This window comes from Magnolia sinica, chromosome 11 (genome assembly GCF_029962835.1).
Source record: "Magnolia sinica isolate HGM2019 chromosome 11, MsV1, whole genome shotgun sequence".
Taxonomy (NCBI): Eukaryota; Viridiplantae; Streptophyta; class Magnoliopsida; order Magnoliales; family Magnoliaceae; genus Magnolia; species Magnolia sinica.
Genome location: NC_080583.1, coordinates 2,488,790 through 2,560,878, shown reverse-complemented (window position 1 = coordinate 2,560,878; position 72,089 = coordinate 2,488,790). Strand labels below are relative to the sequence as shown.

Below are 72,089 nucleotides of genomic sequence, written 5' to 3'. Positions count from 1 at the left end.
TCAATTTATGTGGTTTACCTACACCTTCCATCCGCATCTCATTTTAGGCGTTAATCCCAAAATTGAAGCTTATATAAATCTCAAGTGAGCCATGGAAATAATGATTTACACCGTTGAAACCTTTCTGTGCTTTAAAAAAAAAAAAAATAAATAAAAATTTATAGATCATTACTTAAAACCTCCTTTCCAACTGTCCAAGATATGGTGGAAGCGGATTGGCTGGTATACCACACACCACCAATATGGCTGATGTGTTGACGTCACCTAGTCTGTGGGTTTCATCATGACGTATGTGTTATATCCAAACCATCCGTCCATTTGGCGAGCTCGAAGTAACGTTTGAACCGAAAAATAAAACAGATCCAAATATCAATTGGACCACACTGGAAAACGTAGTAGGGGATTGAACGTATACCATTGAAACCATTTTAGGGATCACAGAAGCTTTGGATCAATATGATATTTGTTTTTCCTCTTCATCCAAGTACATGTTACCTTATGAACAGTTTGGATGGAGAATAAACGTTATTTTGGGCCCTACAAAATTTTAAAGGTGAGAATCATTGTCCCACTTCTATTTGTGTTGTGGTCCAATTGAGATTTGAATATGACTCATTTTTGAGGTCATGATATAAATTGATCTTCTCAAATGGATGAACGGTGTAGATATAATAAATACATCATTGTGTGGCCCATGTAACTTCCATCTCATTGAACTGTTTATACAACTCGGAGTTCGAGGAGCGTCAGCGCACGTCTTCGCACGACACGTACACACATCAGCAATATTGGTGGTGTGTGGTACACCAGCCAATCCGCTTCCAGATAAGGTTATGAAGGGTCAGTTGTTGCAATCTCAGGAAAGTGGCACATCCTAAAAGAGGCCCACTTATCTAACGGTCTATATCCATTTGCATGTGCACCAATCCCAACGTTTGTACGGACCATATAGTTTACTGAATGCAACCACATCTGCATCTAAGATTTGTGCTTCATTAATCAAACTAAACAAATCCAGGATGTATCATTATACCAACTAATCAAAACCCAAATTCCATTACATCCCTATATTCACATTTCTGTTTAAGATCATAGATAGAGATATATCGCAATCCGACCATCCAAACAGGCCAAAATCAATAGAAAATCATGCTTAGACACTTGAATTAGAATATCAAGTCATCATAGTTTGAAACTCATTGAAATCAAGCACCCCATTGCCGTCGAGATCGAACGCACGTATCATGGCCACACATTCATCATACGTCTTATGATCACCGAGACGATCTAACATCCGTTGCAATCCATTGGGCGTTATACACCCAGACCCCTTCTCTATCTCAAACATCTCAAATGCCCGCCTCAGATCATCATCCCCACTGTCCCTTTCCAACAACTGCACGAAATCCTGAAAATCCAACAAGCGATCACCGTCCGTATCATGGTCCCCAATCACTGCATCAGCCTCATCTTGTGAGATGTTCTCCCCCATCCCAGCAAAGAACGATATCAATTCCTCGCTCGAGATCTTCCCATCACCATTGCTGTCGAAGTAGCGAAAAGCTTCACGGAGCTGGTGGGCCCTACTGTTATCATACGGTGGGGATCGAGATATAGGTGGGCCATGCGATGATGATCGAGATATAGGTGGGCCATGCGTATCAGATCGACGGTGATGGCGAGGGAGGCTTAGCTTAAAGCTCTTGCTAGTGAACCATTTGGATGCCATGAGTAAATATGTTGCAAGAAACATGCATGGTAGACGGTCCAATATATATAAAGTACGGACGAGGGTATTTTGGTAAATAAATTTTAAGTAAATGCATGGAAGCTGCTTAGAAAGAGAGACTACGTGGGAATTTAGTAACAGAAAGAGTTTGATACTCTGGGAAAGTGTGATGGATGATACACAGGCACTTTAAACTTGCATGCTTGGAATATAAGTAATTCAAATTAAACTGTTCAAATTATGGTCCCATATTATATGTCTCATCAACTGAAAAGTAGATTATCTTTTTTTTATCAAATTTGTGGATATTTATTGGACGGCTAGAAATGAGAAACATATGCACAAACCTGATTCAACGAATAAGTGTCACAAATCAGAGGTTGGGATTGTTCCAACAGTTTGATTTTGGGATTATTATGTATCGGGAGTGAGTTGCACAGTTCGGTCGGCTTGATTGGAGATAGTGTGTAATTACTGAGTGCCTGTGTATCAAGCATCCTACGTACCCGAGTATCAATAACTCCGTATTCTGAGAAATGGGAAGGTTCGTTGTAGTTTCCATGGGGTAACCAACTTAAGGAAAGGATATACGAATACGGAAAATAATTTAAAGCTTGTGGGGTACGATGCATGAGATGTAATAATAGCCGTTTGATCATGGTGGGTTTTTTGCGTTGTCTATGAGCTGGGAAGTTCAATGGAATTTCTGGGTGGGGCCCACTTCATAATGAATCTTGTGCAGGACAAGTGCCACCGTTGATTTGGTTGACGATTGCCCATGATGTTACTTTCACGAAAAGAAAGCCACGTGGGTAGAACTTTCGTGAGATCCACCCCGTCCTTGATAGCTCCTCATGATCATCCAAAATAATAGTGGGCCACACCATAGGAAATTTTAGGTATAATTTTCATTTAATGGTCTATTTGAGTATTTAATCATCCTGAATTATGGGATCTAGGCCCAAGAAAGAGTGATATAAGTGATGGACGGCATGGATTTCATTTTCTTTTATTCAATCTTCTCCATTTACCTTTGCGTGTGTCTTATCCACGCCGTTCATCTGTTTTGTGAGCTCATTTTAGTTCGTGAGCCCAAAATTAAAGAATATCCAAAGCTCAGGTGGACCATAGTACAGGAAACAGTGGGAATCGAATGCCTACCGTTGGAAAATTCTTGGGGGCTACAGAAATTTTGGATCAAGATGATATTTTTTTTTCCCCTTTGTGACCTTATGAACAGGTTGGATTACGAATAAACATCACTGTGGGCCCTAGGAAGGTTTCAACTAGGATGTCACTGTACCCACTGTTTCGTGTAGTGTGGTCCATTTAAGCTTTGTATATGCTTTATGTTTGGTCTTATGCACTAAAATGAGCTGTAAAAACGGATGGACGGTGTGGATAAAACAAATAGATTATGTTTGGGCCCCACAGAGATTACTCAGTACGCAATCCCCGTTCTCTCTCTCTACACGTTCCACCTGCCACTGCCCCTTGTATCTATCACTTATTCTAGCAACGGAGCGAGGTTTGCTAAGCCACAGGCCCACAGGCACTCAAGAGAAGCTATTTTATATACCACACGTGTCTACGGGGCACATGTACGTGCGATCTAATCCATCGGCGGGTGGGCCCGACGATTATAGTGTCCTTATTTGACTTGGACCTGACTCAAGATCAAGGTCGTCCAAACTGGTTCTGAATGGATCCAGATCCAGTTCCTCAAAAATAACCTGGTCCAACCCAATGATGTGCCATGGCCCAATAAGTGAACCCTTGAAATTAGCTTAAACAAATCAATGAAAAGTGGCAACTGGTGGTCCAGCCCTATAGGACCATGTATTGGCATCTACACGGGCCTGAGTTCCTGGCGTGTGAGCACCAAAGATTGATGGCCTGGCCCAGCTGGTTGGCCCGGTCTAACATCAGGTGGATAGAATCTCTTGTACGGTTCAGAGAAACTACCCACCATGGATGGGACATTGGAATAAGCCCCTCTTCCTACAAATGACCCAACCAATTGAAAAACATTAAACGGCCAACGCCATGTTTTCGAGTCCATCACTTGAATGGTTGAGATTGCTTCTAAGATAACTGTATTTCCACGGTTAATCCCTTTTAACATACTTATTGAACGGTTCTGATCACCCATTCAGATGCCTCATAGCATCTTTGCTCCTATGGTGTAATGAACGTGGATTTGGTGAGGTGGGGGCCGGACACCCATTTCGGTGAGGTCGTGACTGCGAGGCCCACCTTGATGCATGTCTTGTATATCCACGCCGTCCATCCATTTAGACAGCTCCTTTAAGGGTATCATTGCAAAAATAAAACCAATACAAATCTCAGATGGACCACAACTACAGGAAACAGTGGTGATTGAATGTCTGCCATTAAAAACAACTTGTGGTTAACAAAGCTGTTGGATCAAGATGATATTTTTGTTTTCATTTCATCCAGGTCTGTGTGGACTTATCAACAAGTTGGATGACAAGTAAACAATACGGTGGGTGCTAGGAAGTTTTTAATGGTGGATAATCAATGACCACTGTTTCCTGTAGTATGGTCCACCAGATAATTTTATCGGCTTCGTTTTTGGGCACATGCCCTAAAATGATCTGGAAACATGGATGGACGGTGTGGATATAAAATACATACATCAAGGTGGGCCCTGAGGTCAAGGCCTCAGCGAATCCGCATCCTGGTGGAACGGGACTAAACTTCTGTTTATTTTTATTTATTTAAAAAGGGACTTATGCTACTCACATGGGAATTTGCAGATGCCCACGTGAAATTATATGATTTGCAAATAACTACATTGTTAATTTGTTAGTATTACAAATACCCACGTTTTGCTAATTTTTCATAACTTTCCCTAACAACTATTATAGAATTTATAATGATAAAAATGACCATACAGAATATGCCATAAGACTCTTTTTAATTCTCCTCCATGTGGGTCACACCATAAAATAATTTTAATTAAGATGTTTTTGAGACCAGGGAAAGAGAGGTTTCAAGGTGGGGTAGCAAAAAACCTAAATAATCATTTCAGAAAAACTTAAAGTGAATATTTGTAGTAACCATTAATTAAATAACTGTTATTTTTCTGAATACTATTATTTAGGCCGTTATTTGTAAAATCCCCTTTAAAAAAGTGAGGACTCATCTTACTCAAAGGATGGATGATTGGAAGATACTTACAAGAGCTTAATGTAAAGTCACTTTTTAGATTGTTCTAGTTGGATTTGTAATTTCTATCATGTTATAATTGTGAGTGTACTAGTATTGAATGTGCAACTCAATTCAAACCGAATAACTATAACCCTAAGTACTAAGATAAACAGATACAAAGTATGTGATCAAGATTAAATAAGATTGGTCACCCATTCAGCCATTCACACAATACGTTAAAAGGATCAGTCGATAATTAGAGGGTAAAATTCGTCATTTGATACTGAGTTACACATTTATCTTCCATACAAAAACACTTTTCAATAAAGATAAAAGAAAATTAGAAAAGAAAACTTTACAATCGGTCATGAAAAGCAATTGCAAAACACCCTCCTATATGCTTTAGATTGAATCTAGCATATAAGCATAGATCCAAATTACTGCTAAAGGTAACAATTATTTAATTATCGCTATGAATTACACTAAGGAATGTAAAAACAAACAAAGAGTAAAAAAGTACTCTAAAAAAATGTATTGACCAACAGAAAAGTAAAGTAATTACACTAAGGAATGTAAAAACTAACAAAGAGTAAAAAAGTACTCTAAAAAAATGTATTGACTAATAGAAAAGTAAAGTAATTACACTAAGGAATGTAAATGATAAGTAACCGAAAGATAGATTATATTTGATTTAGGTTTGTATGAAATATAATTTATTGCGCTGAAATCCTTTATCATTTATAATCTCAATCTAACCATGTAGATGCTTCCTACATTCCAATGGTTGCTACAATCATTTTACATATTTTAACCTTCTTTACTTCTAAACCGGTTATTTGTCATGTAGTTGCTTCTGCACGATCAATTTTCACTCGATTGCTTAGCAGATGACGTGGCGTAGCTCAATACACTTCAGTTACAGTACTCTTGAATTATTATATCTCCAAAGATCTTCAAATACACTACATGCAACATGCTCTGCATGACATCCACCAAAATTCACGACAATGGAATAAACATGGGTCACCTATTATATTTCTATCATCCAAACCATTCATGTGGTGGGACTTGTTGTGTGGGATCAAATCGCTTAAAAACAAATCTTTGATGGGACTTATTGCAAATCTTTGATTCTTTTCTTTCAACGACTGCCCTGACACATCCAGCCCTGGAAGGGCAGGACCAGGGCTTAGCCTTTCTAATTTGATTAGGGTCAGGCCAGACTAGGGCGCTGGGCCAGTGCCTACTACGACGAGACCCTAGCTTGGCCCATTGCCATCCCTATCGTAAATGGGATTCCTTGGTAACTGCATAGCTACAAGGAATCAGGTGGGCCGATGTATTACCACCATTGGATTTGGTGGGACCCATCTCTCATCCCCACCGTTGATCTTAAGAGTATTTTGAATCAAGTCTTGAGAAATGGTGCAAACGGGCTGACCTTTCGGAAATCCAAGTCGTTGATTTGGTTGGCATCATCACTAATCGAACATGCCTTAATTTCAGACCTATCAGATGATCCCAGCCGTCTGTTGAAAATGAAGAAGAAATACGTACAGTCGATGTGAACCAAATCAGACAGTTAGGACCGTCAGATGGGAAAGGCTTCGGAGTATCACTCATCCACCATGGGCTCACCATATGGACGGGTTGAATAGAAAACGATGGGTCCACCTGCACAGTTTGCTGGTCCGAACAGTTCGATCATGAGTGTGGGCCGAGCCTGGGCCAGGACTTGGGCTGCCCAGCCCGTGACAGGAAGGGTAGTGTCCCATCCACCTTACCTCTCTTTCTCTTTCTATTTTGGCTCGATTCCTAAACACATGGCAAACATACAGCGCATCCAAGCCGTTCATCAGGTAGGGCTACCTTGGATGAGACATGTAACATACCTCTAAAGGACCTATGATAGAATGGTTGGGTTTGTTTCATTAGAGTGATCTTTTGGATGTGGCCAATAGATAGCCATTTCTTCCTGATGATCGGTTCAGATCTATCCAAGAATCGAGTCCCCTTCACCAATTTAGAGGTCGAATGTTGTGATTTCGTAATGTGCATAACCCTGGTGGTGTTAAGGATTGTATGCTGCTCCATGATCAGGGAATAGATTATGAGCGATCTGAACCGTTCAAGAGATATTCCATACCATGAGTGGGCCATTGGCATAAGTCCCCTCTTCATACAAATGACTCAACCAAATGAAAAAACATTAAACGGGTAGCGGTTTGTGTTCAAGTCCATATCTTGAATGGTTAAGATTTCTTTAGGATAGCTATTTTCCACGGTTCATCTTTGATTCCATACATATTGAACGGTTCTGATCACCCATCCAGATGCCTCATCAAAAGCCGCGTAACTTCAAAACTATGCTTCTACGGTGGAATGAACGCGGATTCGCCTGGGGAACACCGGCTTCGGTGCGGGCGTGACCGTGGGGCCCACCTTGATGTATCTGTTATATATCCATGCCGTCCATCCGTTTTTCCATATCATTTTAGTATACAAGCCAAAAACTGGAGATGATTCACATCTCATACGGACCACACCACAGGAAACAGTGTTCATTGAATGCCCATTTTTCGGAAGGAGTGTATTTCTAAAACCACACTAATCAAGCGATCTTAACCATTCAACTAATGGCTATCAAATGGATAATTAAAAGTAACATAGTGAGTGGTCCAAATTCGAAGGAAAAAAGAAAGATAGCTAGCTTTATCTTCTGATTACAATTTTTTGGTAACATACGAGTATAGACCATATATCCATGGCCAATACTAGTCTGTTGAAATGGGACCATTGGATTTTATTTTTTCCTTTTTCAATTTTTAACTGTCCAATAAATATCCACTGATCAGCTATTTAAATAATCAAATCATCATTAATTTAAGAACCCATAATCTGGACAGTTCAGTTTGAATTACATCTGTGCCGAGTGTGCAATTTCTTTTGTAATTATTTGATGGGGCCTGAGTTTACCTAAAGGCCCACAAGGTGGGCCCACCTGAGAAAATCCGTTCTATTGGTCTGATTATGAAGAGGTGGTCCGGTCCCAAGCACGGACAAGCTCTGGCCCGGCAAGGCCCGACTAGGTTCAATACCACCTGATGGATGGCTTTGTACTTCTATTAATATAAGTCCATGGTTTTGAATGAGCTTGTACCGGAGGACCGTCCAGCTTGACCCATTTTGGCGGCTGGTTAATCTGAATGGGCCTAGATGAACCTAGCCAGATATATAGCTCATGGGCTGGTACTGTACAGTCCTCGGACTAGATGGGCACGAGGTCTTTTTTTTCAAAAAAAAAATATGGCCTGGGCCGGGGCCTGGGCCTCATCAACGCTAGCTTGAAGAGAAACGAAAATGAGTTGAGAGTTCTTAGCGTTGGTACGGATCGTCAAGGCCAACCCCATCCGTTGGGGTGGAAATCACCCAGGGCAGCCCATCTGTAGGGACTGGGCTTGGGCCCCTAGGGCCAAATCCAGGCCCGGGACAATGATGAATGGCTTGGCATGGGCTCTACTATTTCACCAGCAGATCAGATTCTATCATTGAATCTAGACGACTAACCCTTTATCTTAACCATTCATTTGATATCCATCAAATAGATGGTTAGGATCGGTTGTGAATTTCAAGCGGTGCTCCCTCCAACTATTATGTATATGTGGGCCTATATATATATATATATATATAGAGAGAGAGAGAGAGAGAGAGAGAGAGAGAGAGAGAGAGAGAGAGAGAGAGAGAGAGAGAGAGAGGTAGGTAGGTAGGTATGAAGTCAGCTAGTTAGGCCACAAGTTATAGTCCATCTAATAAAATACTTCGATCCTGTTAAATGCATGCCTAATCCAACGCATCCAATAGCTTGGTCCTATCACAGGGATCTCCTTGTGTGAAAATGAGCTATATCCACATATCAAAGGAGTAACACCACAGGAAGCGATTTCTAATCACTGATAAATAAATAAAAATACAAGTATAGCCTGCTTGATGAGTAACTATGGATGATTTTTACACAGGGTGATACTTTGTGATGGTGCTAAGCTAATGGATGAGTTGGAAGTAGAGGTGTACGCGAGTCGAGCTGAGCTTTGCCCAGCTTGTGCTCGACTCAGTCTGCTCGAGCCCCAGCTTGTACTCAGCTCAGCTCGGGCTTCAAGATCGGAGCAGCCGCTCGTGTTCGGCTCGGCCGAGTTCGAGCAAATTTTGAGCCGAGTTCGAGCCGAGCTGAATTGAGGAAAGAGGAAGCAGATGGGGTGTTTTTGGAGATAGAGAAGCTAGAAAGGAGCAAGGACGAGAATCTGGTAGAGCTTCAGGAGATGAGGAGTGAGTGGGATGGACTGTTGGAAGAGAAGAAAGATAGGGAGAAATGGTTCGATTCGATGACGGAAGACTCCACTTCGATTGTGATGAGCTTGTTGGTGGCTCAAACAGATCTACAAGAACGGTTTGAAAGAAAGACAAGCACTATATAGAAAGATGGGGAAAACAGAGCTTCACCTATATTGAAACAAGCTGTTGAAATCTTGAAAAGGTTAGTCTTAAGATGGAGAAGAAGAGGAGTATCAGAAAGGTGTAGTTCTAATTATTAGTATTTTTGTTAAAATCTTGAAAAGCTTAGTCTTGAGATGGAGAAGAAGAGGAGCATCAGAATGAGCGCTTGGGTTGGGAATGGGACTAGGGTTTTAATTTTAAAAGGGTATATATACCCTGTACCGAGTTACCGAGTCGAGCCGAGTTTGAGCAGTATTCGAGTCGAGCAGCGGCAAACTCGAAGTCGACTCGAACTCGTTTCAAGCTCCAAAAATCAGCTCGAACTCAGGTCGAGTCGAGCGAGTTACCGAGCTTTTGTTGCTCATGTACAGCTCTAGTTGGAAGTTGCATGCACTTAACAAATTAAAAGTTATTGGCTGGCCCATAGACCATAACTTTTAATCCAACCGGTGGGACCTGAGACTTCTTTATACACACATGTATATATGTATATATAAATATATTTATACATACATACATATATGTATAATACACACACACACACACACACACATATATGATATTTATCTGTGTTGATGCAAAAATCTGGTTAGCTCCTTTAGATCCTTCTGGACCTGCTTACCTGCACAAGGAACGGACAAAGAAGACCTTGGCTAGAGTAGGGGATCCTCCAATGCCCAAGTCAGGAAAGAGATCTAGGTCTACTTGAGTATTGAGAGTTTTAGGGCTAAAGATAGTGCATCCTTTTCACCATTAGAGGTATCTTATTTATAACTTTTAGGAGAGGCAGTGATGTAAAGAAGGAATTTTCCTATTTATTAGATATGTATTAGAGGTGGATTCGAATTCCGGATTAGTAGGAGGATCTTCCGAGATCCTAGGTGAAGATCTCGAGGGTCTGAACGTGTCACAAATATCCTTTGAGATCCTTGGAGAAGACCCCGGATGAATTTCTCTTGGGCTCGATCTAATGATCTAAGATCATTCGAGATGCACAATGGGATGCCGATGTGGTCTTGGCTGACCTGACCTGGGAGTGGTGTGCCGGCCTGGGCCATGAGAACTTGGGTCGTGCTGACCTAGGTCTCGCCGACCTGCATTATACTAACCTGACTACTTAGTCGAGCAGCGGGGCGGGATGTCCCTGAAGAACTCTAGGGATCTTGGAACTGATAGAAGTAGTGCTTTTTCAGGTACTTGGGTAGGTTAGCAGATGTTCCGATCTAGTGACGAGATGCCGAGCTCGATCTTACTTCTTGCTCGGGTATTGAGTATGGGATCGAACCCGTTGTAGTGTCCGACTTGGGGATGTATGCAAAATTCTAACCTGACCTTTAATCATTGGTCGACCTATTTTTCCTATAACAATGCGTGTATACATATATTAAAAGAGGGATGCCAAACAGGGTCTTCATTGGCATTCAGAGCATGAATTAATTAATTAATTTTTAAAAAGGTTGTTTTGCTTGTTTATGGTGTTATGTTGGTGGAAAAGAGCAATCAATCATAAGGTAGGGTGAACCAATCAATACAAGAATTCCCCCAAGAAAATGACATTTCCATATCTTTATTAAAAAAAAAAAGTAAAAAAAAAAAAAAAATCAGTTGAATTATGCTTGTTTGGGTGCAGGTGAAAGCTATTCAACTAACTGCACGCAGCACATCCAATCCACCAACAAGTTAGCCCCACCATGACAGGTAGGCCACCCACACAATACAATATAATAGACAATCATTCAAAAACATCCAAATTCACATAAGTAAATTGCATGATTTACAAGGCTTCCAACTTAAGCCAGTAAAGCGACTCTTATGGATGGTTCAGAATCTTCAGATGCTATAAGCACACCACATAAGGGCTCACAAGCACACAGCCAAAGATAGCTTCTTTTTTTTTTGAAAAAAAAATGATTACTCAAGTCGGTGTTTAGTCAGGCCGGGTTGACTTGAAGACTCGGACGGATCTTTACTTGACTCTGTTTAATAATTAACTAAATATTATTTATAAATAATTGTATATAATAACATTAAAAAAATAATAATAAGGAGAGAAGATGCATGATTGTGATTCATGGTTTAGGGTTTAGGACTGTAAAGCTAAGTAAAACAGAGAAGGACTTTGATACTCCGGCGGTGTGATGATAAGCGAGCACTTAGAGATTAGGTATGAACTGCACGTGTAGTCCACCAGACGATTACAACAATCTGATTCTTGAGGTTTCTCATCGCTGTGGGTGATGATCACCTGATGCATGGATTAGATGGCATAAACAGATTCCGGTGGGCCCACCAAGTGGGCTAATGGTGTCCAAACAGCCCGTGGGCCCCACTTGTGGAACACTACTATAAGACCATGTGATAATTGTATGTTTAGATAAGAGATGGCCTACTTAACAGTGTCTTTTATTTTTTGTAATTTAGCTGTTGATTTCTTGATCTGGACTCTTGATCAGTGGGTCTAATAGAACATGGAAGAAAGAGAACTCTCCTTGAAGAAAAACTTTTAAGTTCTTAATTGCTACAACATGCCACATTAATGAGAAATTCCGTACCATGCAAATGGTGGACCCCAGCAGGAATATCAGATGGAAGATAATGTTATTCCTCTCTTAATTAGTAGGGTACATGATGGGGCAGCCTCTTTTATGGTACATATTGTTGGGAGCATATGAAGGAAAAATCCGAGTTCGAATCATACATACCAGAGAAGCATAAATAAAGTAACTCAGGGAGCACACAATTTTATGTAAAAAAAATTCTTCTGTGAAAAAATCACGGCACAAACTGATGAGCCATCTATTATGAAAATGAAAGTAAAAGAGATACAAAAACTTAATCTTTTTCCTTCAAAATTCTTTATTCGACTTGGCTCCCGTCATTATACCCCAATCACATATTACACTTACACACCCACACACTAAGAGAGCTGTGTGAGCCTCACTGTGATGTATGTCAAACATCAACACTGTGCATTTGATGGGCCCCCTTAAGGTTATAGGATACCCCAAAAATAAGTTGTATACAAAACTTAGGTGAGCCATACTATCTAAAACCATGTGAAGACATGCATAAAATGTATAAAATTACTTGGTGAGTTCACCTAAGTTTTGGATGCGGCTGAAACTTGGTCTAACCCCTCATCCAAGTGGGACGAACACAACAAATGGGTTGGATTTGTGAACCACATCTTGGTGGGTCCAATAAATTATTATGAATGTTTTAATGGGAGGATAACCCCTTTCAACTATTATATGTGGTGTGGCTCACTTAAGTCATGGATTGACTTGATTTTTAAGCCCATGGCCCACCATATAATGGTGCATTTGACTGATGGGGTAGAAGTTAGACACACATCACAGTGAGTCCCACACAGCTCAACCTCATGGGAAGTTCCTACGAGGTCAACTTCATAATACCATTTATATATATGGTGTTATATCCGGATTAGAAAATTAATCATGCAATTATGCAAAACCATGTATAGCTACGATCTAAGCATTGATCAACATCGATCAAGCAACCATTGATTGTCTGATTTCTCATGTTCGATCAATCGAACATGCTTAAGTGTCCAAAGAGTTAGCACGATTTTTTCAAATTGTATTGATCGCTCGAACTTCAAAAGTTGTCCAGAGGCTAATTTAACCTGACTTTCACTCGATTGATCAAACAGTCTATTCAATCAATAGAAATTCTTATTTCTGCGTAGATTGAAGACATCCAAACAACACAAATATCTCCTAAGAGTAACATGTTGAAGTGAAAGATGGACCTGAATGACAAGTTACCTTATAGGGCAATTCAAACCAATGGATCAATGGGCCCCAATGTGGCTGGGGAATATATATTCCAGGTTGGAAGGAAACATTTCTTATTAACCAAAAAAGGCAAAATATTACAGTATTAAGATCTTCCAAATGGGGGTCCATCCTACCAACGGTTTGTATTTTTATACATGTACTAGCTAGACCATGATGTTGGATTTTCTAAAAAGTAAAATAACACTTCACTTTTAAACTTTTTAAATAAATTATTTCATTTATTTTTTCATTTTTTGAAAAACTCAAACATGGGGAACATCCCAACAGCTCATTAGGCAGTCCCCCACTATGCAAAATCCAGCCAATCTGATGATCATGCTTGCCAGATTAATACATAGAATGTGGACAGTTAATCAATTTATCTTGGAGAACACAAGTTATACCCACCCGATGATACTCTCAATGGATCTGATCTAGTTGCCCTCCTATATATACATTTTCATGAGGTTCCAAGTCGTTGATGGGTAGGTGTATTTGGCCCACATAGGCACAAATAGATAGGATGGGACTCTATAAATGTTCAGAGGCTTCTAACGAGGCAGGTGTGGGATGGCCCATGTAGTCAGGAAAGGATGTGTGAAAAGAATACACGCCTACATAGGGAAATGCTCACCTGCACACCGCTTCTCACCGGAACTTGTAAGAACTTTTTGAAAACTCATCTCACTTGATATTAGTCCAAAATCTGAATTGTTCATGTGATGCAGCACCTAATAAAAACCCCAGGGCCCACTTTTACCCGGGTCCAAAACTTTGGTGGGCTATGGAAAAATGAAACACTTTCCTCCCTGGATTTGCCTCTCTTTTGCCATGGCCTACCAAAGTTTGGATCAAGGTAAAAGTTGAGCCCTGAGGATTTCATGGGGGTTTCATGGGATGCTGCATCACGTGAACAGTTCAGATTTTGGGCTCTACAACGGGAGATGAATTCTCAAAAGTTATCCAAGAGTTCCTCTCTCTCTCTCTATATATATGTGTGTGTGTGTTCCCTGTCTATAACTTTAGAATTTTAAACAGCATTGATGACAATGATATATAACGAATGTTAGTAAGTTTCGAACAGGTTGTTATATATGTAAGATCAATGGCCCACTATATATATATATATATATATATATAATCCCTGCCTATAACTTTGGAATTTTAAATAGCATTGATGACAATGATATAAAACGGATGTTAGTAAGTTTCAGACAGGTTGTTATATATGTAAGATCAATGGCCCACAAGAACATAGGTAGTAAATAAAGGTACGGTCTCTCTCTCTCTAACATTCAACCTGCATTTGGTGCCATGCAAATGGTAGGCCTGTTATGAAGATCGCCTTGAAAAGAAAAAGAAAAAAGTCTGATCTGCTCATTAGGTGATCGGCCACACCATTTGAATGAATGGACCATTGGTGATATGGCTCAGCATATATATATATATATATATATATATATATATATATTGGCATGAAATTAAGATGGACCCACATAACCAGTTAGTTAATAGGGAATGCGGCAATCCAAACCATTGATCCAATGAGCTACAGACACTTGCGTTAATTCAAACCATAGATCAAAGGGATCCAATGTGATGGGGAATATATATTCCATATTAGAATGCAACAGTCCATATTCAACAGAAAAGGCCAAAAATATAAAGTATCAAGATGTTCCAATTTAGAAGATCCCCAGTGCAAGCTATCCTTATGGGGTCCATGGAATGTTGCTCATGTTTTTATAACCGTCCTTTTATACTTGCTGGTTGCATTGTTCTTTCTTTGATTGATCATGACTGTTTAACTCTTGTGCTACTAATACCTTTAATGTGGTGAAATGAATGGACAGTTCAAACAACCCAATTAATTGGTTTTCTAGCCTCTTTTTACTTCAACTTGGCGTTTAGATTTAGCATAATGTAATAGTTTTCAGGAAATCATTAAAGAAATGCTTTATAATTCCTTTATAAACCTTATGGGAATGTTATTTAAGGAGGATGGGCCCGAAATAACGAAACGATCACCATTTTCCTCAAACAATGACAAAACATTCAATCCACGGCAAATAAGAGGGGAAAACTTGAAATTGTTATTATGAGATGGTCCAACAACTTCTTGATTACATAACTTATAAAGAAAACTGAAAGCCTATTTGAAAAACAAAATTACTCAAAATGGCAAATTTTTCTATAGGACAATTTTATCAAAAATAGAAATGTCCGATAATACATTATTATATCATTCCTAGTGTTATTACAATCAACTTGGGAAGGCATTTTCTCGCAAAACACTCACCCATAACTTGCCAAGCAGGTTAGAGTAACCCCAAATGCACCGCTACATAAAGAACGATAGATTATACGGTTCATGACAATGTCCAAATCAAAAATTACAACTCTATTACCATTAAATTTTGAATGACAATTTCTCCATATTCAGGATAAATTTCTTAAAACCACTTATTCTCATATATTAGTTACGTCACGCCCTACATAGAACTAGGTCGTTTCTTTTGATCCAGCTGCGCTAGGAATGCTTTTGCAGTCTACTCTACATCAATTATTTTATACTTTAAAAGTGAAAGAAATACTTTCCTCTGATTATTATTTTTTTTATTAATTTTTTTCCTTTTATTTAAATACTCCAACATACCAGCTGACATCCCAACTTCTCATCAAGCAATCCCCACTATCCAGAAATTATCCAATCCAATCATCATGCTAGCCAGACTAACACATGGAATGTGGACAGTCAATCAGTGTACCTGAACACACGTTTCCCAACTGACAATCTTCTCAGCTATTTCAATCTTGCCTTCTATCAATTTTCATGTAGTGTGAAATGGCTTTCCAAAGTAGTTGACAGTAGTAATTGTATATGGCCTACTTAGATGCAATGGATATGATGGGACTACAAATGTTCAGAGAGGCATCTAACGTAGCAGTTGTATGATGGCCCACGTAGCTACCAAAGGATGTTGGAAAGAATACACGCCTACACCTGTATATGTATTTATTGTTCCCTAACTGCCTTGTAATATCACATAGCATTGATGAGAATGATACATTGCGTGATATGAATCTTTGGAAGTTTGTTATGGGTCGTTATATCCGTAAGATGAATGGCCTACCAAAAAATAGTAAATAAAGGTAGCATCTCTCTTACTAACATTCGATCTATGTGTGACATCTGTGCCATGCAAGCGGTAGGCCATTAAGAAGATCACCTGGCAAAAAAGAAAAAAGGTCGGTAAGTTCATTAGGTGGCCCATGCACACCGTTTGAATGAATGGAAATTGATGGTATGGATCTGAGCATACTGATGTGGCCCACCTAGTGAGTGGTTCTGCTTGATTTACTACAAGGGTGACCTTCATGTTGATGCCCATCATTTGCATGGTTGGGATGTCCTAGAAAAGTGGATGCGACACACACCACGGTGGGAAGGCTGGTTTAGCAATCTGAGCCGTCTTTGTTTGAGGCATGTGATCGTAACCATCTAATATATGTGTGAGCCGCATGTGGACACCATCAATTTGATAAATTATTAGTTGATTCATAACCATCCATCTAGATGCTATTGATCCATAACCTTCCATCAATTAATTTGTACTCATTACCCAATGCATACATATTTCTAACATGTAACATTTTAATTTTTTCACTTAAAATTTAAGTCTGATCACAAGAAGTGGTGGGCCATACTTGTTCTTTCAATTTAGCCACTACAAAGAAAAATAAATTGCTTATCTCATCCAACACAAACATTTAGACTCGTAAAAATCATGGTACCTTGCTAAAGATTGTTATTGGATTGCAGCAATCTCTATTCTTGCTCATTCAAATACTCTCGATCCAAACAAAAACGCTTGCCAATGGTAAATTACTTAAGCTATTTATACCTCAGGTAACTTATCTTGATTTCTCCTTATTAAATTGAAGTGATTAAGTAACTTTAAATAATAAAAAATATATACATTATTTATATATATATATATATATATATATATATATATATATATATATATATATATATATATACATTATTTATAATTGATCTTAAACTAAATTCACTTATCTACTGCTCTAAATAGAAAAAACAACTTATTTGGTGGTATCCAGACAGGCCCTTCAAGAATCATGTGGCCGTACCATGTGAATTTGGAAAAATAAAAAATAAAAAATCTACTATGGCCCACGTAAGTTTTATATTGGACTGATTTTTAGAGTGCATGGTGAAATTTTGTGGCACACATGATGGGTGGAGCAGGTTTGATAGACTCTCCCACATGGTGATTGGTTACTTGGTGATGTCCTCTCCCTATGACTACATGTACACAGGCTAGCAGACTCTTTTAGGAGTCATTATCACCTACAACCAGACATATAAACAATATTGTATGTACTTAATATTAAGCAAGACTACCCATGGTCATTAAGGCCGTGTTTGGACGCGCAGATTAGGTGGGAGTAGAGTGGAGTACGTGGGATTGGGTTTTGAAATCCCACCCCGTCCTCCTGCAGTTCTGTTTGGCCAGCGTGGTATTGACGAATGATGGGGGTGGTCTCTGGATTCGGGAGAGGATCCGATGGATTGCAAATCCCATTGACTGGTAGAGGTCGGTTTAGAGCCGGACGAACCGACTTTGTTTACGCACGTTGTGCAGCAAAGGCACAGAAACAGCTGTGTTTGGAACGAGTTTTGGCGAAAGGAGTATCCACACCGTCCATTCTGACTTCATAGGAAGGGTTGTGACCCCCTTTTGGAGATTATGGACGGTTTGGATTACTGATCCGATCACCACCAAGATCGCATAATGGCCCACCGAAGTCGGTTTTCACGGACGCAGGGACTTGCATAATTTCTTACGTTGTGCTAATGGTGGGGCCCATGATTGATGTCTTCAGGGAAATCCACTCCGTCCACTGAATGCACGTCGAAAAACTAGTTGAAAATGTTTGGTTTTGGATTGAATTCGGTGTAGCCCACAGAATCTTTTACTCCACTGTCCGTCCTGCGTTTGACGGTGGAAATCGTCTGTGCCTGTGCATGGGAGGACAACTCTCCATGGGTACCGTCGGCCCCACCTCCTGGACGCATTGGACGGTTCCTATCATCGAACCATCCGTGATGGTGGCCCAATACACGTCCCAGTGGGACCCAGTGCGAACGCTAGCCCATGCCTACCCAAACGCACTATGCTTTTGAAATCTCATCCCGTCCACCCGTCCAAACATGGCAGTAGATGGGCCGATGGATATAGCAATCCAGTGGGATTGCATGTAATTCACTGTCTAACTCATTTATGACATTGGAAGCCGTGTAATCCACCCTAATACAACCCACTCCCACCTAATCCGCGTGTCCAAACACACCCTAAAAGGGCGTGTATACAACAAATCACCAACAGCTAAACATATAATCAATTGTAAGCTGTGGTGAGAATTACCCATTATCATTCAAAGGGGGTGAATATGAGCACCAATCATCTATAACCAGACATAACCAGTTATAGGCAATACGAAGTAGGACAACCCATAGTCATTCAGAGGCCATGCATACAAAATAGAGAACCAATCATCTACAATCAATTGTAAGCACAACTAAGTAGGACTAGTCCTGCATTGATGTAGAGAGGGTTGCAGACACTTTCAAGAGAAGGCCTGATCGTAGGCGGAAATGATTCGGACCGTTATAACCTTAAATCACTCCTATCTCGCAAATCAAAATGAGTTTTTCGACATATTATATATGATTTGGGGGTAGGATAAGTAATTAAGCCAACCAACTCCACTACACCAGGTTGCCCACGCCAGATTTGCAAGATTCCATCATATCAGCGGTCAAAAGTCGCTTTTATTTTCGTTTAGGCCAAATTGGACACTTACTATTTTTGGCAAAAACTATGAAATCTAGTAGGGATAGATGGCTATATAAAATAGTAAGTTTACTATTTATAGTAAGGCATATTTTTAAGGTGTTTAAGTTGGAGTCTAAGACATTTAAAACTACTTCATCCTAAGTTTGAGCTCATTATTTAAAGGCTTGTAATTTCTTTTTCTTTTTTTAATCATCAATCAAATTATTTTTAACTTATTAGGAATTATTTCTACTTTTATCTCCCGTAGATTTGAGAAAGCTCTATGAGGAGTCCAAAGAGCTCCATAGATTTAGAGTAATTATTCGTAAGGGGTCGTTTGGCATCGTGGATTGGAGGGTATTTGAGGGGGTTTCAAATCCCCTGGTTGTTTGGCGGCATGAAGTAACTGGGGGTTTCAACTTCAGAGGGTTTCCAATCCCCTCTTCATGGGGATTTGTAATCCATGGTGAGAGCTTGGATTACACCTAAAATCATTTCAATAGTTGCAGGTGTAACATGTGTGTCACTATACACTATTATTCTATTGGGCACATGGCTCACTAATGATGATTAACACCGTCCAAACATTGCCTATGTAAATTAGCACTGTCCAAACATTGTCCATGTAAATCAACAATTAAAAATCGTTAGTGTAACATCCTGGATTTTCACTGTTTTGGATTTTCAAAAATCCTTGAATTTTTTTTATTTAATTAACTTATAACATTACTTAATGACCATTAGCACTCAATGATAGTTTAAACATGGGTGGTACTAGTAAAGAGTCGCACCAGTCCGATTAATCAGCCATAGGAAGCCAATGAATTCGCGCGATCACTCGAACATCAGGTGTAGTATAACGTCCCGCCCAACCAAAACAGTGTCCTGGGGCGTCCACATAGGATTTGCCATAAGACCGTTCGCTTAAGCCACTCGTACTGAGCTATCACAAATAAATTAGACCAAGATTAACCCAATTGAATAGGTCAGACGGGTCCTGATAGAACCTGGTGCGGACCTCCAAGCCAGATGGCCGTTAACACCTAGCGACAGCTCGTGGAGCTATACCGCGACACGGGAAGGTCAGAAAATTATAAAAATTTAGAGGAGCATAGATCTCACTGGGCTTGGGGACTATCGCGGACCACGAATCCAGTGGACACCCAGAAGTGGAATCTGACACTTACTAGATGTGCCCCACCAATGCCAAAATTGGAATCTGGCACGTGTAAATAAAACTAAAATGTAAGACATTTCAGCCGTTAGATTTCTTCATAATTTACAATGAGGATCTAATGTATTTTTCTACGCCCACCCATAAAATCTGGGTCCCGATCGTGGCACGGTGACCGTTGATCGCGAATCAGACCCGTGCGACCAAACCCCATATCCAATCATCCCCAAATTTTTCATGGCCCTTCATCGGGACATGGAGCACCTATCTTATAAGTTTCATGGCCAAAGGGCCACCAGAACTGCCCCGATTCTCCAAACAAGCTCTAAACCACTCGTTGGCGGGCCACTAGTTCCAAAACTATAGAATAATGTCCGTCTCATTGGGCTTGACGTCCATTGCAGGAATCGAACCTGGGTACTACCCAAAACCGGTCAATTGAGCCGAAGGACGAGTGCATGAGAAGTGCAAATACCCTAAAGGAAGGAGTTAGAACTTAAGTGAATTGAGTTGTCCACTCTTATGCAAAGTTGAGGATTTCAGACTGTCAGTTTGCGACCAAACTTTACCCATGGAGTAAGGATATTTCCCTGCTCATATCCGTATAGCCGTGGCCCTGATCGACTATCGGTGACCGTTAAAAAAACTTCTTATCATATCTGTCGATCGGGCATCCAAATGGCGGGCCGATCATATCCATACGTAGATCATCATTAGGGCTAGCTATCCTATGGTGTATATTGACTTGAACACCCCATAGTGGGCCCTAGAGGCTAGAAAGACCCTCTCATAGGTCTAGTATAGTAAAAACCCAACACTTGGGGCCATTGTCACCAAATCTGGCATTATAAAAGGGCCTCATTTGGGGCACCCCTCTCCCCATACGAATTTGCCCTAGAGAAAAGAAAGAGAGAAAGAGAGAAAGAGGAGAAAAGATGAGAAAAGAGGAGAAAGAGAGAAGGAGAGAAGGAAGAAGGGAGAGAAAGGTGGGCCCAAGGGAGGTGAGATCTAGAAACCCCTCTTCCCTTTGCTTAAGAAATCCCACATTCACAAATACAAGTGATTTTCATCCGATTGGGGAGGTAAGCACTCATACTTTTTGTAATCTTTTATGTTGAGCTAGGATTTGTATGAAATCCTAACATGCAAGTGCATTGTCTTAGGATTCCAGCCGATCAACATCGAGTTTGGCGTTTCTAGGTCGTTTTCCAAGATCTCAACGATCCTTAGGTGCGGACTATTATCCTTAGGTGGCCTAGCACCAATTATAGTTGGAGTTTAATGATTTTGTTTGCTTGGTATGTTGTATGGAAGAATTTAAAGGAACCTAGGGATGGCACGTTGTTGGAATTGTATGAATTGCATGTTTATTTCTCATTAATGTTAATCTTGCCTCTCTCATGATTTAGTGTATGGATGATTACATGCTCATGTTTGGTTGATTTCTTTTTCTCATATGTGTTGCTTCATATTGTGTATGATTCATTGCTCTTATGAATTTGATCCCTTAAGGTGTAGGAAGTGCTTAACTTCCTTACCAACTCACACCACATACATACACCTTATTCATGATATTAACAGTTTGCTTGCTAAAGAAATTTGAATTATATGTTGAGCAACATGAGAACATGGTGTTGAATATGCTTGATGTTACATTGGTAGTTGGCATGCTATGAATCACTATTCCTACCCTTGGGTTGGTCAGGAACATGAGGAGAGTGGAGTTGGTTCCGTTGGTAAAACCACCTTGAGGCTAAACCCATGGGTTTGGGCGAGTGCGTGTGGGCGGCAGTAGTTAGACTACATGGGTCGCTTGTACCCAATGTCGTTCCACCACATACTTGCCTGGGCTCATGCGATTTAGTCCACTGGCTAACCCACTGGTTTGTTAACCTTGTTTGCTCACATATGTATGGAAACTGAAACACCCGACCACCGTTGTAGCCCATCGATATTGGATGGAATATTGATCCACATCTCGTGAGTGGGCATGGTGGAATGAGACACCGTGTCCGAGCTGTCCCCGCTGGGGTGACGCGCCTCCCGTAGTGACCGCGAGCATCCCACATTCAGCACCCCCATGTGCTTGAAGTGGGGATCAGAAAGGGATCACAGATCGCGGGGTCTCGGCCTCACACATTGGGGGCCTTGGCCTCACAAGTTCAGGGCATTTGATATGTGGGTGTATCAGATTCTAAATCTCGTGGATGAATGGACTTAACTAAGAACCGGTTAACATCATCATATAGGTTGGCGACTAGGAGGTCGCATTGAGGGAGTGTTGTCATCCGATCGTTAGATGAAGTCGCTCGAGGAGAATTGTGGTGAGGGCATACATCATATCATCCACCATGCATGTGCATTAATAAGATTAGTTAGGTATTTGTGAATGATTGCTTTTCATTAAATTCCTATTATAACTGATGCTTGTTGCAACTTAAGACTAATAGCACCCACTGAGTTGATCACTTACTCCCACTTTGGGACGGTGTTTTAAAACACCAACCAGATCCGTTTATAAATGCAGGTGATACAGATTTCGTGAAGCCTGGCGACTCGAGTCTCAAGGAGGAGGACGAGGTTTTATAGACTCTCCCACATGGTGATTGGTTACTTGGTGATGTCCTCTCCCTATGACTACATGTACACAGGCTAGCAGACTCTTTTAGTAGTCATTATCACCTACAACCAGACATATAACCATTGTATGTACTTAATATTAAGCAAGACTACCCATGGTCATTAAAAGGGCATGTATAAAACAAATCACCATCAGCTAAACATATAATCAATTGTAAGCTGTGGTGAGAATTACCCATTGTCATTCGAAGGGGGTGAATATGAGCGCCAATCATCGATAACCAGACATAACCAGTTGTAGGCAATACGAAGTAGGACAACCCATAGTCATTCAGAGGCCATGCATACAAAATAGAGCACCAATCATCTACAATCATATGTATAATTAACTATTGGTAATGCTAAATAAGATTATCCATAGTCATTAAGGGGGCATGCATACAAACCGACCATCAATCATCTACAATCAAACATACAATCAATTGCAAGCATAACTAACCAGGACTAGTCCTGCATTGATGTAGAGAGGGTTGCAGACACTTTCAAGAGAAGGCCTGATCGTAGGCGGAAATGATTCGGACCGTTATAACCTTAAATCACTCCTATCTCGCAAATCAAAATGAGTTTTTCGATATATTATATATGATTTTGGGGTAGGATAACTAATTAAGCCAACCAACCCCTCCACACCAGGTTGCCCATGCTAGATTTGCAAGATTCCATCATATCAGCGGTCAAAAGTCTCTTTTATTTTCGTTTAGGCCAAATTGGACACTTACAGTAACAACCCTAAATTTTGGTACATTATAAAAAAAATAAATTAAATATTTAAATAATTTATTTTTAAATAAAAAATAAAAACAAGTGAATAGTTGAGTTGGTAGCAAAATTCTTAATTGAGAGGGAGGTTTAGGGATCAATTCTTGAAGTTGTAATAATAAATTTTTTATTAAATATCATAAAAAAAATTCAAATTCAGGATAAAGGAGGATGTGCTCATCCTATCTTATCATAATTTTCTTTAAAAAGGGACACGGAAGGTTTCTTCATTAAAAAAAAAAAAGATATGAAGCCTAAAGTAAAAGAAAGAGAAAATTCTAAGAAGGCTCGATCAGGTACGTTCTAATCGTTAGATCTTTTTAACTTTTTATTATATTGTTAATTTCTTCATGATCTATACAATGGATGGCATGGATCATCCACACCATCATTGTATAGGTGTGTAGAGTCAATTTTAATGAAGTAATGTTTTTATGATTTCGGTCTAATTAGTAATATTTTAGGAATAAATTAAATGGATGGAATCTGATTGTACTAAGATAGATCTGTAAGGATCATATGATCCTTAAGGCCAAAATATACAAGGGCCATAATTTTTAGATCAATCTAACAATCAGATAGGCCACATTAGTCAGATGTAAAAGTGTTTAATAAAGGAATCTTAGATTTTTGCGCAAGTGTTGGTATCACTTGGCATAGAAAGTTGAGATGGGTCATCGGTATATGTGTAGTTAGATCCACACCATCCATCTAATGTGTAGAGGCAAAACATGATAATACCTCAAGAATCTAGATAATCCAATCATCCGGTGGGCCACCCCGATTAATTATTTGACATTCAATTTTAGGATCTTAAAAAGAAAATCTAAATCTTGATAATTAAATTTACATAAACATTAATTTTAATTATTTGATTATTTTAGATTTGGCCACTTAGAATGTTAATCAAAGGTGGACCTTACCATGTAATACAAATAAATAAATAATAATATCGTTGATATAATTGATAGGACCCCGGAATTCAAATCAACCTAATTACATTGCAGATTCAATACTACCAAACTCAGGTGAGTAACCCAACTTGTCTCATAATTCATTAAAATTAAAATAAATCATTGTGATTGTTTGATTGATTTACTGGTTTGAATATTTTGATATGATAATTGTACGATAAATTTATATGTGAATATTTTAATCTTGACAACTATGTCAAATATGAAAAATATGCATTTACATATCATCTCTCATTCATTACATTGTATAATGCATGGTCGATCATAGGGGCCCTCCCTGAAAGAAATGTCGATCCTGGTAGAGCGTTACCAGATGCGGGCTATGCCCAAGCCTACCGAAAGGTGAAAGCCTACCCAACAGGTGGATGCGGGTTGACAACCTCCAACCCAAGCAGATGGACGATCATCTCATCTAATGCATTCATACATCATTTTACATTCATATCATTGTACATGTATTTATGTATTATTTTAATTGCTATGATTATGAACCATGCTAGGTTATATCACTAAGCCTGGCCAGCTTATATTTTTATTGATGAAAAAATCGTACAGAGGAGCTATTAGCAGATGATATGATGCAAGAACCGGAAGGATCTACTGTACCTGAACACGACCCACCTGAAACATGGGCATACTTATCTGAAGATGAAGTGGCGGCATTAGACAATTTTTTATTATATATTTTATTTTGTTAGCATAGTTTGATAATGTATACTAGCATTTATTTTGAAATTTTAAGCAATTATTTAGATTTATTTCTTTGAAATAATATTAGCATGGAATAAATATCATTATAGTATAATGGTATAATAAGTAAATGATTTTAAAGTTCATTTTATTTTAAGGGTCGTAAAGATTTATATATGTTTAGTTGATTGGTGCTAAGTATTATGTATGTGTGATTGAGATTATGGTGGACCTTATATTGAATATAATTATCATCTCTGATTAAACTGATTAAGGAATTAAATTAATACATTTTGTGTATGAGTTACGAATTGAAACTCGGGTTTGAGGGTGCACACTCTATACCCAAATTTTGGGGCGTGACACTTACTATTTTTGGCAACAACTATGAAATCTAGTAGGATAGATGGTTATATAAAATAGTAAGTTTACTATTTATAGTAAGGCATATTTTTAAGGTGTTTAAGTTGGAGTCTAAGACATTTTAAAACTACTCCATCCTAAGTTTGAGCTCATTATTTAAAGGCTTGTAATTTCTTTTCTTTTTATTTAATCATCAATTAAATTATTTTTAACTTATTACGAATTATTTCTACTTTTATCTCCCGTGGATTCGAGAAAGCTCTATGAGGAGTCCAAAGAGCTCCTTGGATTTAGAATAATTATTCCTAAGGGGTCGTTCGGCATCTTGGATTGGAGGGGATTTGAGGGGGTTTCAAATCCCTTAGTTGTTTTGCGGCATGAAGTAACTGGGGGTTTCAACTTCAGGAGGTTTCCAATCCCCTCTTTGTGGGGGTTTGTAATCCATGGTGAGAGCTTAGATTACACCTAAAATCATTTCAATAGTTGCATGTGTAACATGTGTGTCACCATACACTATCATTCTATTGGGCACATGGCCTACTAATGATGCTCAACACTGTCCGAACATTGTCCATGTAAATTAGCATTGTCAAAACATTATCCATATAAATCAACAATTAAAAATCGTTGGTTAGTCACTCAGACATGATCTTGTGCTTGTGACCCATCCGAGACTTGGAATTTCATCATTTTTGGGCAAAGCATATATTTCAACGGGCTTATCACAACCATTGTGTCAAAAATTACATATCTCGCTAATTAGAGATATTAAAGTAAATTTAGTAATTAAATTCAAACCCCTATAAATATACCATGGATAAGTACTTTTGGATTAGAATTGATTCACATTCCATGGTGCCAAATACATTGGGGGGATTGCAAATCCAGGGTGTTTCTAATCCTGGGGGTTCCAAATCCACGCTATAAGGAAGATGGTGATCGGCCTTATCATGTCCTTCCTTGTGTTATGCTTTGTTGAGCTCTCTTATTATTTACAGACTTATTTGAAGCAGTCATATGATGCTTCTTTCCATGTTCAATCGGTTATACAATCACTTATGCACCATTCTAGCCTTTTAGGCTCTTCTTTGACACATGCTCCAGTAATAATCGCTGCAATACTACTTTTCGCTTGACTATGTTTGGTCACTGCTCTACTCGGTTACGCTTTGTCTTCAAATGACGTGTATCATCTAACTAGCGCAAGCTGTTGTTTTTGCAAAAAGCACTTCAAATATCTTCATAGATTTCACACCTGTATATATTTCTTATATAATAAGACATGCCTTATCCTAATTAATTCTAAACGAAAAGGTAAAAAGTTAAGTACAACACTTGGTAGCAACTCCTTTTAGGCTCGCAACCTAATATGATATGCAAAATGAATATTGTGAAGTGTGTATAAAACAAATACATGATGATGGGCTGACAGTACCCTCACCAGGCCTGAGAGGGTCTGGGCATGGGCAGGAACGAATCCACAAGTGGCTCAAACACAGGGTATCGTACCTGATGGATGGGATGAATCTAATGAGCATTAAACTCTTCCACACCAATCAGCACCGGAGCATGACTCGGCACAGCCTCGCAAGCGTCTTCGTTGTGGGCGGCTTGATGGATTCTCGGAGCCATGCATTCCTTAATGTGGGGCCCACCGTAAAGTATATAGCTTACTTCCACTCCGTCTATCTGTTTTGACAGGTTATTTTAGAGCATGATATCGGAAATGAAGCAGATCCAAATTTCAGGTGGACCACACCACAACAAACAGTGGTAAATGACCATTAAAAACTTTTGGTTACTTACAGAGGTTCTGGATCAAGTTGATATTTGTATGTTCCTTTCATCCAGGTCTTTTTTATCTTATCATAAGGTTGGATGGAAAATAAACATTCCCATGGCCTCGAGAAGTTTTTAATTGTGGGTATTCAATCACCATTATTTCCTTTGGTGTGGTCCATGTAAGATTTTCACATACATTTTTTTTTTTTTGGTATCATGCTCTAAAATGATTTGTCAAAACGGACAAACGGCATGGATGTAAGGCACATTCATCAAGGTGGCCCCACGGTCAGCGATCCACCGACACCGCGCCCCTTCGTTGTAGGCAAGCTTAACATACAAGCCGTCTGGTGCTGATGTGTTGCTTCATATTGTGTATGATTCATTGCTCTTATGAATTTGATCCCTTAAGGTGTAGGAAGTGCTTAACTTCCTTACCAACTCACACCACATACATACACCTTATTCATGATATTAACAGTTTGCTTGCTAAAGAAATTTGAATTATATGTTGAGCAACATGAGAACATGGTGTTGAATATGCTTGATGTTACATTGGTAGTTGGCATGTATGAATCACTATTTCTACCCTTGGGTTGGTCAGGAACATGAGGAGAGTGGAGTTGGTTCCGTTGGTAGGACCACCTTGAGGCTAAACCCATGGGTTTGGGCGAGTGCGTGTGGGCGGCAGTAGTTAGACTACATGGGTCGCTTGTACCCAATGTCGTTCCGCCACATACTTGCCTGGGCTCGTGCGGTTTAGTCCACTGGCTGACCCACCTGGTTTGTTAACCTTGTTTGCTCACATATGTATGGAAACTGGAACACCTTACTACTGTTGTAGCCCATCGATACTGGATGGAATATTGATCCACAGTCTCGTGAGCTGGGCATGGTGGAATGAGACACCGTGTCCGAACTGTCGGCCTACGCTGGGGTGACGCGCCTCCCCGTAGTGACCGCGAGCGATCCCACATTCAGCACCCCCCATGTGCTTGAAGTCGGGGATGGGGAAAACCCGACGGGGTCAAGGATCGCGGGGTCTCGGCCTCACACATTGGGAGGCCTTGGCCTCGCAACTAGTTTAGGGCATTTGATATGTAGGGTGTATCAGATTCTCAAATCTGCTGGATGAATGGACTTAACTAAGAACCTGATTAACATCATCATTGCATGACATTAGCTAGGTTGGCGACTCGGCAGTCGAGGTCGCATTGAGGGAGTGTTGTCATACACGATCGTTAGATGAAGTCGCTCGAGGGAGAATTGTGGTGAGGGCATACATCATATCATCCACCATGCATGTGCATTAATAAGATTAGTTAGGTATTTGTGAATGATTGCTTTTCATTAAATTCCTATTATAACTGATACTTGCTGCAACTTAAGACTAATAGCACCCACTGAGTTGATCACTTACTCCCACTTTGGGACGGTGTTTTAAAACACCAACCAGATCCGTTTATAAATGCAGGTGATACAGATTTCGTGAAGCCTGGCGACTCGAGTCTCAAGGAGGAGGACGAGTTCTCTTACTTCCAGCCGATGTACGGGCCCTCATCGGACCTGTAGATGTGTAACAACCCGTCCAATCGGTACAGTGTCCTGGGGCGTCCACGTAGGATCTTCCGCAGGACCGAACGTTTAAAACATTTGTGGCAGGGGTACCATAAGCTAATTAACCTAGAATTAGCCCCATTTGAATAAACCAGTCAAGCCATGGCGAAACCAAGTGTGGGCCGCCAAGCTGGATGACCATTTACACTGAGCAACAGCCCGTACGGGCTATACCGCGACGCCGAAAGGTCAGAAAAATTTAAAAATTTAGGGAACCATAGAGCTCACTGGGCTTGTGGACCATCGTGGACCGCGGACCCAGAGGACACTCAGAAGTGGGATTTGGCACTGACTAAATGTACCCCACCCATGCCAGGACCAAATCTGACGCTTGCAAATGAAACCGAGATTCCAAGCTATCCGACCATCGGATCTCTTCCATATTTACGGTGGAGGTCTAATGGATTTTCCTACACCCGTCCACCAACTTTGGGACCCGATCGTGGGTCGGTGACCGTCGATCAAAAATCGGACCCGTACGACCAAACTCCAAGTCCGATCGCCCCCAAATTTTGCATGGCCCTTTATCGGACCATGAAACACCTATCCTAGAAATTTCATAACCAGAAGACCACCAGAATCACTCCAATCACTAGAATGGACCCCTTAGGGCCGTTTAAAGATCAGAACTGTTGACTCAAACCCCACAATCGTCCATCCGTTTGTTCCCAAATTTTACACGGACCCTAATCGGGCCATAAGGCACCTACCCACCGAATTTGATGGACAAAGGAGTGTTAGAGCCACTCCAACTCAAAAAGGGAGACCTAGTAGGCTATTTTGAGAATTTGAGGGAACTTAAGGCCAAAGGGCCCAAGTCTAGGGGATAAACCCTATCTCTCATAACACTCTCCCCCATTTACTACAACCACCAAGAGAGAAGGAGAGTGAAGGAGAGTAAAGAGGAGAAAGGGAGAAGAAAGAGATCCAAGGTGGACCTTAGAACAAGTGGGTTCCCAAGAGAGTCAACCCTTCCAACTCCCTACCTCTCTTGCAAGGAGAAAACTCCTTTCCTTAGCTTCAACAACCGTCGGTGGGTTGCTTAGGTAAGGTTTTCACCCATTCTTCTTGAAATCCATGTAGAAAGGTGGGTTTGTTTGGAATTCTAACATGCAATAACTTGGTCTAGGGATTCCGACCGATCGACCCGGAAGCCCTCTTTCCTAGGGCGTTTCCCAAATCTCCAACGAGCCATAGGTGCGGACTATTACTCCTAGGTGGCCTAGCACCAATTTCAATATGAGATTAATGATTTTGATAGCTTGGTTGAAGCATTTGGAGAGTATAGAGAAAACCTAGGAATTTATGTTTATTTAGAGTGGTATGGAATTGTATTGTTTTATTTGATTTTCTCACATGATGTTATTCTTATTTCTTGCATGACTTGGTGCAAAATTTGATGATCGCTCGTTGATGATTTGTTAAAATTGCTCATATGACAATGCCTTATAACATGCATGCCTCTTTTGTTTCCTGTGTAAATTTGATTCCATGAGTTGTTGGAAGTGAGCAACTTCCTCACCAACACACACATACAACACACTAGCATCATTGCTCCTAAATTGTGTTAGCTTGCTTATTAGAAGAATCTGAATTATATGTTGAGGTGTGAGAACATGATGATGATTTTGCTAGCTGATAACCCTGTCCGTTGACATGTTGTGAACCACCATCCATACCCTAGGGTTGGTCAAGAAAACAAGGAGAGTTAAGGCGGTCTCGTTGGTAGGACTGCATTGAGGCTAATCCCATGGATTTGGGCGAGTGCTTGTGGGCGGCTGTAGTTAGACTACATGGGTTTCTCGCACCCGATGTCATTCCGCCATGCACTTGCTTGGACTCGTGCGGTCTAGCCCACTGTCTGACCAACCATGATTGTTAACCCTGTTTTGCTCACACTTGTATGGAACCTGGGACACCCTACAACCATTGTAGCTCATCAATAACCCACTTGGAATCGGTCCACAGCCTTGTGAGCCGGGCATGGTGGAATGGGACACTGTGTCCGAGCTGACGGCCTACGCTGGGGTACCGCGCTTCCCCGTAGTGACCGCGAGCGATCCCTTTCTTTTGGCACTCCTCATGTGCTTGAAGTCTGGGATGAAGAATCCGACGAGATCACGGACCGCGCAGCCTCGGCCTCACGCATTGGGGGGTCTTGGCCTCGCACCCAGATTTGGACATTAATATGTGGGGTGTACCAGATTCCCCAATCGGCTGGATGAATGAACCTAACTAACAACTCGGCTAACACGACGCATTGCATCGCATTAGTTAGGTTGGCGACTCGACAGTCAAGGTCGCACTGAGGGAGTGTTGGCATTGGCGATCGTGAGATGTTGTCGCACGAGGGAGCGTTGTGGTGAGGTCATGCATCATGTCATGCTGCATACATGCACATTAATAAGATTACTTAGGCGTATGTGATTGTTTGCTTTTCATTAAAATCATATTAAAATTGTTGCCTGTGATAACTTGAGATTAATAGCACCCACTGAGTTGATCACTCACTCCCACTCTAGGACGGTGTTTTAAAACACCAATCAGACCCTTTCATAGATGCAGGTGACTCGGGATTGGAGGAGTCTGGCGAGGTGCGCCTGGACGAGGAGGACGAGCTGTCATACTTCCAGCTGATGGAGGGTTTGTCGCCTGCTTGAGGGGCGGGATTGGATGGCTGGGCAATGGGCTCAGCCTCATTCTTTTTGGACATAATATTCTTTTGTTGTTTCGGTTGGGCAACGCCTTGGGCGACCCATTTATATTTTGGACTTATATATACATGTCAGACCTCTTTCATTTCAGCAGCCTTACGTGTTCATGTTTCATGTTCAGAAAATTTCAGGCTGCGCAACTTAAGCAGATTAAACGCATATTAATGAAAATCTGTTAATAGTGATTCTCGGGAACTCAGGAATTGAGCGAATGCGCGACCCCCGATTTTCAAGGCGTTACAAGATGGCACGCTGGATCACTGCGCAGAGGGCTCAGCTCTATTCTTTTTGGACATATTATTCTTTTGTGATTTTGTTGGGTGACGACATGTGCGACCCTTTATTTTTTGGTCATGTATATGTGTATATATATACATATGCTAGTTCTCTTTCATTTCAGTCGACAGGTGCGTTTGTGCTTCATGTTCCAAGAACTCCAGGCTGTGCATTTAAACCCAATTAAATGCATATTAAAAAAAATCGGTTATAAGTGACACTCGGGAACTCGGGAGTCGAGTGTATGCGCGACCCCCGATTTCCAGGGCGTTACAGTTAGTTAGTCACTCAGACATGATCTTGTGCTTGTGGCTCATCCGAGACTTGGAATTTCATCATTTTTGGGCAAAGCATATATTTCAACGGGCTTATCACAACCATTGTGTCAAAAATTACATCTCTGGCTAATTAGAGATATTAAAGTTAATTTAGTAATTAAATTCAAACCCCTGTAAATATACCATGGATAGGTATTTTTGGATTAAAGTTGATTCACATTTCATGGTGCCAAATACATTGGGGGATTGCAAATCCAGGGTGTTTCTAATCATGAGGGTTCCAAATCCACGCTCTAAGGAAGATGGTGATCGATCTCATCATGTCCTTCCTTGTGCCATGCTTTGCCGAGCTCTTTTATTATCTACAGACTTATTTGAAACAGTCATATGATGCTTCTTTCCATGTTCTATCGGTTATACAATCACTCATGCACCATTCTAGCCTTTTAGGCTCTTCTTTGACACATGCTCCGGTAATAATCGCTTCAATACTACTTTTCGCTCGACTATGTGTCGTCACTGCTCTACTCGGTCACGCTTTGTCTTCAAATGACGTTTATCATCTAACTAGCGCCAGCTGTTGTTCTGGCAAAAAGCACTTCAAATATCTTCATACATTTCACACCTGTATATATTTCTTATATAATAACACATGCCTTTTCCTAACTAATTCTATACGAAAAGGTAAAAAGTCAAGTGCAACACCTGGTAGCAACTCCTTTTAGGCTCGCAACCTAATATGATATGCAAAATGATTACTGTGTCGTGTGTATAAAACACATACATTATGATGGGCTGACACTACCCTCACCAGGACTGAGAGAGTCTTGGCATGGGCAGGAACGAATCCACATGTGGCTCAAACACAAGGTATCGTACCTGATAGATGGGATGAATCTAATGAGCATTAAACTCTTCCACACCAAATCAGCACCGGAGCATGACTCGGCACAGCCTCGCAAGCGTCTTCGTTGTGGGCGGCTTGATGGATTCTCGGAGCCATGCATTCCTTAATGTGGGGCCCACCGTAAAGTATATAGCTTACTTCCACTCCGTCCATCTGTTTTGACAGGTTATTTTAGAGCATGATATCGGAAATGAAGCAGAGCCAAATTTCAGGTGGACCACACCACAACAAAGAGTGGTAAATGACCATTAAAAACTTCTTGTTGCATACAGAGGTTCTGGATCAAGCTGATATTTGTATGCTCCTTTCATCCAGGTCTTTTTTATCTTATCAAAAGGTTGGATGGAAAATAAACATTCCGATGGCCTCGAGAAGTTTTTAATTGTGGGTATTCAATCACCACTATTTCCTTTGGTGTGGTCCATGTAAGATTTTCACATACATTTTTTTTTTTTTGTATCATGCTCTAAAATGATTTGTAAAAACGGACAAACGGCATGGATGTAAGGCACATTCATCAAGGTGGCCCCACGGTCAGCGATCCACCGACACCGCGCCCCTTCGTTGTAGGCAAGCTTAACATACAAGCCGTCTGGTGCTGATCCGTGTCACACGTGTAGTACATCGGATCCGAGGCATGCAAAAGGCTCGCTCCATCGTGAGGATCACTTGGTTTCAAAAGTCCCACGTGTACACTCACGTAAGGCCACATCCATACGGAGCCGTACGATAGAAGGCTTGCATCGGACCTGCCGACAGTCAGTTTGACACAACGGACTCATGTGGCCCACTGTAGGAGCGTCTTGACTACAGCCAGGCTGTAGGTGATTATTATCAAGACTCCCATGTTAGTCTACCACCATTTAAAAAAAGGTGGTGAATTTTCAACCATACATATGGCCTAGTTATCTGGAGAATCGGACCGTCCAAGTTGCTGATCTAATTATGATTGGACCATAATTCAAAAACCCCTGGTGGGAGTAGCACCCAATCTCCTCCCCCATATGTCTTGCTACCTCATTTTAGGGCATGAGCTCACCATTGGGGATAATGAAGCCCATTGTTGAAACCTTAGTGGGGCACACATAGATATTAATTTTGAGTTCGATCTTGGCCATCTGAACTTCCACGTAAGAAAAACAAACATATCATTTTCATCTAAAACTTTAATGAAGAGAAAACATACATATCAGAGCTTGATCCAAAACTTTGTTGGCCTTGAGAACCTTTTATTGTTGGACGTTAAGGGCACGTTACTATCGCGGACGCTTTTTGTTTAGTTTCTAACATTATATAAATATATTTTTTTTCTTTTACAATATATATTTCTTCTTAAATTTTTTCAATTATAATCTCTTTCAATTTTATTTATTCACTTAGGATCTACCTTTAATATCTATAATCTATCATATGGGGTCAACCTTTGTTGTGGACCGGTTATTATGCTGGGCCACCTTGACTCTTCTTCAATGTAAACCCTTTGGTTGTGTGAGGCTTATCTTCCACATGGACCATTCGCCTTGTAAGGCCCACCTTCAATGTAAACTATCTATCACATAGGACCACATAGGATGTGAGTTGTGCATCATGCGGGGCACTTATCTCCAACATGGACCATTAGCCTGATGAGACATACTTTGGATGTAGACTATCTATCGTATAGGACCTCCTATAATGTATACCATTCATCACGTAGGGCCCAACTTTGAAGTATGCCTCTATCATGTGGGGCCTACCTTTGAGGTGTTCCATTCATCCCGAGGGACTGACCTTGAGGTGGATTGTACATTGCATGGGGCCCACTTTGATGTGTGGCATCCATCATGTAGGACACGCCATCAATGTTAATTGTCCATCTAATGGAGACCACCTTCAATCATATGGAGCCCGCCTTTGATATGGACGATCCATTATGCATGCCCCACCATCAAAGTTGCTCTCAATCATACAATGCCCACCTTTAATGTGGACCATCCTTATAGTGAGCCATCTATTATGGGTCACACTGTCAAAGTGATCCACCGTTATGTAAGGCCCCTTTGATGTGAACCGTCCATGTGTGACCCCCACCTTCAAAGTGAGTCATCCATCATGTAGGGCTAGCCTTTGATGTGAACCATCTATCATATAGCCCCCACCTTCAATGGACTATCCACCACGTGGCCAGGTCACATTTGATATTGGCTTTGGAGAGATGAGAAAGGGGAGAACCAAAGAGGAAAGTAGGAAAGGGTTTTTTTTTTTTTTTTTTTTTTTTAAGTGAAAAAGAAAAAGTAATAATTTTTTACTTAGAATTTAAGTTTAATCTAATAAATTACAAAGTTAATATCAAACAATTTTTTATTAAAAAAGTAACTTACCTACTGCCATTGGTAAAAAACATACTTAAAAGATGTGGATCCAAGAAAGCTCTAAATCCCCACTTTCCTATGATATGGCCCACCTGATGAGCTTGGTATACATAGGTTTTTTGCACATGCACTAGAATTAGCCAGAGATATGAATGTACAGTGCACATCACAACTGGCCAGGAATCCCAGCAGCTGGACCCTACAGCCAATACACCTTGCATTTTTCTCACGTAATCAGTACTAACAATCAATGCATTTTACTGGACTACAACTACTACTACCCCAACATGGTGGGACCCACCTTCCCTAGATTTTAATACCAGCAACGCTTATAAGCTCATGTGCTGTGAAGCACAACACACGTGTTCACGTGGGTCATTCATCAACCGCCACGTGGCACGTGTAAGTGGCCCCCTATCTTCTACTGTTTGATTTTCTTTTTTGGGTTCAAGGCTTATAAAAGCTCTTTCATTATGCACCGGCACGCTCTTAAATATTTAAAATATCTTTCCCAAATGTCTTGTCCAAAGAGCCTGCTGTTGACTTATTGGACTTGCTCGCTCCTATGATGGACGCACGCAACAATCCGTCCTTAGGCCGGACGAGATCTGGACCGTTAATCAAGTGGTCCTCCCTTTGAATGTACCTTGCCAAAAAAACCGTACGCTCCTTGGTGGACGCGGTTGTGGACTGAGGAGCTCACCGCACTATAGCCTGGTGTGGAAACTCTGTGGGGCCCATCGGAATGTATGTATTTTATCCACGCCGTTCATCCGTTTTTTCAGATTAATTTATGGCATGATCCGAAAATTGAAGCATATCTAAAGCTTAATAGGACCACACCACAGGAAGCAGTGGAAATTGAACTCTTAACCGTTGAAAACGTTATAGAGCCACAGAAGTTTTGGATTAATCCGATATTTGTGTTTTCCTTTCATCTAGGTCTGTGTTAACTTATGAACAGATTGGATGATAAATAAACATCGTTGTGGGCCCTACGAAGGTTTCAACAATGGACGTCATCATCCACACTGTTTTGTGTAGTGTGGTCTACTTAATTGTCAGATATGCTTCCATTTTGGCGTAATGCCTACAATCAACTGAAGAAACAGATGGACGGCGTAGATGAAATACATACATCAATGCGGGTCCCACAGGGTACCCACACGACGCCATCGCGCGTGTGAGCTACTCACTGCGCGTAATCAAGCTTCCGAATTCGGTGGCTTACATACAGGGACCTGGATTCGGTAGTGACCGTCCAGTGCCGACGTCGGTGCTGGAAAAATTCTGTGGGCCCACGTATGTGTTTTATCCACGCCGTCCATCAAATTTTCCGGATCATTTTAGGTTATGAGCTAAAAAATGAGTCAGATACAAAACTCAAGTTGACCACAGATTGCCGATTGAAAGCTCATCATTAAAATTTTCTTAGAGCCGTAGAGGTTTTGGACAGCTGATATCTCTGTTTTCCCTTAATTCCCTGTTTATGACTGACTTTATGAACAGGTTCGATGGCATATAAACATTGAGGTGGGCCATTGGAATGTTTCAACGGTTGGCGTCATCATCCCCACTACTTATTGTGGTGTGGTCCACTTGAGCTTTTGATCTGCCTTAGCATTTGGCACATGTCCTAAGAATGATCTCACAAAATGGATGGACGGCGTGGATAAAACACATACATCATGGGGGATCCCACAAGGCTTTTCCATCGCCGACGTCAGTACTGGAGGGGTCACTACCGATTCCGTGTAAGCCATCGGATGGACCTTCCATGCAACGTACCAACCACTGTAGGTGTCGTTAGGAAGCAGTGGATGAAGTCCGTCCGCCTACCGGACCACTCTATGGATGAACGGTCATCATCACTCTAAAAAATAAAATAAATAAAAATAAAAAAGAGAACAATAATAACTTAGCCAGATTAGAAGTGGAATATAAGAAAAGAATGCATGTAGATTACGTTTACGTGGGAACGAAATCCTCCACAACACCTGTTGTACGAAGAGCGTACAACACCAGATCTCTGTTGGCCCATCCTGATGTGTGTGCGTGTGTTCCACTCCGTACATTAGTTGCAGAATCTTATGTTATTACCTGAATCCAAAAATCAGGCCCATACAAATCTAAAGTGGGCCACACCACAAGGAACATTAGAGATGGATACGCCCACCATTGAAACATTGGGGCCACCGTATTGTTTATATGTGATCCAAACCATTAATCAGCTGAATTAGACCAGGATAAAATTATATAAAGAAATAAACTTGATTAAAAACTCAGGTGGACCACACCAAATGAATCAAGATTTTTTTGCCTTGATTTTATTATTGTTCCGTTGGTGTAGACAGCCTGATTGTTGGATCCAACTAACTTTTTATGTACGGATATTAAAAATGGCGTAACCGATCAATGGAGTGGATTTTAAATAAATATCACGGTGGGCCCTAACAAAATCTGGTGTTGCACGCGCTTTCTACATCGTGTATTGTAGAGGATTCCGATCAAGAGAGGTGGATGACAGCAGGTTGTTACGTTGCTTTCCTATTATTGTTAGTGCCTGATTCGCCCTTTCACGCCTCATAGCTGGGCGAATCGATGAACGGTCATGATACATTTAAAAAGGCTGGACGGTGATCATATCCGCTGATTTTTCTCATTAGGAAATTACTGAAGATACCCTCGCTTGATTGGCGTGATTCCATCTATCGAGGCGCGTGTACCCGGGATTGTCCGTTCGTACAAGTGGGGCCCATGGTTCAGTGATCCAGACCATTGGCTTAGAGGAACTATCTAGGGACGGAAGATGAATCCAAAAAAAATTGCAGAGTGGAAGGTCCCACCCTATCAACTTATCACTGAAAATAGACGGTTAAGATGAAAACTGCAATCTGTGACGTTTTGGAACATGGTTCATCGCAACGGATCAAATCAAACTAACAGTCAGGAAGTCCCAATCATGTGTCTTGTGTCCCACTTGTGTAAACCGAAAATCTGATTATAAAAGCTGAATCTTGGCACACGTGCCAACTTGAGACATTTGTGGGAGATCCTGGACAGTCATTAGGTGGGCCCAACCTTCAACATACCTAGCCCATAAATTAAATGGACCTTACAAAGAATATCAAAATGCAATGGATTCATTGCACCTATGTGGTCCACTTTAATTATTTAAACCAGCCTAGAATTTTTGAAAGCGTGTGGTCCATACAAGCCGCCAATTAATGTCGCAGATCTCTTCGCACGTGTTACATGTTTCACATGTGTCGCGATTCACCTCTTCAATCTCACCTTGGTAAGCTAAATATTATTACTTGGCTTTCTCTTTTATGATGAAATACAGACACAACATTAACTAATTTACTTAGTCATGAAGCATCTTTTCACGTGTGCAAGATTCGGACCATTCATCTGCTGGACCTATCGTGGATGACGTGTACCCTGTAAACCACATCAGTCAGGTGATGCTAGGACTTATGGAAGGACTTCTAAAAATGGTAATGATGGCTAGGGTCATCTGACTGGTATGAATTTTTATTCTATCCCGTCTAAGGTACGTTTATTCTATGCCGTCTAAAGTACGGGACACTAGATGAACAGTTCAGATCTGAAGCACGTGTGCCACATGCAAATACTCAGCGTTTGATAACAAACTGAAATTCCACAATCAAAAAATAAAAATATTTAATTAATTAGGAATCTTTTACTTCATTAAAAATAAAAATAAAATTAAATAATTAAGAAGGAAAGAACAGGAGAATATTATTACAAAAAAATAAAGAGGTTTTCAATGGCGCAGATTCACCTTCATAAATAGATGACCAGGATCATCACTGTAGCGTGTTTGGCGGACCATGGGTTATTTATGATGGTGACAAGAAGATAGACGGTTCAAATCATCATAACATCTCAGCATGGGGGCCAGTGAGGGGGGATAGTAACCGTCCATCTAGTGTCCCCTACAATGGAAAGTCCAAATTTCGGAAACTGCACGTTTATCTGCCAATCCTAGCCGTCTAAAGACAATGATCCGATGGCTAGAATCATCTGATCGGTATAGTTTCTTAACTGAAAGCCATAGACTGAAAGAGCCACTTGATGAACGGTCCAAATTCACCATCCCCACTCTAATGTGCAGAGTGGAAGGCAGTTTATTGGAAGCTCATGATAGAGTGTGGCCCACCCAAACATCCAATCATCGGACTACACGTCAACATTAAAATAAACAAGTTTGTAACAGTTTATATTATTAGATATGCAAAAAACTGATGCATTGGATAGCCATGATTGTCCGATCAAATAACATTGTTTTTTGTGGGAGCATTTTAAAATTTTCGGCATTAAAAAATTACAAAAATACATAAATTTTAAATTTTTTATTTTAATCTTTTTATTACGAAATAATACATCCACAGTAACCAATCCAAAAGAGAGGAAAAAAAAGAAAAAGAAAAGAGAGACAGCGAATTCATACAGGGAGTGGCAGAGCCGTAATTTAAGTTTCTTTTACCATGTAATTACACCATTTTTTTATGATGCATATTCTCTTCACATTGAGAGAGAGAGAGAGAGAGAGAGAGATGGGAAAATAAAAGAAGGAAAAGAAAAACCTATCTGTACTCTGTACGGTCGCCTCCGATGCCAGCGCCGGCCCATCTCTAACATGCGCCGGCAGCGCAAAATAGCCCAATCTCAAGAATCCAGCGCAAACGGGGTCTGGAGGAGATCGTAGGGCGCCCAGAGCGCGTCTAGCGGGCACGGACGGTTGGCGTCGAGACGGGCCCAGGGCTTGCCTTTCCCGCTCCAATGCAGCAGACTAACCGGGCCCGGATGCAGATCCCGGCAGAGTCCCCGGAAATTGTCACCGCCGAGGCCGTGCTGGTTCCATCTGTGATCGACGGCTGCTATGTTACCAGCGAAGACGAGGAGGAATGGCGGGAGCGATCCGAGCTCGTAGATCCGCATCCGCTTCTGCAGCTCCATCCACTCTTCGATCCTGGCCGTGTAGTCCCCTGCGCGCCAACGGCTCAGATCTATAACCATCACGCCTGTGTTGAAGTAGCACGCCTTCCTCCCGGCGAACGTTAGCGAGAGGGTGGGGTTGGACCAGAAGGCCGGGGTGAAATACGTGGTGAAGTTGGCGTTGCAGTACTCCGGCGCGGCCAGCACGGATGAATCGCCTAGCTCAGTCGCCGAGAGTTTCGTAATGTCATCGACCAGGACCAGGTCCGAGTCGAGGTAGACGACCCGACGGACGCAGGCCGGGAGGAGTGAGGCCAGGTAGGTGCGGGCGTAGTTCAGGGGACGATCCAGCGCGGCTCGGATCGAGGTCGAGATGAGTCGCGACACGATCGATTCATTGAAGTGGTAGACTCGGAATCGGAGGTAAGGGAAGGAGGCGGATATCATGCTCCGGAGGTGGTCGTCGTTGGACGCGGCGACGAAGTGGAAGGCGACGTTCTGGGGGCAGGATGAGTGCTGGAGTACGGAGAGAATCGCAGCCATTGATCCGCGGAGGTAGGCCGTGTCGAGGGTCATCGCCACGTGGACGGTGGAGGGGGCGCAGATGGAGATGGTGCGTGGGATCGAGGGGCAGTTTGGGGAATTGTAGAATTGCGGGGCTTCACGAAATTGTGGGGATGAGAGAGTGGCATTGGATGAGAAGGAAAAGAAGAGAATGAGGAGAGAGAGGAAGAGGAAGGGAGGGTGCTTAGGATAAGGCATGGTGGGGGTGAAGTTTTAGAGAGAAGAGGGAAGGAGGAGAGGTTTTTTTAAATAGGGAAGGGGTTTTGGGGCTTCTTGGCTTTTAACCCACGTTCGTGAGATCGCTGGATGGGTGGACAAGTCAAGGTTCGTCAGCGTGGGAAAAGTCGTTGGCTTCACACGGCTTCCCAAAATACCCTCCTCCAATTACCCCCACGTGCCAAATCGCACGTGCGTAAGACACGGGTCCAATCCAGTCTTGAGGTGGGCCACCCATCTATTCATGAAGAGATGACCAAGTGTCGATGCTCAACTTGCATGTGTTGCCCACCTCAACGGTAGGGGAGGGTGATCCTCGGGGCGCGAATTGGATCGGACTGACCCGACTGATCACTGGACCCGACCCGATTATAACTGGGTCCCAGTCGTTTGATGGGATTTTCAACCAAGAACCATGGTTGCGGAGATGAAATCGGATTGCGTACTGAGTTACTCAGGACGCTCTTATCGTACTGAGTAAACTCTATTGGGCCCTACGTGAATGTATGTAGTTCATCCACGCCGTCCATCCGTTTTTGCAGCTCATTTAACGGGTTGAGATCAAAATTGAAGTATATCCAAAGCTCAAGTGGACCATACCACAGGAAAGAGTGGGAATAATGATTTCCACCGTTGAAACCTTAATACGCCCCCACAGTGATATTTATTTGTCATCCAACATGTTCATGAGATCCAAAAAACATGGATGAAGGGAAAACACGAATATAAGCTTGATCCACAACTTCTGTTACCTTGAGAAATTTTCAACGGCAGACGATCAATTCACACTGTTTGACATGGTGTGGTCCATTTGAACTTTGGATATGGTTCATTTTTTGTTTCAAGCCTTAAAATTATATGGTAAAATGGATGAAAGGATTGGATAAAATAATTAAATCACGGTGGACCAGACAAAGTTTACTCAGTACGGTTAGCATACTGAGTTACTACGCAATCCGCTTCCTGCGGAGATGGACACTTAGATCGACGGATGATATCCACCATCTTGCCTTCTACGTAGCAGGCATTGGGCTAGAAACGTCACTTCCTGATTATCCCAAGCGATCAAAGTGGACCACATGAGCCAAAAATAAGGCAGATCCAAAATTCAAGTGGGCCACACGACAGAAAACAGCGAGGATTGAACGTTCACCGTTGAGACATTCTCGGGGCCACGGATATTTTGGATCAGGCTAATGTTTTTGTGCTTTCAGCTGATCCCAGTAGGAATTACCTTATGGACGGTTTAGATCGCATGTAAACATCAAGGTAAAGCTAGGGAGGTTTCAACGGTTGGAATTTTTCTACCCATTTTTTTCCTATTGTGCGGCCCATTTGAGTTTTGGATCTGCCTCGTTTTAGCCTTGCATTCTAAAATGATCGGGAAAAACAGATAGACAGAGTGGATTTCTCACAGACATTACGGGAAGGCCCACCTAGCTTCTGAGGGCAGTAACTGCGGACCATGTCGCATGCAATCTGCGTCCGAGTTAAGGTGGCTGACGCTGCGAGTTCTCTATTCGGAAACGGTAAATCCTTGGCAAAAACCGACACATTGAGTAGTGGGGCCGTGGATGCTGTTCATCTAGTGGGCCATATTGATGGATGGTCCACAGCTGAGGTAACACTCAATGGATAATCACAGGCTCCAGCTTTTCCAGTTGCACGTTGATTTTAGCTTTTTCTCCCTTTGAAGGCTGCTATTTGTCTTGCTAGAACTGATAAATCAGTTTGATTTTTAACCATTGGCCATAAACCAACAGCACCCACCAAATGGACGGCCACAAACACAACATATATCAAACGGGATGTGGTCACTAATGCTGGACCCTGCATCTCAGTTACTTGGGGCGTATCGTTCCAACAGTCAGATCACACACGTGTAATCAATCTGGACCATTCATTAGCCAGTGCAAAACTGTCACATTATACCATATACCAAAAATAAGGGCAGTACAATCACCAAGTGAGCCACACATATACATTGAATTTGAACGGTCGGACATTTTAACAACCTTCCAAATTCACATACAAACGGATCTGCCTAATTAGTGGACTTTTTTTTTGTTGTTTTTGGTCCATAGTATCTTTACAGCATACATTCCGGACCACGTGATGGATTGGCAGTCCCAATTTCTTGGTGGGTGACTCTTCTAGACACGTTGGATTCCGGACACAAAGCACAGTGGACCCCACATATAATAGAATTGCAAAAAAAATTAAAAAAAAAAAATTAAAATCATTACTACAAACGGTGCTGAGGATCCGGCCTCGATCTATGTTAGGAAAGGATCTAATCATTCTTCAGCTCCCTGGGGAGAATGTGAACACGTATCGGATTCGGTAGTGACACTTCTAGACCTGGGGAGAATTCGGCCCGAACTGATGAATTTGACTCAATCGAACCAGTCAAATCCGATCTGACCCGAACCAAAGGTCAAGATCAGGTTAAATTGAGTAGGCCCACTCAAATCTGAACGTACAATAACTTATGTTAGGGTCACACTTTCAGTACCAACCTTGCTATTGGAAAAGGTCTATGGGCTTCACCATCATGTATGTGTTTTATCCACTCTGTTCATTCATTTTTACACTTCATTTTATGAGAAATTCCAAAAATTAGGGAGATTCAAAAATCAAGTGGACCACACCACAGGAAAATGGGGGAAATCCAGCACCTATGGTTGAAAGCTTCTTGAGGGCCAAAGAAGTTTTGAATCAAGCTGATATTTGTGTTTTCCCTTCATTCAGTTTTACGTGACATTATGAATAGGTTGGATCCCAAATAAACATAGAGGTGGGCTCTAAGAGAGTTTAAGGTTTCAACGGTGGGTGCCATTGTCCCACTGCTTTCTGTGGTGTGGTTGTCTTGAGCATTTGATATAACTAATTTCGGTGCGTGTGCCCAAAAATAAGCTGGAAAAATGGATGGACGGTATAAATAAAACACACGAATGAGTGGTTAAAACTTATTTTAACTTATAGTGCAACGGGTAAAGTTAGGAGAGATACTCGATCCTTAATGGGACCCAGAAAGTGGATGGTCTGGATAGCAGCGTCATTGGTGACGGCCAGTAAGATATCGCGAGTAAATGCGAATAACTCGTTCTGTGGTAAATAGTGAGACAGTATGGGAATTTACTAACTATTTATTGAATGCTGACGTGTAGTCCCTCAGTTTCGCTCATTCCCGCGAAGAAGGGAAGCGGATTGCGTCCTGCCGCCGCTAGGACCATCATCCGTTTAAGCAGGGCTCTGTGGGGCCCACTGTGTTATGGATTTTATCTACTCCGTCCATCTATTTTTTCAGATTATTTTAAATATAAACTAAAAATTAGACATATCTAAGGCTGAAGTGGACCACACAGTAAGGAATGAACTACCACCGTTAAAAAATTCTTATGAGCGGAGGAAGTTTTGGATCAATATCACAATCTGCTATTTGTGTTTTCCATTCATCTAAGTCTATATGACCTTATGAACAGTTTGGACTGAAAATAAACATCACGGTAACCTATTACAAAGGTATCAACGGTGAGTTTTATAATCGTGCTGCTTAATGTCATGCGGTCTACTTTGAGCATTGGACTTTCCTAATTTTTAGACTCATAAGTTAAAATGATCTGTAAAAATAGATGAACGGTTCGGATAAAACCTATACATCACGGTGGACCCCACAGAGTCCTTCCTGTATGCATTAAGCATTAAATGCGCCTAAGCGGAGGCAGGACGTAATCAGTGCTGTCGCAACTTCTCTCATTTCACGCGAAAAGCTGCGGTAAATTCAAATTTCTCATTAATGCTGACATACATGAATCCTCCGCGACGGGAGCGTGTTAGGTGTTACCCGGAAACGGATTGGCTACTCCCCCTGACACCAGCCCCGTGGCTGGTGGTCGGTGCTCTGTGGGCCCCATCATGATGTATGTATTTCATCCATTCCGTTCATCCATTTTTACAGATCATTTTAGGCTATATGCCAAAAATGAAAGGGCTATAAATCTCAAGTGGGCGACACCAGATGAAAACGATAGAGATTAGATATCCACCATTAAAATCCTCCTAAGGCCTACTGTACTGTTTATTTCACATCCAATCTGTTGATTAGGTCATACAGGCCCAGATGAATGGAAAAACAAAAAAATCAGCTTGATCTAAAACTTTTATGGCCCCCAAAATGTTTTTAATGGTTGACGCTCATTCAACACTGTTTCCTGCAATGTGGTGCACTTGAGATTGGAATATATCTCATTTTTTGTTTCATACTGTAAAATGATCTGTAGAAATATATGGACGGCATGGATGAAACATATACATTATGGTGGGCCCCACATAGCACCGACCACCAGCCATTGGCTGGTGTCAGGGGGAGTAGCCAATCCGTTTCCGGTGTTACCCGGAAAAACACCTAACCCACTCCTACTCTCGACAGCTATTTACCATGGACACGTGGCTAGTGTCATGTATGTACCAGATCTGACCGTTCATTTATTGGGTCCACTGGAATGTTTTCTTCTTTTTCTTTTTCTTCTTTCTTCTTCTTCCTCTTTTTTTTTTTTTTTTTTCCAAAAATCAGGTCTGTCCAGGTAACCCAGAAACGCATAACCCCTGTGTAGACGGAGAGGGTATTGACCATTTTACCCCGTGAAACCAAAATTGGAGTATATCTAAAGCTTAAGTGGACCACACTATGCAAAAATGTGGGGAAAATGACATCCACATTGAAACCTTTTTAGGGCCTACTGTGATGTTGTTTGTCATCACATAAACATAAGGAAGAAAAAAAAAAAACACAAATATCAGCTTAATCTAAACTTTCCATGGCCTAACAAGTTTTCAATGGTAGGTGTCAATTCCCACTGTGGTATGGTTCACTTGAGCTTTGGTTGTGCTTCAACTTTGAATGAATAAAATTCGTACATGATGGTGGGCCTCCAAGAGGTTATTAGGTGCATTAAAGGATAATGAGTTATCCATAGGCAATCCACTCTCTATTACGCCGAGCCATTCGCAATCTGCTCTCATGTAGGCTCACTCAATAAAATGATTTGGAAAAATGAATGGATTGCAAGGATGAAACACATACGCCATGGTGAAGCCTACCGACCACCAACCACTAGCCATTAGGGTCATTAGCAAATACACACGATGACCCGTGACTTCCACTCCCATCAATTTGGCCTTAACATTTTAGTACATCAGGCTAAAGAAAAGGTAGATCTAAAATTCAAGTGAGTCATAATAGAGTAATATTCAGGATTGAACCCTACCATTGAAAACTTATTTTAACCCATGAAGGTTTGGATCATGATTATTTTGTTTTTATCCTACATTGTTATGATATAAAATCCACCCAAATTACTAGAGGTGTAACCCCATTTTAGATGTATAGTGACAAAATATAAATCCCGTTTGTAATTGACGTCCAATACAAAATTGATAATTGGAAACAGTGTATAGGGCATCGCTTACACTCCAAATTGTTTGCTCTTTGTGGCCCACTTGAAACAAAAATGAACCTCTTTTCCAACCCCTAGTGTTTAAATTTTAGCTTGACATTTAACGGTTATAATAGATTTCGTATAAAACATGCGATGACGATGACGGGTGCTTAAATTGATTCAAGTTGGGCATTTGGCTTTCAATATTTGTTTTCCATTGTATAGCCTACTTATATCATAGACATGCTAATTTTCATATTCTACTGCTAAACTTAGACAACGCACTTGGTTAATAGAATGATTTTTCCTTAAACATCGTCGGGCCTGCTAATTCTTAAAGTAGAATTCAAGTGACTCACAAGCTCTTTTCAAGCTCATATGACCATATAAAGGCCTGAAAATGGGCGTTGAAATGCTACCACCTCCCGGGGATTTCAAAATAAATGAATGAGCTTTATTTCCTTTCAAATGTGGACCACCTTTTATTAATACCAGCTATTATCCTAGAATTCATATTGTCAAACGATTCCTTGTGAAGTGGACCACACCACACACAAACAAAAGTAGGGATTGACTTAAAAACTTCTTGGGCCCAGCTGTGATGTTTAGTTTTCCATCCAACTTAGTAATGAAATCACACAGACATGAATGAAAGAAAAACACAGTTATAATCTTCACTGAAAATTTCTGTAGCCAACTATGTTAAATATCCAACAATCCTTTTCCAGCCGTGTTTCTTAATTCGGTACTCGATGTAAGGATCAGCCTTACTTTTGGGAGAATAAATAGGGCCACCACATGATCAACGGATAGGATCACCTGCTTTCGTAGCATGTGGATTGTGTAGGATTTGGTCAGGTACAGTTGCGACGAACCATTTCATTTCAGATATACCATCTCTCTCACTTTCCCAATCAGCTGAGATATCCACGTCCGGAAAAGGCCAGCCCAGCGTCTTCATCCTTTAAGCGAAAGTGAAATTACAAAAATGCGACCGCGCCGTACGTATGTGCTAAATGACGGTATGACGTCGAATATATGGGGGCATAAACGCCCCGGGGCTGAAAGTCCGGCGGCTCGGTATTCAACCCTATCCCAACTCAAAGTTCCAATGCCTCAACCCTAACCCAGACTCAACCCAACCTCAGGTTGAAAATTCTCAACCCAAACCCAACCTAAGCGGGCTCAGTTGGGTTCATCAAGTTGGTCAGGTGGATATATACTAATATTTTCATTATTACATTGGTGTATTATATTTCAATGTACAACTTATTTTTTGTATGTATGATTTTATCAATTATATATATAGTTATTTATTATAAAGAATTTCATTTTTTTCTAAATAAACAAATTAAAATATAAGACAACTACTTCGTTAAAAGTCATGTTGTGTAGCATGCAATCTATTTGGGAGAGAGAAATCTAGTATATCTTGGGAGCTTGAGTCATCGCAAATGGTGTAGACCAATGAGACCTGATGACCCTAAAATTTCATATGCTTTCAATACAAACAATCTACACTTAATTATAATTTATAAGTAATTTACATATATCGAAACCTCGACCCGAGCCCAACCCAAGTTTTATCGGGTTGGTGTTTATATAGCCCAAGCTCGAGACCAAACCCTATACATCTTGTGTGAGCCCAACCCAAAGTCGGGTCGGTCGAGTCAAACCCGCTCGACTTACCAATGTCGTTCTAAATAGGGGTGCATATTGAATCAGTAAAACTGTAGAACAAGACCGGAACTGACCAAATGGTTCGGTTTGGTCCGATTCTAGAATGCACTAGTTTCAGTTCCGGTTTAAAAAATTAAGAACTGATTACATCGGTTTGATTCTCGGTTTGGAAGTTTGTAGAACCGAACCAAACTGTAAATTAATCCATAAAACCAAACTGCAGATCCGAACCGTGGAACCGAACTGTAAAACTGAACCTGGAACCGAACTATTAAAAAAAAAAAAAAAAACCTAATACCCTAAGTCTTTACTGTGGCCACCCATCTCTCTCTCTCTCACAATTTGGTTGTATTGTAAAAAGCCTAAAATTGTCGAACTGATGCGGAACCAAACCAATTTTAACAATCGGGTTTCGATTTGGTTCTAAGGTGCTAACGGATTAGTTCTACCTCATATTCTGAAATTCTTAGAACCGTTGAGAACAGTTCCTTTCCAGTTACCCCGAACCGGACGGAACCAAACCGACCCGTGTGCACCCTTGGTTCTAAAGGCAAGGAGGTGGATGGGCATTTTAATCATCTCGAAATTACGAAATTGCTTCCGTACCAGGCATGAAAGTTCAATCTACCACGGGCCCCACATAATAGTACCAGGAAAGTGACACGTGCCCCGTCGCTTTCGTGGTCCGCCGGGTTAGGTAGACACGTGTCAGTTTGTGATGTTTGGAGAAATCAGATCGGTTGCGGGGAAACCGACAGCCAAACGAGAGACACATGAGAGACGTACCCATATAAAAACAGAAGCTCTCCTACACGTGTGGAAGTGTCATACGTGTAGGAGATCAAGTGGCCCCCATGGTGAAGATTGCCTGTCCAAAAATCACCCAGTCAATCCGTCAGGTGGGCCACATTCGTGCAAAAAATGAAAGATTTAGAAATGTATAACCAACGGTCCATATTGGACGTACATGTATAACCTACTTGATAAGTGACCCAGCCAGATCGCGTTGGGATGAGGCGAAATCACGACGAGCTCTGTAAGATTATCGGTCCAGATCTTTAGTGTGTGACACGTGGATGTCACTTCTCTTTGGCGCGTGTAGATAGGTGAATGCGAGTAGCACTCCTCTCGCAGTTCTCGCGTCATTATCCACCATGTGACCCACCTTAATTCATCATCAAGCGAAAAAAACCCTCTCCTTTTATTGCCGGCAATTTCGCCTAATCTCAGCCACACATTCTCATGCGGGTATGTAGATACACCGTCCTTTTCTCCATGTGATAACTCCGGATTGGTCCTTGCGTTTTTGTTTTTTTTATAAATAAGGATATGATAAATCCACCTTTCCACCACACACGTGGCATGGTAGATGGTGGATTAGGACCGTCCACCTTGTGGCCCGTGCCTTGATGGATCATGGTTAAAAAAATCCCCCTTATTAGCCAACCTGGCCACAACTTTCTCACACCCTTTCCCTGTCGATGTCAACCGTTAACTAACTTTGTTTTGACCATCCATTTGATGGCCACCAATCGGATGGTGAAGGATTGTCCATTTCAGATGTAATTTTAATAATTACCTATCCATGGCGTGTTTCACTAGATGGACGGTCCCGATCCACCCTCTACCCTGACATGTATAAAATGGAAGATTGCATCTATCATGTAGTTTGTAAGCGTGCGACAAGACCGTTGATGGAACCCACGTGGCGTAATGGTTCGATGGACCAATCTGATGGCAGTTCTTTTGATGGGCCATGATCTGGAATTACTCTATTGATGATGATGATAATCATGACCACAACCATGGATTAGCAATCTTCAAACAGATGGGAGTAAAAACAAGAATTTTCAACGGCCTATATAAAAAAGTGTGGACACCAACGAAATCTCTGTCTCTTTCTCTCTCTTTCGCGCTAATGCAAAGCAATCTGTTGCTGCAATTCACCGCAAAAACGCGACTAATGCGTCAAAATTCAAATCAGCTGCACGTAGAAAGTAGAAACTACAAAGAGAGCTGCTCACCAACAGTCGGATGTATGCTAGTTAAGCATACAGGTCCCTTTTCCTAACCAACATGTCACGTGAATAGGGCATCTGACTCGTGCAAAAGTTTCGCCCACCGTTAAAGATCACCTATACCAAACATCAGGGCCACGTATACATCAGGTGGGTCACACCAGTACGTTGAGACCTACCAATGGCTATCCATTTATTTTGATAGTGTGGCCCGCATGATGTCATGGATGGCTCTGATCCAGAAGCATGTCCGATCCACATGACGGTACCGTTCCACAATCCAACCGTCACATGTACGGATAGAGAGTCTCTATCGTACTACTACCCTTCTCTGATGTACGGCGCTCAGCCTGCGTATGACCCTTGAAGCGCAGGCTCTTATAAATTGTACACGTGGCATATATTAACCCAAATTAAACCAATTTTGGAACCCACTTTCTCTAAGTCACTGCTCCAAATTCGGATTGATTGAAAGATCCTAACCTCTGATCCGTGGAAACTAGGATTTTTTATTTTATTTTATTTTTTCATTTTTAACCGTCCACTATATGTCCACAAATCCGATAGTCAGATAGTAAAATCCGCGCAATTTTCAGCTCATGCTCCATCTAAACCGGGAACCATAATTTAGACAGTTTAATTTGTTTACTTCTATGCCATTAATTTCTAAGTGCCTGCATATTATCTATCACCATATGCCAGAGTACTAAAGCTGTTTTACAAAATTAATGGGAAAAAATTAGCACCGTCCCCTTGAAAAGTTTCTCACCGATTTGGATTTGTAGGGCATTGAGCTTGGTTATTTTACAAAAATACTCTTATTTATTAGGGTTAAGCAGTTAAAAATAATAAGAGTATTTTTGTCTTTTTGAGTTCATCCGAACGAATAGTAGTCAAATTTGATAATCAAGGTTTACTCCGGTGCGTTGGGGCTATACTAAAAAAGACTACCCAAATAATAGAGAGCTTTGCTAGGCCCACACGCGCGGGCAAGGACTATCTAGACGCAACCACATGTGCCAGCAAAGTAGATAGGTGCATCATCTAAGCTGTCCATCAGACGGATCCAACTGTGTAGGAGTTCTCAAGCAAAAATAAAGCTGGTCCACTCATTAGGTGGGCCACGATATTTAGAACAGTTGGACGGGCTATCATAGAGGGACACCTTAGATGGATGGATAGCATCTCACACTTATATGCGTGCTGGCACGTGTAGTGGCGTGCATATGAGCTGAGCTTTACACGCGTGAGCTTTGCAAAGATCCAACAGAATCATACGTGGAGTGAATCCACCAACAATCGAAGATATACGCTAGAATACATTCCAACGTATTGCAACAGTATATTTCAGCATCTTAGCCGTTGGATCAGGATCTTTCAAAACGAATCAAACCGTTTATCAGATTGGCCCCACAATCGAGGGCAAATAACCAAAGAAAATCTGAAATTGATTATATTTCAAACCTTTGATTATTCAAAGGCTGAGTAGACTGTCTGTAATCAAAGGAGAAGAACCAACTGATCAAAACGGTGTAGTATTCTAATCTAAGAGTTTCTATAAAATTCCTATCCAACGTGAGGCCCAGCAAATATACGGTTTGGATCATTGAAAGATGACCTCATGTGGAAAGACTATAGTCCCAACACACCCTACAACAATACGTTGGGATGTATTCTAGCAGCTTCAACATCAATCACCACTTCAAATATCGTTGTGTGATGGTAAATACAAGACTCGCTCAGTGATTGGTACACGTGTGCAGTTGGCCTTCTATCATTGTAAAGGTGTAGAGCTCCATCTTTCTGTTGGAAATGTACACTCACACGTTCAGCCCGTTACAACAAGTTAACGTGATGGGCCCGGCACTTTGGTGGACCAATCACGTGCCATGGTACCCTTACTGGGATTCAGATGTGATACATATGTTATTAATTAAAGGTCCAATTTGGTAATCCACCCGACCAATTTCTTTGGCCCACGGCTAATGGAATTGATTGGTACAACAGCTTTCATTTGGGGCCAACAAGATATACAAGTGGGCTCATGGTTTCCATGCACGGTTGTAAACACAGCACAACTGGTGGGCCATGATGTAGCAACGGTTAGTAATGCAATTTGGATCCTTACTTGGGGAATGATCCATGGTTTAAAGACGACTCACACTCGGTTACACCTAGAGCTGGGCACCAGGCTGAGTCGGACTGAGTTAGGATTGACTCGGCTTGAACTAGTTTTGAAATAGGCCTGACCCGAACTTGCTGCACGACTCAAAACCGAGTCTAGCATGCCTAAACCGATATGAATCTGGGTTTGGACTAATTTGGACCAAGTCTGACCTAGTAAAAAGTACTAAGTGGGTTCAGGAGGGAGGAAGTGGAGAGAGAGAGAGAGAGGGTGGTGATTGTGGTAGGTAGTTGCAGGGCTTGGAAGAGAACGAGGATGAGGAAGGAAGGGAGTTTTGGATCGGGTCGAGATGGGGTCATGTGCAACATATGGGGTTAGAGATACTTAAGGGTTAAAATTTTTTATTTTATATATATCCAAATCCGAGTCGAAACGATTTCAGATTGATCCGAGTAGGACCGAATTTTAGTTTTGGGTTGAATTATAACTGGAACTCGAGTTGGTTTGAATTCAGATTTTGCGAAGCCTACTTAGTTCCTACGATCTCACCAATTTAGCTCGGGTTGGGTCGGTTTTATGCCCAGCTCTAGTTACATCTGATCGAGTTCGACGTCACGAGTCACCTCAGCTACGTGAGGCCTAGCACGATGCGTGAGTTCCATCTAACCTGTCCATTAGATGCATCCCACCAAGCCAGTTCTAGATACCGAAGCCAACCTGATCGATAATTCTCAGGTGTGCCACACCAAGGAGATTAATGAGCAACGTTAGGGATTGTGACCCACACGGAAACTTCCAAATAGAATGTAAGTCTACCGTGTTGTTTATATACCAACCCCAATCAGCTGGTGCGACCGACCTAATCTCAGTCCATTCCAAAATGCTGATCGGCCAAACCACCTAACTATGTCTATATATAGGTTTGCTCTTTGTGATTTCTTCCACCTTTCTTTTGAATCAAGATGATTCTTGGGATGTGATAATATCCATCCAACCTCATCAGTATTCTTACATCTTAATCCTTATATTTAAAAAATAAATAAATTAAAACGTACGGTGAAATGAACAGGGTCGTTGACGCACGGTATGGATTCCACAAAAACATTCCGATTGGGCCCCACACAGCTCGAATACATGGTAATCAGGATTATCGTGTCCAGCTCTGTGGGGCCCAGTCGTGATGAGAACGTGGAATACCATGCGTTTGAACGCATGTGGTCGTTGGAAGCGGATTGCGTCTGAACCCGGTCGTACCTAGCAACATCCGACCAGATCTGTATGGGGCCCACCCATCCTATGTATCTGTTTATCCATGCCGTCCATCCCTTTTCTCAGATAATGGTATGGCCCAAAAATGAGACTGATCCAACGTTCTCGTTGATCATTCCAGAGGTCACTCTTGCATTTAATTTAATCCAAGTTTACTATTTGATGTGGTTCACTAGATTGTTGGATCTACTTCATTCTTAGGAACGTATCTTATAATTATATAGGAAAATGGATGGACGGAGTGGATAGATAGATAAATCACGGAGGGCCTCACACAGATATGGTAGGACATTGCTTCCGTGGTGGTTCTCCTAATTGGGAAATCCACGTGCTTCACGGGCGCACGTTAGAAGAAACGTTTTAGTGCTAGAGAACACATGCACACATGCGTTGTGCATCAATCCAAACGTTCCAAATGGTGGGCATCATTGCAATAGGGCACAAATATGACATTTTGTAGAATCTGGACCGTCGACCGTTTCAAAATCCTACTGATGTCCGTCAAACAGACACTCGTGATTGTTTTATCAGTTCAATCAACTGAATGATAATGTGGCCGACTATTTGGATGGATTAGATCGAGATACATCTATGCCATGTGTACAATGTCCTTGTCCGTTCAGATGGACGGTCATACATAAAAACGAGTTATATGATCTTCAACCACGTGGGATCCACATTTTCCTCTGGTATACCGGTTGTAAAAGTGGATGTTATAATCTGTGCTCAACACCATCGATGAGATAGGCCCCAAATTGTATGGACCACTCAAAAATTTCGAGATTAGAAGATCTTAACCGTCCAATCGTTGGGCTTTAATGAACTGAGCGTGAAACTGTGCGATGTTTCTTTTTCGGAACTGTCGCATTTCGGGCCATCTGGATTAATGAAACGAGATTCCGTGTATGTAGTGGCCATGGCTGATCCATCCAAACCGTTGATCTTACAGGCCTACATCTGGATAAAGGCTGCCTCTGAAATCTTACAATCAGGATTTAAAATATCAATCAATCAACGGATAAGAATCAAATATCATAGTGTGAAGAAAGTCCGTCAGATCAACGGTCATGGATCACAGAACCATTTGGCCGCATGCATGGAACCAGATCAACCGTTAAAAGTAGAGAGCTTTCATCGTCACCGACACCCTAGTCCACATCAACCTAGTGGGCCCGGTTTCGTTCGCCAACCAGCCGGGCACATGGCATGGTTTTCGTCCACTTGCGGCTTTTCCTAAGGATGGTACGGTGGCCGTGTACGGGAAAGTCGCCCCGTGCAACGCGCAGTACTCCCAGTCAAAGAGAGTGTTTTTTCTTCTCTCGGATTCCGCGCGTGTCGGTGTTCTGTCAGTCGAGAGACATAATTCCAACCGCGTGCTGCTGACAGAATTCGACTCTCCCCATCTGTTAAAATCTGGGGACCACGTTGAATATCCGGAACGTTGATCTGGAGGGATCTGCCTTCAAATTTCAGACTCTTACGATCAATGAATATGGCGATCACGAATAAATAACTTTGGACGGTGAAAATTTTGGTAAACGGTTCTACGTGATTCCCTTCATGATCTGAACAGCATTAGGTTTTAGTTTGGCACATATCACTGCAGATCCACTTCACTAACGGTCCAGATCTCACACGGTACCTTCAACGAGGACACGCGCGTAAGTCTTGGGTGGTTGTCACCCGAGAAGCCGTAGTACTGCTGCGACGTCTCGTCCTTAATCAGAGTGCCTAACAAAACAAAACTGTTACTATTATGTGCGTTTAATACATCTTAAGTTGGAAAACTCCTGTAGAGATTTGCTACGTCATAGAGACATGTGCTGATCCTGATCGTTCAGATCATGGGCCACATCACGAATGAAACATAGACCAAATTTAAATCATTTCGATCAGCGTAAGTTTCGAATTAGTGGACAAAAATGGACAGTCTACAAACAAAATGGCCATGTGCCCAAATTCAATAGTTCTGATACATCCATAACGGGTCACATGCTTTGGATGGTCTCTATTCAACTAAAGTATGCCACCTGTATGGTGGATGAGTTGCCACGACTTAGTGAGTAGTCACAATTCCCTGGTCCGTCCCTTAAATATTAAATGAAGTCAATGAGAAGACTCGTCTGACAAAAACACACCTTCGAAGCTTCTCAGGCATTTCCTTCGTTATTAAACAGTTATTCATTCTGACTATCAAATAATCTCAGTTAAGTGCAACTAAGTAGTAGAGCTACCATAATCCCATGCCTGTGTATAAGAAATCTCATCCATACAGTCACAAATCCAAGCCGTCCATCAGATACTTCACCATAGTCTGAGGTTATGAAAGAAGCAAGAGGCAGTTCAGATCAGTAGGGGGGCCACAATTTGTAAAATAAATGAACGGATGAGCAGGCTTTGGATAGTTTTTTCTACCTCCATCGACCTATTTCTAACGTTTTGTTCTGTCTGATTTCGGGTCAGTAGGTTACAGGCAGGACCCATGTGATATACAGCTTGGATTTTACGCACGTGTGACATGTTGGCACATGTGGTGGCATGTACATGGTCTGCCTTAATCTCATTTTACGTACTGGTTTGGAGTCGGTAAACGTGTCAGTCTTTTATTATATAGGAAATGATGGATAGGGGAATTTGTATATTGTATATAATAAGAAAGATGCCTTTCATAAACATTGGAATGTCCGTGTGGGTCCCACCAAAACTTTGAATGACAGAATGAGTACTCGGTATATCAAGACTCGGATTGCGTTTGTGTAGCATACGGCACCGTCATCCGTGTAGTGTGGCACTGGAAAAGCCATGTGGGTCCACTATGATGTATTTGTTTTATCCAGGCCGTCCATTTGCCCCATCATTTTAAGGCATGGGCCTGAAAAAATCCTGATCCAAATCTCAGGTGGACCACACCACAAAAACAGTGGTGATTGAATGCCACCATTAAAAACTTCCAATGGCTCACCGTAATGTTTAATGGTGGGCGTTCAATCACTAATTTTTTTATGATGTGGTCCACCTAAAATTTGGATCTGGCTCATGTTTGGGCTCATGTCATAAAGGGCAAAATGGATGGACGGCGTGGATAAAAGGCATACATCATAGTGGGTCCCACAGAGCTTTCCCAGTACCAAGTCCTATAGATCAGCCGTTGGATTTGGGTCTTATACTTTGGGTACCAAAGAGGATTTTTAGGTGAAATTGTGGGGATGAGTGGGCCCTTGCTCTGGTGGGATTTGATACATACACCTACCGTGATTGATAGATGCAACCTTTGCTTCTACTTTTTCTATACAAGGATGTGGATGTGAGGGTTGTTATCGCAATGTGTTGTTATAGGATATGTTGTGACTATAGCCATTGGATCTGAATCTTTTTCAATAATCCAAGCCATACGCCCAATCTCATACAGAAAGGAAAAAAGGAGAGATGAAAAGATAGAAAAAAGAAAAGAAGAACAGCGTTCCATAGCAATATTTTGACCTTAATACATCGTTTCATAACCATTGGTTTCTGGGCTATTCATCGAAACCAAGGCTCTTCCATTATTAAAGATTTTTGAGCTAATCATCATCAACTGTGTATCTTGATTTGGATCACTAGATGAGACCCAAGACTTATTTGAAGCTTATCCTAATAGCATCAAAGATGATGGGAGGGGGTCTCACTTCGATTGCATATATTTTGTTGAAATTTGGTTTTTGAAAATTTAAAAAGAGTATTCTAAAAATTTATGAAAATTTTATTTTGCTGTCAAAATAATTTTGAAAATTTTTAAATGAAAGAGTGCAAGTTGTATTTTTGTCCCATATCGAAAATGAGAAAAAAAAAAAAAAAAAAAAAAAACACTTATAATTTATATGTAAAAGTATGTGTAGTATTGTTACTTAGAATTTTGGAGATTGAAATCCTTGGGTTGCATATTCCAACGCTAGTTCGGGCGTGGGCAGTGTTGTTGTAGTGACGCACTTTGCATTTTGTACGTACGCATCATATTACAGAATAGTCGAGTTTTATAGACTACAAAGAATGGTTAGATATATTTTAGAACGACTAACCACCTTAAAATCCACAACAGTTCAAAAGCGGACAGGCTATGATGATTTAACGATCATATCTTTCGATCCGATGACCAGCAGAAAATTAGTTGCATTGAATTGTTCCTAAGTGAACCATTCGTGATTGCTACATGCAGGATCTTGATAGGCTTATCTTATCCTGGAAATAATTCACCTGTAACCTATCAGGAATTAATATAATTTTTATGTGATTCAACTGGGTGAAACTAATAAAAATTTATTTTATTTTATTTTTATTTTCAATAATTCCAACATATGGTGGGCCATTTACAATGATATTTACATTCCACTTACACATCACATGTGGGCCACATGCAACTTGAATATATTTTAATTGTCATTCATTAGAAAGCATGTTAACATTTACAGACATTGTTAAATATCCTGAAAATATTTTTTGCTATAAACTTCACTTTTAATTGAGTAGTCTTTACAAACCTTTAACACTTAAAATAAATAAAAAATAAAAAGCTTTAGAGATTTTCTCGGACAAGAATACCCTTACATCACAAACCCATCTCTTTCAAATCTTTTCATCTCTTCGTATTTCTTAATGAAATTATTTCATCTCTTCTTGAAATCGTCTCATCACTTATATTTCTAAACTTTTTATTTATGAAATCTATACATTGGTTTTTTTTTTTTTTTTTTTTGTTCATTTAATCTTCACTTTAAACATATTACATTGAAGATGGATTTGACAGATAGAAAATGAGAAAAAAATGGTGTCTCCATCCAATAAGCTGCACGTTGCAAGTATAATGGAAGAAATTTCCCTAAACTCGTAACCTTACTATTACAAATACTTATTCAATTTGCACTCGTGCTCAATCAATTTGCACTCTTTGAACCTTAAATCGTAGAAATTTATACTTTTCTTGAGTTCTCAATCATTTATATGAGCTATCAGTCAATTTACATAAGTTAATTTCCAATCATTTGCATGAGCTCTAGATCAATTTAACTAAGTTCTTAATCAATTCAATTGAGTTATCGATTTATTTACTTGAGTTATCGATCAATTACAGGGAGTTCCTGATCAATTTTGTCACCCATAGTTGTCGTACCAGTGAAATGTGAGTCCAAGAAGAACATGATTTAAAACTTTAAAAGATTGTAGAAAACATGTGATCAAAGAAATGTGAGTTCAAGAAGAACATGATTTAAAACTTTAAAAGATTGTAGAAAACATGTGATGTACGGATAGACTATTTTTAGACGAATCATATCATTGGCTGTCCATTCAATTTCATGATGTGTCCCGCATGATGTCTGGCTGTTCAGATTTTCGTATCAGGTGATCATGATATAGTGGTCCACATTTTGCATGGAATGGATGGTCTACGGAAAAAATAACTCCATGATGTTATGGCCATCTTATGGGCAACGACAGGAGATCCATGCCCATTTAACTCCATGTCATTAGAATGCGTGGCACTGGCACACGTGTATCTATCCAAACCATCCATTTCATTCTTCCAATAGCGATTGGTCCATGGTCCAAAATCACAGTGATTGGACAGTCTTGGTTGCATCCATGCCATTCTGAACATGTGGCATATATAAATGAGATCTAAACCGTTAGATTTGGCATTTCCAATACTGAATGGCCATGGGGAGAAGGTTGCAATGTTTGAAGAATTTTATATATTTATTCGGTGGCATTCAAACACTAAAAGACAAAGGTCAGCAACGGCTCCCATGAACTGAGGAATGACCCATTTATGTGCGCTTACGATAGGCTAATCAAAGCAAGATTTTGGTCTTTTCCAATCCACAGTGGGTCCCACTAGATTAATTGTTTGTATCGTCATACACACGTTCCACACGTGCGATACACGATCTGGATGCACGAAAATCACGAGGGGTTTTTACATGCGTGTAGGCCATCCCACACACATGTATCTATATTTATCTTCTATTAGTGTTTTAGATGGAATCAGATCCGGGCAGGGGTTGGACGTCTGAAACAGAGCTTCCATCCCATTCCGAATCCCATGGGATATCAAGGGATGAGGGAAGATTCGCCCAATCCGGCTTCATTGTAGGTGTCGTTTACGAGGGCTGCGGCAGATGATGTACACCCGCCATTCCAAACATCACGCAGGATGGGATTTCTGACAATAACCCTCTTAATACCTCTTAATTCCACATCCAACGCCTGCCCAAACACGCCCTTAGTGTTTTAGATGAGATGAGATCCGGTCATCTGGCCTTTTCAATAATAATTTTTTGCCCCACTTCATTTAATGATGATGTAAGAGGGGTGGATGGTGTGGACATAGCACATACATCATGATGGGGGCCATGAAAATATGCCACCTAATTAGCATGCTTATATGATATGAGTTTTACGCACGTGCACAAATGTAAAGGTTTTCTGATCAGATTTTCCACCGCCTGCACCCTTGCGCACGCATACGGACTTATAGAGGTGTACATGAGTCTAGCTTGGTTCGGCCACTAGCTGACCCCAGCTCGAACTCGACTCGATTCGGTCCTCGAGCTTGACTGGTCATCTCGGCTCGATGTGGTTAACAACTTGGGCAAGTTCGAGCTAAAATCAAGCTGATTTTGCCTATGTAGCATTTTCACAAACACACGGACTGCACATTCAAATTCTCACTGCATGTAAAATAGCAGCAACAATTTTACAGGTATTTCATTAAACACCTTATAGGCAAGGTAAAAATCAAGAAAAAATGAGTATTTCTTTCATATATATACCTTCCTTACACCAGTCGACACTTCGTTGAGTCATTTCATCAAACACTCGGCGAGCAACATCCATATCAAAATTACCGAGTCACCGATCTAATTTAGTCTGAGCCGAGTCGAGCTCAGGCAAGCTCAAACTCGGCTCGAAATTTTTTCAAGCTTCAAAAACCAGCTTAGCTTGGTCCGAATCCAATTTCAAGCTGAGGTGAGTCGAGCTAACTCGATTGGTGTACAGCCCTATAGACTTAGGCATAACTTAACACATTTAATAATAGTATATATTGAGCAAAGATAAGTCATTTTCTTTTCCACCTTTATCCAATGTGGGACTGAAGAAAAGCATAAAATGATAAAAAACCAAACCAATATTTTAGCTCTTAAAAGAAAGTTATAAGTTTATTGAAATACACATAATATTAAAATAATTTAAGAAAAGCAGCGGACAACATGCATAGATAAATACATCATGGTGGGTGCCAAACAAATTGGCCTCTTCGCGGCAGGACACAATAAAAGTAGAATGTGTCATATCTTGAAGGAATGTAGTCAGGAATTAGCATATCTGTGTGGGGTCTATAGTAATGTATCCATTTATCCACGCGGCCTATCTTTTTTCTCGTATCATTTGAAATAATGAGCATTAAAATTATAAAGTATTAAATGCAAGTCATATCATAAGGTATTAAATCATAAGGTATTAAATGTAAAAGTCATATGTGGTATGGTGTGGTTTACTTGAGTGCCCCTGCCTCAATTTGAAGCTCTCACGCGTTAAAATGCCTCGAGAAAATGGCCGACATGGCCCGGCACAGATCTACCTACTCCCGCTAGAGTCGAGAATGCTATCAGCTTCTAGACGCAATCTGCATGGTTTCTGACTTTTAGAAAGTAGATCATATAAAGTTAAAAATTTCACAATCAATCAGATACTTGATGCTTTCAAAAAAAAAAAAAATATATATATATATATATATATATATATATATATCAATGTAGTTTTCTCTAATTAAAACCATGTGTGGGTCCCACTAAGTAGTCAATCATGGCCGTTGTTTGTACACGGGAGAAAGGTATTATCTTGCATTTATGATGGGGGAGAAAAAGTGTGGAAAGAGACTGAGATTTCTTAATAAACATCCAGTACAAATCATTCAAATCAACAACTGTAAATGGAGTGGTGACCCTGAGTCGTCCCATCATCAATCCGGTGGGCCCAAAATAGAGAAAGTAGGACACTTCATCTATCCAATCATCCTGCTCCACTATGCGATGATTCAGACCGTATCATCGATGGTCTATACAAGTAAAATATTACTCATCAGAGATCTAGCCATCAATATGAAGTTGATCTGGAAACAACGGTCCAGATTAACAGTTTCTAATCTACCTTTAGGGCTATCAATAGAACGGGCCAGCCCATGGGTTTTCGTTCTGGGCTGGACATTAGCCCAGGTTTGGATTCAATTCATATGTCCATGGAACGGTCTTGGGCTTATCAATATGAATCTGATTTAGTTCCGGTGGGGCCTATGCAAGTAATGGTCCAGGGAAACCTGACCGAACCCATGATCATAGACATATGTAACTAGCTGTAAAATTTCATGTGGACCACACATGGTGGATTTTGTAGGAAAATGGTCTGATTTTGGCACTGGGGCAAGCTGCTTGGCCCATATCTGAAAATAAGGCCCACCTGATGAGTGGACCAGGTTGGACCTGCTTGATAAAACAGGACAGGTGTGGAACATGCATGCCACGTTGGCACGTTGGCTGTTGGGTTCTGGGTGCTGCATGTGCTGGATAACCAAGTAGCATTCCACGTTCATAGCCCACCTGATGGTATCCAAAACTGTCTGTGGCCCATTACAACGCGACAATCTAGAAACCAACGGCTTGAAAAAGACGGCTTTCTTTAATTTTTTAAGTATGGCCCACCCACTGTTGGGACCCTTTGATGGACAGCCCAGGTCATCAGGCCAATCTGGCCACAATATCAGCAGCTTGAATGGGCCATGCTTTGCTTCGAGACAAAAGCCCATGTGGGTCTGAATTGAAATCCATGAAATCGGCATTGGCACGTGCGGAAAAGAATGGATGGTCCAGATGAGGATGGCCCACATTGTCTTTGTGGTCTGGCCCATCACGGATATTCTGAAAATCGAGACCTTGAAAGACAAAGGTGCTCAACCAATGAAAATCTCGTCCAATGTCCTGATGCAATTGTGGCCCATTGTAGTATAGAAAGATCAAAGACACTGAAAATCTGATCTACCCCACTCTCCTCCACTCATCAAAGCAAAGTAAAACCCTACTCTCTCAATCAGCAACTCAATTTATTCGGTCTCTCATCATTCCCTGGGGGGACCTAAGCCACCCATCAGATAAGTGGCTCCAAGAACATGTCCTGGTCCCACATTCAACTAATTGGCCACATGAGTACTCTGATTAGACCGTTGATCAGCTTTTTGGTAACCATTGATCTTTTTTCCTCATACAAGTTTGACCCACCTGATTTTCTTGGCCAGGTCTTGTTTATGCTGGTCCTCTTTTGATCAGCTTGTTGATCAAAGATCTAACTAATTTATTCAAATTGTCTGGATATATGTTCTGGACCAGATCAATGGCCTAATGATAAATGACCAATCTATCTTTATTTTGAAAAATGAGATGGAATTCCAAAGAACCATGTTATTATAAAAAATAAATAAATAAATAAAAGAAGAAGAAGAAAGCTAAGAGCTTAGATAAGCACACACACGTGTGCACTAAATCTCACGTGCAGGAATGGGCTATCACGGTCTTCCTTGAGAGGGGAGAACTCCTCGGAGAGATACTTTAAATCCATAAGGAAAATAAGAAAATGGTAATAAATTCTAGAAAATTCAAAATTTCATTATTAATAATAAAAATGAATTTACAATCCTTTAGATAGTGATACCAAATCTTAGAAGAAGTTTCCAAATCATACTCCAACTCAAACTCCTTAAAATTTATAACTTACGATAAATTTTATAGTAAATTTATTATTTATAGTAAGTGTCTATCTGGCTTAACCACATAATTCTCCTAATTTTTCTTATCACTTTTCATGTTGGACACAACTCCTAAAGCTCCAACGATGAAGAGATATAATGATGGATTTTTGACCGTTGATTTGATGGAATCTCGCAAATTCAGCAGAAGCAACTTGGTTGGCTAAAGTAGCTTCTCCTATCCCAAAATCATATATGATGCATCGAGTAACTTATTTTGGTTTGCGAGATACGCTTGTTGTAAGGTTCTGACGGTCCGAATCACCTTCGCTTCCGATCAAGCCTTATCTAGTCCATCTTAGACATGAAAGTGTCCACGACCCGCTCTACATCAAGTACACACCATACATATGCCTGTGCCATTAAGAAATCTAAATCATCCAAAATGTTAGTTCAACCTTTTGCTTGTTTTCCTAAAATGAAAATCCAGTTCAAATATCATGTGGGCTACAATATTGGAACACATGTACATGGGTTAGAAAAAACCTCATCCAAGTATTTCAAGCTATAATGAAATACCCGCCTGGTAGGTGGATCAACCGTATTCTTGAGCTAGGCCATTAATATATCAGTACTATTTTGATTGGTGGATTGAACTTTGGACTTTGGTGCTATGTTGGTACACATGCGGCGTGTACATGAACTTTATTGCACATATATATGAGCTTAACAATGCTTTTTAAAAATTAGAGTTTTATAATACACGGGATATGTGTGCCAATCGATACGTAGGCAACTTATATATTGTACAGGTAGCACATATTAATTTAAATAAATTTGACTAGATTGAGGCCTTCATAGCCAAGTTACAATCACAGTATAACAGTTTGGTCAAAACAATTGTAGCCTCTTACCCGTGAATGCTTATTTATATAAACAAAATCTCATAATATTTTTTTTTATTTAACCATCGAAAAAGTGTTCACAAATATGCTACTTAGATGATGGAATAACATAATTTAGATTCATGATCTATTTACACAGGTACCATAATTTGGACACATTAATTTAATTACTTGTGCATTGTGTTTGCAATTTCTAAGTGCATGCATGTCATCCATCACATGTTTCCAAAGTATTGAAGTTTCTCTCATTTTGAAAAGAGAGTCCTGCCAAGCTACACGGATACCACACCATAGGAAATAATGAGAATTGAACGCCACGTTGAAAACTTCTTAAGCCCCATCGCGATGTTATTGTATGCCATCCGACCTGCTCATAAGATCACATGGACCTTGATGAATGGAAAACCGAAATATAAGCTTGACCAATAGATGCACCCAAAAAAGTTTTCAATGGTCACAAAGACTCAGATGAAGTTTTTCTCCAATCCATTCACATGTTTTCAATATTGGAGCTTACATGCTAATTGAATTAGATTTTCTTAACTACACATGTATAAGGTCAGATTAACCCGTTATAACGTTGGCATTTATGTGTCATGTACACAAGCCTTATTGTACACACATGTGTGCCCAACATAATTCTTTATTTATTTATCATTGATTCCGGTTTTATCTCCTTTCAAAGTAAGCATAAGTATGTCATTTTACCATCCTTAGTAGGTTCATAGATATGGTTTGGTAAGTATGAAAACTAAAAGTATGGTTTTGGAAAACTCGTATTGAAATAGTTTAAGCCATTCAAAGACTCTTCAAGTTTTAAAATACGTTAAAAATAGCAAAATTCACAACTTAATAAAAATAATAATTTTAAAACTAAACTCAAAAATAATTTATTTTGGAAAACCATTCAAAGGCCCATCATTAGTGCATATTACTAGCTTTCAAACAACATATCATACGTGCAAATAGATAACTACTTGCAAAGTTATAGCATTGGAAGCTATAGTGCATGTTATGCTATTTACCCTACATCGGCTCATATAACCTAATTCCTCTTTATATGAACCAGTCATTTGATAGCTGGATCTTTTAGAGAAAGTGGTTGTTTGATATGGTATTAAAGTAGATATTAATTGTTTAAATATTAAAAGTAGTAAATATACCATTGAAATATATTCTCTCATGAACCTGAGCTAATTAACCGTGAGTTCTATTCAATTTTTGTAATCTTTTTTGCATGTATTCTAAAGATGGTATTATCACTCGGTCAATGGACAATGTTGGCCCAATGGACTTCCAAAGCTAGCCACCATGGTCAGCATTCCACCTCCACCTCAATTTCATCTCAGCTCATCAGCCTAAGCCCGAGTTACGGGCCCAACAAACAAACAGGATTGGGTCGGGCCTGGGCCCATGTATTGACAGAAATGTGACCTAAGCAGCCTGGTCATGGCCTGTTTGCAGTTATCATGGTCTATGATCTGGGCTTTTGCTGGGCACAAAAGGTGGACTGATTCTAACTACCAGCCCATTCAATAACTGGTTAGTCTGGAGCTAACTCAGGTCCCATTGAATCAGCCTTTCTAACACACATGCATTACCAAACCTTAATACCATCTGATTAAGATTGGATGGAGATATGTGGGCCCCATTATTTTCCCTATTCAAGTGGTAGATCAAATGGAACCCATATCTCATAATCACCTGTGGATTGTTATCAAGCTGGGCCTGAACTCTAGAAAGCTATTATGACCGATGCTTCATTAGGGCCCGACTAACAGTTTCAAATCCACATTTAGGGATATCAATGAAACGGGCCAGCCCCGTGGGTCCAGTTTGGTCTGGAATTCGGGCCTGGTCTTAGGTCAGTCCACTTATCAGGTGGGCCTCATGTGAAAAATGACAGCAGATAGCCAAAACTCAAGCCCCACAAAGCCCCTCTGATAGTGGGCCAAAAAATAGTGGTGATTGAATGTCGACATGGGCCAAAAAATAAAGCAGATTGAACCTTAGGTGGACCACACCACAGGAATAGTGGTGATTGAATGTCCAATGTTAAAAAGTTATTGTGGGCCACCAAAGTTTGGATCTGCGAACTTCTCAAGAGGCTGGATGGCAAATAAACATCATGGTGGGCCCTTGGAAGTTTTTAATGGTTGACGTTCCATCCCATCACTGTTGTTTTACCTTGGTGTGGCCCTGTAACGCCCTCGAAATCGGGGGTCGTGCACACGCTCGACTCCCAAGTTCCAGGGTATCACCTTTATCTAATTTTTACTAATTTATGTTTAATCAGGATAATGCGCAATATGGAATTACTTGAAACATGAAGCATGATCACAACTAGTCTACTGAGATGAAAGAGATCAGTATATACAGGTTCAAAAGAATATAAATAGGTCGCACAAGGCGTTGCCTAACAAAATCCCAAAAAGAATGTCATGTCCCAAAAGAATAGAGCTGAGTCCACTACTCAGCGATCCAAATCCTATCTACTGGGCCGACAGGGAACCGTCCATCAGCTGGAAATAGGACAGCTCGTCCTCCTCATCAAGGCTCGCGCCGCCAGACTCCTCATACTCTGCATCATCTGCGTCTACAAGAGAGTCTGTTTGGTGTTTTAAAACACCGTCCCAGAGTGGGAGTGAGTGATCAACTCAGTGGGTGTTATTAGTCTTAAGTTGTAACAATCATCAATTATATTATGAACTCAATGAAAGGCAAGCATTCAAAAATAGCTAACAAATCTTGTTAATGCAGGTGCATGATAAATGGTATGATGCATACCCTCGCCACAACACTCCCTCAAGCGACTCCGTCTAACGATCGCGTATGACCAACACTCCCTCAATGCGACCTCGACTGTCGAGTCACCAACATAGTTAGTGCGATGCGATGCTATGTTAGCCAAGTTCTTAGTTATTTCCATTCATCTAGTAGGTTGGGAAAACTGATACACCCCACGTATTAATGCCCTCAACTGGTTGCGATGCCAAGGCCCCTCAACGTGCGAGGCCAGGGCACCGCGATCCTTGATCCCGTCGGGTTCTCCATCCCCGACTTCAAGCACATGGGGAGTGCTAAGAAAGAGATCGGTCGCGGTCACTACGGGGAGGCTCGTCACCCCAGCGTAGGCCGACAGCTCGGTCACAGTGTCCCATTCCACCATGTCCAGCTCACGAGTCGGTCGATCGACTTCAATTGGTTATCAATGGGCTACAACGATTGTAGGGTATTTCAGGTTCCATACATATGTGAGCAAACAGGGTTAACAAACAAGGCTGGTCGGTAATTAGACTAGACCACACGAGTTCAGGCAAGCACGTGACAGACGACATCGAGTACGAGCCACCATGTAGTCTAACTACTGTCACCCACACACACCCGCCTAAATCTATAGGTTTAGCCTCAGGATAGTCTTACCAATAGGACCACCTTCACTCTCCTCATATTCCTAACCAACCCAAGGATTTGATGGTAATGTATAGCATGCCAACTAACAGGGTTATCAAATAGCATAAATAATAGCATGCTTTCATATTTTCCAACATAAATTCAGATTTTTCTACAAGCAAATGTTAACAGTGTTATGAATAAAGATACAAGTGTTATGTGGGTTAGTGAGGAAGGCAAGCATTTCATATATCTCCTAATACTAAAAATATACACAAGGGTTAGCACATCAAACATGTTATGAGAAAAATATCACACATGAATCGAGCAAGGAATATACAAACAATCATCAATAGCATATCCAATTATAGTTGAGAAACAATAAGCATTCCATCATCATTCCATATTGATTTGGGGATGATCTAAAGTGTAATGGCTTGTTTAGGTTTTTATAAAATTTTCAAATACATCACCCAACAAGCAAAATCAGTAGATTCATATTAAAATTGGTGTTAGGCCACCTAAGAACAATAGTTCGCACCTATAGATTGTTGAAGACTTGAAAAATGACCTATGAGCGTGGATTTTGGGATCGATCAGCCGGAATCCCTAAAGTAAGCACTTGTATGTTAGAATTCCAAGCCAATCCCTTTTCAACACAAGGTTTCAAGAAAAATGGATGAGGGATTTACCTAGACGATCAATGGAAGCAATTCTTGTGGTTGAGGCGTAGGGTTCTCTTGGAGAAGAGGTAGGAAATTGCAAGATTGGGTTTCTTGGGCCCCACATCGATCTAAGGTCCACCCACACTCTTTTTCGCTCTCTCCTTCTCTCCTTGCTCTCTCTTTACTCCCTTGGTGGTGGTAGTAATGGTGAAAATTATGAGATAAGGAGCTAGGGCTTTATTCCCTAGACTTGGGCCCTTTGGCCTTAGGTTTCCTCAAATGCCCACAATAGTCCTCTAGGACTCCCTATTAGGTTTGAGGTAGCCCCAATACCCCCTTGGCCACCAAATATGGTGTGTAGGTGTCTCATGGCCCGATAAGGGGCTATGCAAAATTTGGGGATAAATGAATGCGGGGTTTTGTCCTACGGCTCTAATCTAGATGGCCCTACAAGGTACATTCCCGTTGTTGGGGCAGTTTTAGTAGCCCTCTGGCCATGAAACTTATAGGATAGGTGCTCCATGACCCGATGAAGGGCCATGCAAAATTTGGAGACGATTGGATGTGGGGTTTGATCGTACGGGTCCGATTTGCGATCAACAGTCACCGTTCCATGATCGGGTCCCAGAGTTTGTGGACGGGTGTAAAAAAATACATTAGATCTTTACTGTAAATGCAGAAGAGATCCGACGGCTGAAAAGTCTGGAATCTCAGTTTTATTTACAAGTGTCAGATTTCAATTCTGGCCTTGGGTGGGTTGCATTTGGCAAGTGTCGCTAGAATGGCACGGATAATTAATTCCTGGATGTCCTCTGAGTCCGTGGTCCGCAATGGACCACAAGCCCAGTGAAATCTATGGTTCCCTAAATTTTTAGATTTTTCTGACCTTCCTTGGTCACTGTATAGCCCGCACGGGCTGTTTCTAAGTGTAAACAGGTTATCTGGCTTGACAGCCCGCTCTTGGTCCAATCATAACTAGACAGGTCTACTTTAATGGGCTAATTCTATGTTAATTAATTGTGGTACCCCACCATGAGTAGTTTAAACGAACGATCCTGCGGCAAATCCTACATGGATGCCTAAGGACACTGTTCTGGTTGGACAGGACGTTATAGGCCCACTGGGATTTAGGAACTACTTCATTTTGGGGGCATGTCTAAAAATTAGCTGGCAAAATAGATGGATTGCGTGGATATAAAATACATACGGAAGGGGTCCCACGGTCACTACCTTTCAACGTTTCGCTTAGGATGGGATTGCGTGGTGGGACTGTAACGCCCTGAAAATCGGGGTCGTGCATACGCTCGACTCCCGAGTTCCCGGGGTCACTTCTAATCGGTTTTCATTAATATACATTTAATTAGGTTTAAATGCGCAGCCTGGAGTTCCTAGAACATGAAGCACAAATGCACCTGTCGACTGAAATGAAAGAGAACTATCATATATATATATATATATATATATATATATATATATATATATATATATATATACACACACACACACACACACACACACACATATACATGACCAAGAAAAAAATAATAAAGGGTCGCACATGGTGTCACCCAACAAAATCACAAAAGAATAATATGTCAAAAAAAGAATAAAGCCGAGCCCTCTGTACAGCGATCCCACGACCCATCTACTGATCTGACAAGGTCCTGCTCATCAACTGGAAGTAAGGGAACTCGTCCTCCTCCTCAAGGTTTGCATCGCCAGGCTTCATGAAATCTGTATCACCTGCATCTAGGAACGGGTCTGGTTGGTATTTTAAAACACCGTCCAGAGTGGGAGTGAGTGATCAACTCAGTGGGTACTATTAGCCTTAAGTTGCAACAAGTATCAATTATAATAAGAATTTAATGAAAAGCAAGCAATCATAAACATCTATCTAGTCTTGTTAATGTGCATGCATGCAGGATGATATGATGTATGCCCTCACCACAACACTCCCTCGTGCGACAACATCTAACGATCGCCAATGCCAACACTCCCTCAGTGCGACCTCGACTGCCGAGTCGCCAACTAGCTAATGTCATGCAATGATGATGTTAACCGGGTTCTTAATTAAGTCCATTCATCCAGCAGATTTGGAAATCTGATACACCCCACGTATCAAATGCCCTCAACTAGTTGCGAGGCCAAGACCCCCCAATGTGTGAGGCCGAGACCCCACGATCCTTGACCCCGTCAGGTTTCCCCCATCCCCGACTTCAAGCACATGGGGGGTGCTGAATGTCGGGTCGCTCGCGGTCACTACAGGGAGGCGCGTCACCCCAGCGTAGGCCGACAACTCGGACATAGTGTCCCATTCCACCATGCCTGGCTCACGAGACTGTGGATCAATATTCCATCCGGTATTGATGGGCTACAACGGTGGTGGGGTATTCCAGTTTCCATACATATGTGAGCAAACAAGGTTAACAAATTAGGTGGGTCAGCCAGTGGACTAAATCGCACGAGCTCAGGCAAGTATGTGGCAGAATGACATCGGGTACAAGTGACCCATGTAGCCTGACTACTACCGCCCACACATACTCGTCTAAACCCATGGGTTTAGCCTCAAGGTGGTCCTACCAACGGAACCACCTTCGCTCTCCTCATGTTCCTGACCAACCCAAGGGTAGGAATAGTGACTTATAGCATGCCAACTACCAATGCCGCATCAAGCATATTCAACACTGTGATCTCATGTTACTTAACATACAATTTAAATTTTCATACAAGCAAATCATTAATATTATAAATAAAGTGTATGTGTGTGGTGTGGATTATTGAGGAAGTTAACACTTCCTCCATGTTGAGAAATCATATACACAAGAGTAATGAAATCATACGAAATATGAAGCAACAACGTATAAAAATCAATACGGCATGAGCATATGATCATCCATACATCGAATCATGTGAGAAACATAAACGACATCATGAGAGAGAGAGTCAAACATATAAATCCATACCATTTCAGCCAACATACAATTCCTAGGATTTCCTAGGCTTTCAAAAATAACATCCAAGCAATCAAAATCATTAATCTCGTATTAAAATTGGTGCTAGGTCACCTAAGAGTAATAGTCCGCACCTCCGGATTGTTGAAGGCTTGAAAGACGACCTAGGAAGATGGATTTTTGGGGTTGAACAGCCGGAATCCCTAAAGCAAGCATTTGTATGTTAAAATCCATGTCAATCTCTTCTCAATACATGGATTTCAAGAAAAAGGGGTGAAAGGTTTTACCTACATGATCAACGGATGATTCTTGTGGTTGTAGTGGAGGGGTCTTTCTTGAAGAAGAGGTAGGGAGGTGCAAGATTGAACTCCCTTGTGTCTCACCTTGCCTATGGTCCACCTTCACTCTCACCTTCACTCTCTTCTTCCTCTCTTCCTTCTCCTTTTTCTCTCATTTCTCCCTTTGTTCCCTAGGGCAAATTCGTATGGGGGAGGGGGTGCCCCAAATAAGGCCTTTATATAGTCCCAGGTTTGGTGTAAATGGCCCTA

General features: G+C 41.1%; 2 protein-coding genes across 2 annotated transcripts; both read right to left on the bottom strand.

Moving 5' to 3' along the window:
* Positions 1 to 1,015: 1,015 nt before the first annotated feature.
* On the bottom strand, positions 1,016 to 1,734 carry LOC131218235 (probable calcium-binding protein CML41). Its single transcript, XM_058212913.1, has 2 exons — positions 1,648 to 1,734; positions 1,016 to 1,617 (listed from the first exon to the last, which is right to left on the bottom strand). Exons 1-2 carry the CDS (start codon positions 1,727 to 1,729, stop codon positions 1,175 to 1,177), a joined length of 525 nt encoding a protein of 174 aa, XP_058068896.1. The 5' UTR covers positions 1,730 to 1,734; the 3' UTR covers positions 1,016 to 1,174.
* A 38,295-nt stretch (positions 1,735 to 40,029) lies between these two features.
* LOC131218557 (probable galacturonosyltransferase-like 1) lies at positions 40,030 to 41,379 on the bottom strand. The gene has a single exon (XM_058213164.1). The coding sequence runs from the start codon at positions 41,308 to 41,310 to the stop codon at positions 40,279 to 40,281; it is 1,032 nt and encodes a 343-aa protein (XP_058069147.1). The 5' UTR covers positions 41,311 to 41,379; the 3' UTR covers positions 40,030 to 40,278.
* Positions 41,380 to 72,089: the final 30,710 nt, after the last annotated feature.

Coding starts and splice junctions, on each gene's coding strand:
- LOC131218235 (XM_058212913.1), bottom strand. CDS start 1,729: ATGGCATCCAAATGGTTCACTAGCAAGAGCTTTAAGCTAAGCCTCCCT. Junction 1,618..1,647: donor ATCTGATACGCATGGCCCAC/CTATATCTCGAT, acceptor CGCATGGCCCAC/CTATATCTCGATCCCCACCG.
- LOC131218557 (XM_058213164.1), bottom strand. CDS start 41,310: ATGCCTTATCCTAAGCACCCTCCCTTCCTCTTCCTCTCTCTCCTCATT.